Here is a 72089-nt window from a genome sequence, read left to right on the forward strand (position 1 = left end):
ATACCCTTCTCAATAGCCACAAATAAAATATCATGGGGTAACTCAAACCAAGCAAGTGAAAGACCTGTATGACAAGAACTTAAGAAATTGAAAAATAAATTAATATCCAAAATATATTTTTAAATAAAACTCAAGAAATTAGGCACCAACAAACTAAATGACCTAAAAAATGATGTACAGGACTAAAGAGAGAATTTTCAACAGAAGAATCTCAAATGGCTGAGAGCCACTTAAAGAAATGCTCAATACCCTTAGTCATCAGAGAAATGCAAATCAAAATGACTCTGAGAGTCCATTTTATACATATCAAACTGGCTATGATCAAAAACTCAAGCAACAACACATGCTGGTGAAGTTGTGGAGAAAAGAGAACACTCCTTCATTGCTATAGGAGTGCAAACTTATACAACCACTTTGAATTCAGTCTGGGAGTTTCTCAGAAAAGTGGGAAAAACTCTACCTCAAGACCTAGCTATTCCACAACTGAGTATATACCCAAAAGATGTTTCACCATATCACGAGGACACTTACTCAACTTTGTTCATAACAACTTTATTTGTAATATCCAGGAACTAGAAACCACCTCAGCCAAAGAATGGATAAAGAAAATGTGGTACATTTACACAATGGAATACTACTCAGCTATTAAAAACAGGGACATCATGAAATTTGCAGCAAATGGATGGAACTAGAAAAGATCATCCTGAGTGAGGTATCCCAGACCTAGAAAGACACACATGGTATATACTCCCTTATAAGTGGATATTAGCTATAAAGTACAGGATAACCATGCTACAATCTATAGACCCAAAGAAGATAAGTAACAAGAAGGGCCCAAGGGAAGATGCCTGAATCTCATTCAAAAGGGGGAATAAAATAGGCATTGAAGGTGTATATCTAGAGAGAGAACTGGGTAGAGAAGGGATTGGAAGGGGAGCAGGGGTGGGGTTTAGAAGTAGGGAGAGCAGGAGAGAGAGGACTATGGAGAGAGGGCCAAAGACAGAGGGCTGAGAAAGAACAGAAATCAGAGGTGGGGTCATCTGTAGGACGTGCCGGAGACCTGGGATAGGGGAGGCCCCAGGAAGTCTATGGGGGTCACCTTAGCTGAGTCTACTAGCAAGCAGCCTGGGATATGGAGCCTGAAGCGGCCCCCTCCTGTAGCCAGGCAGGACTTCCAGTGGAGGGAGGACAGCAACCCACTCACAAAACCTTTGATACAAAATTTGTCCTGCCTACAAGAAGTGCAGGGACAAAGATGGAGCAAAGACTGAGGTTCTGGCTAACCAATGCCTGGCCCTATTTGAGACCCATCCCATGGGAGAGAACCAGTCCATGACACTATTAATGTTACTCTTCTGTGCTTGTAGATAGGAGCCTAGCATAACTCCTCTGAGAGGCTTCACCCAGCAGCTGATGGAAACAGAGGAAGAGACACACAGCCAAACATTAGTCAGAGCTCATGGAGTCCTATGAAAGAGTTGACGGAATGACTGAGGGTGTCAAAGGGGTGAAGGACTCCAGAAGAAGACCTACAGACTCAACTAACCTGGGCACGGGAGTGGGGGTGTCACAGAGACTGAACCACCAACCAAAGTGCATGCATGGGCTGGTCCTTGGCCCCCTGCACATTTGTAGCAGATGTGCAGCTTGGTCTTCATGTGGGTGCCCCAGCAACTAGAGAAGGACCTTCTCTGATGCCTGTCTTTTGATCCCGTTCTCCTAACTGGGATCCCTTTTGTGGTCTCAGTGGGAAAAGATATGCCTAGTCCCTCAGAGACTTAATGTGCCAGAGTGAGTTGGTACCCATGGGGGACCTGCCCCTTCTCTGAGGAAGAGAAGGGAGAACGAAGAAGAGGAGTGTGTGAGGGGGGAACATGGGGATGGAAGCTGCAATCAAGATACAAAGTTAATAAATTAATTAGTGGAGGAAAAAAATAAGAAGCTGGGCGGTGGTGGTGGGGCACACCTTTAATCCCAGCACTTGGGAGACAGGCAAGTGGATCTCCGTGAGTTTGAAGCCAGCCTGATCTACAGAGTAAGTTCCCAAACAGCCAAGGCTACACAAAGAAACCATGTCTCAATAAATAAATAGATAGATAGATAGAGAGAGAGAGAGAGAGAGAGAGAGAGATAGATAGATAGATAGATAGATAGATAGATAAATAAATAAATAAGAGATGGAATATATTGTAGAAGATATTCAAATATGAAAAGTCATCCCTTTCTCATAGATAGACAGGATTAATATTGTGAAAGTAAACATTCTAGTAGAAGCAATTTACAGACTCAATGTAATCACCATCAAATGTTGAAAAAATTTAAATTTTAAATGTCATTTGAAACACACAAGTGTATGTGCTCAAATAAATACACAGCAGAATAGCAAAAACAATCCCGTATGAAAAAAGAATGGCTAAATGTATGATCACTTCTAATTTAAAGTTACACCAGGCAACTATAGTAATAAAAAATGCATGACACTGACATAAAAACAGACACTTTAACCAATGGAATAGAATTAGGAACCCATATTCCTACAACCATCTCAATTTTTACTAAGAGACCAACAATACACCTGAATAAGGACAGCATCTTCAACAAATGATGCTAATCAAACTAGATAGCTAAATGTAAAAGAATAAAGATTAATCCTTACCTCTCACTTTGTATAAAACTCACTCCAGATAGATCAACTATCTCGATGTAAGCCCTGATATTCTAAATCTGACAGAACACAAACACGTTTGAACTCACTGGCACAGTAAAAGACTTTCTGAGCAGAACCCTGATAGCATAGGCATTAATATCAATAATTGAAAAATGGGACTACATGAGGCTACAGAGCTTCCATATAACAAAGAAAATATTCAAGTAAAAAAGCAGCCTACAGAATGGAAAAAAAAATTTACCAGATATATGTCTGACAGAGGGTTAACATCTGGAATAGACAAAGAACTCAAAAATCCATCACAAAAACATCAAGAAAATAAACAACCCAATTAAAAATGTGTAATATATACATATTGATATCTACATTTTTCATATATACATACATATGTGTGTGTGTTTGTATAGTGTTGCCCTATAATATTAAAACAATGTCCCTACAAGATACCATAGACTAACAAGCCCAATGCCAGGAATGGGTTAATTCTTCTAGAATTATTGAACAGTGAGGTCCTGTAGATCTCACCCCTCCCAAACATTACAGGCTATTGCCAAGCCTCTTGGAAACCCTCTGGAACTTGACAGTTAAGACAATTTTGCTGAAAATGTAACATAATTGAATAGTAGAACATGGAGAAATCAAGCTGGTACCTAAATGGAAACTTCATTCTTCCAGGATAATTTTTAATTTAATTTAATTTATTACAATTTATTCACTTTGTATCCCCTCTGCAGCGCCCATCCCTTGTCTCCTCCCAGTCCCACCCTCCTTCTTCGCTGGGAGGTACTACACATACTATTGGGGGGAGAAGCATTCATTAACCTTACACAACTGTAAACCCTGAAAACTACAATAAGTACTGCCCTGACAAATATGCCCACTGGGGAAACTGTGACACAAGAGTTGTGGGAGTAAGCAACCACTTTCTGATTAGATTTCTGTCCTACTCTACAAGTTGGAACCCAAACCTGTCACGACTATTGAGGCCAGAAACCTATGAATAGATGCATCATTGGCCTACTACTAATAAATCTGATTAGATTTATGCCCTACTCTACAAGTTTGGTTATACAAGTAAGTGTTATCTTCATCATAAGACCTTACTATCAGATCTATATGTAGTAGCTTTAGGAATAACCTATAATATTTAGGAAGGATCCATGGGAACACTTTCGCCAACAACACAAGAAGATATAACCTATTCCTGCACTGTGGGCTTTATTTGGTGCCATAAGATATCTAGTTGGAACACTGTTACATACTTTCTTTTTGAAGTTAGCCTGGTCATGGTGTTTCATGGTGGCAATGGAAAAGTAACTAATATACCCATTGTTCCAGAATTTGAGCCTATAATGGGCTGGCTCCATCACTTGGGCCTGAGGTAAGGCTAAACGTGAAGATGATAAGATCATGTAGAGTGGGACACTGTCCAACTCATGCTCCACAGGGAGCAGGCAAAGAAGAAGAGACCAACCATAGAGTATAAATTTTAAAGCCACACCTCCAGCATCCTCTTTGCTCCAGCCAGACCCTATCTCCTAAAGTTTGTGCTACCAACTGGGGACCAACCATTCAACAGATGAGCCTATGGAGGACATTTCATATTAAAAACAAAGCACAGAGAAATAGTTCCTTAACCAATTGATTGGGACTAAAACTTACTAGCAGCATTTCTCTGCCATTTTGATGCACTAAGAAGAATTCATCATTACTTCCATGCTGTTCTTCCACAACACACATAACCTAAGTCTGATGATATAAATTGAAATTAAAGCATATTTTACACAGTAACTGGTTGTGCACTTCAGTAGGGGGTTCTCCTCCAAGAAGACTAGGGAAGTCCTGTGTTGAGGCAGAAATCCTGTTTTATAACCTAAAGAAAGCCAGTCCAAAGCTGAAAGGTGAAACATAACACGCCTAAGGACGACATAAAGAAAAAGGAGAAATAGCTGTCCCCTTAATGAAATACATGTGTGCCTGTATAATATGAGGCACCCAGTCTGTGGCTGAGCACAGGCTGTCAGTGCAGAGCCTGCCAACTCTGCTACAGCTCAGAAAGCTTCCCCCTTTTTCCATCTCCCTTTTCCTGGACCCTACGGAAATCCCGAGCCTGCTGGCCCCTAAGCCCAGGATACACTGGCCCCACTCTTCCTGAAGCACCCCACCACCACCACCTACACACACAGAAAAATAAAGAGGGGGTGAGAAAGAGAGAGAGAGAGGGAAGCTGCACACACATCTCCTCCAACCCTGTCTCCTCTCTGACTTCTAACTCAGAACATCGCCTTCCTTCTCACTCCACTTTCCATCTCCCTTGACCTAGCAGCTGCAGGCATTCCTAGCTTGCCTGCCCTGTTGTTTTCTCTCCATAACTCCAATAACTCACCCTTGCATTCTCACATATGTTTATAGATCATTCCATCTACAAGACCAAAAAGCTACAAAAATGGACCTTGTGTAGGACAGTGATGGAAGGAAAGTGAGGAGGGAAGATGGCTGGCAGAAAGTAAGGAATTTTTATATGATGTTCTAAATGCAAAATTGACTAAATATGTTGCCATTTACTCCAGGGTTATTTACTCTAAATTTAATGGGGACTCCAAGGTTTTTTGTTTCCTCATGATATCAGCAAATCAATTCTTACTACAAGTTAGTTTTCTCCCAGTCTCTCTCTTAGAACTAAGAGTTAACAACTCTACACAAAGACTAAACTGAAAGATGCCTATCCAGTTATTCTGGATATAAAAACATCCTGGATTTTCCTTTATCTGATATGACTAATGATGTTCAGGGAGAAAACATCCCACAAAGTAAATGTTACTTCAGGATGGAGCTTGGTAAATAGCCTGAGGGCCCACCACCCTCTCACCTTCTGTCAGTTTCAAAGCTTAGAAATGGCAAAACCACACCTCCACAATCTATGGGCTACACTTAGAACTTGATGGCCTTGAATTGTAATCACAGAATGCGACATGAACATCTGAAGGTTATTTATTTAGATTACCTAGGATGTACCTTCCAGCTGCTGTCTCCAAGTTATGAGGGATATGATGAGGTGGAAAGCCATTGTTCATTTAAGTTAATAGCTCAGAATGTAAATGGGGACCACGGTATGCCCTTGGATCTGGCTACTACTTATAGGATTTACATTTTACTTATGCATGAAAAACAAACACAAGAGAAATGACTTTAATTTGCTTCCGCTACATCAAAGAAAGTACATTGTTTTCTAAGCTCTGAAAAAATATCCTATTTCTCTCTCCCTAATCCTTCCTTGGCAGACACCAAAATACAAATGCTAGCAACCTGTGCACATTACCAGTTCAAACCAATCCCTCAGAAGAAGAAAGGGTATCACCCTCTAAGGGTTGATGACAGCCCCTCCACTCTCGGGATAAATCTAGGAGTTGTCCTATCATACTTAAGTGAAAAGAAAGCTGGGTTGATGCACTGAAGGCCTTTCGGGAGTTTATCCACTGATTTAGGCACTTCTTGCTGCCCACTCTCGGGCTCTATGTTGTACTGCAATAAAGAGAAAACAGGTTCTCTGCAACTTGGCAATCTACAACAGTGACTTAGAAAGCTAATAGGGAACAAACTAATAGGAGACAGCTGAGCAAATACTATGGATTGATAAATAATAGCATTAACATTGTGTATAAGCAGAATAAGTACATAACCTCAACTGAGGGTGCTGGCAGGTAACCTTAGGGAGCGTGCACTCAGATATAGGGCCACTGAGAATTCACAGTCTTTTTCCCCTCTCAGCTAAACATCATTCAAGGCCACAGGCTGACCAAACAAACCTGATTTTCCCACAGTCCAGACTTTACTGCGAAAATGTCAAGCTTCCCCAGGAAGTCAAGGTCCTGTTAGTATTTTCAAAACAGGTCAGTTCCTCATTGCTGGCTAATGATAAAAGCTCTACCAAGTATAGATCTTTCCAAATAAAGCAGCTAAAATGAATTTCTACCCCTTACAAACAATGTGCAAGAAACAGTAACATTTGTTAAACGTGCCTCAATGTAGAAAGCACTTTCTCCCTGAATTTGGGAACTGTATGCTAGACAAGAAAAGTACATCTGTCAGTCAACCAATTATCTACTGTTAGTTGATAGTAATGCCAACACAAGGAGTCATACAAATGATGTCTGATCTTAGCAAGTTCAGATCCATGTAAAAGGCCCGATTGAAAACATGTGAGAGATATTTAGAGAAATTAAGAGTTAATGAGGACAGGGCTAGCTGGGAAAGTCTCAGCCAAGAAGAGATGCAATAAAATTGGGATGGATGCCAGGCTTGAGACAAAGAACAAGTAAAGGTCATTGAGAAGAAAATAAAGGAGCCCAAGAAAAACAGAAGATTGTATTACTATAGAAATCTGCAAGGCAGATAAAAAAGAAAGGGAACCCCATCTGAGCAGCATCTAGCCAGGGCTTGAACTGCATGAAGCACTACAGTAAAAACAATAAGTGAAATAAACAAACAAACAAACAAAAAAAGATTGGATCTTCAGTGAGCCCTCCCCAGTCTGAGTCATCAAATAACTACTGTTTCCTGTGTGGAGGGCAGAAGTTTCTTCCCAAAAGGGAACTTTGAGCACAGATTCTTATTTTATAAGTAAAGGAAGTTCTAAATATTTTATTCTATTAAAATAGAGGCTGATGAAAATTTCAAACAGATTTACGAAAGGGGTGTTTAAGGAAACACAGCCACTGTGTGTGACGTAGATTAGAATGAAGGGGGACTGGCATTGGTGAATACAGCCACGAGGATTCAGGTGCATCCAGGGAAGAGAAAGTGAGGGCCAGTAAGGGCGTTTCTAGTGAGAAAGAATAAAAAACAAACAAACAAAAAAACACTAGACTAAAATGAGTAATACAATATTATAAAGCAATATCAAGTAATACAGCACAGTATAAAAATAATTAAGTGCCATAAGCAAACCTGCTGGTTGATAAGTTAATTAAAAATGAAAGTAAATTTTAAAAGTAATCACATGGTTCGAAAGGACTAGACTTGATAATGGGTAGGATAAAAGGTAGGAAAATAAAAACATATTTTATTCTCTGATTTCAAAACAGTAGATGTTAGGATCCCTATTGCTGTCATGAAAACACAATGACCAAAAAAAAAAAAAAGGAAGGAAAGGGTTTATTTGGCTTATACTCCTATATGACTGCTTATCACTGAAGGAAGGGAATCTGGGCAGTAACTCAAACAAGGCAGGAACCTGAAGGCTGGAGCTGATGCTGAGGCCATGGAGGAGAGCTGCTTACTGGTTTGCTCATGGCTCCCTCAGCCTCCTTTCTTATAGAACCCGGCACCACCAGGCCAGAGTGCTACAATGGGCTGGGCTCTCCTCCATCAATCCCTAATTAAGAAAATGCCTTACAGGCTTGACTACAAACTGATCTTAGGGTGACCTTTTTCTTAATTGAGGTTCCCTCCTCTTAAATCACTTTCGCTTGTGTCAAATTGACATACAACTAGTCAGGACAGTGGAAGTCTGAGAAAATATTGTTAATGACAGAAATGAAGGTAAAAGATAAGGAAGCAATAAAAAAAAAAAAAAACAGAACGTGGAGATGAGCATGGCAACCAGTGCCTTTAATCCCAGCATGGCAAGAGGACTGACATAAATTCAAGGCCAGCCTAGGCTGCATAGTGAATACCAGGCCAGCTTAGAGTAGGATATTAATGAAATCCTGCTGCGGGGCAAGTACAAAGTTGGGGAGATGACTCAGACTGTGTCTGAGTTTGCTTTCTATTACTGTGATAAAAAAAATCCATACTCAAAAGCAACTTGGCAGCAGCTCTGGTGGGAGGACGGGGCATCTGAGTTACTGGTTACACTCTATCATGAGAAAAGCCACGGCAGGAATCTGGAGGCAGGAACTGAAGCAGAGACGATGGAGGCGTGCTGCTTACTCTCCAGGGCTTTGTTAGCCTGCTTTCATATACAGCCCAGGCCCACCTGCCCAGCGGTGGCACTGCTCACCATAGCCTGGACCCTCTCACGTCAGTCACTAATCAAGAAAATGTGATCCCAGCACCCTGGGAGGTAGAGGCAGGCGGATCTTTATGAGTTCAGGGCCAGACTGGTTGACAAAGTTAGTCCAGGACAGCCAAGGCTACACTGAGAAACCCTGTCTCAAAAAACAAAAACGAACAAACAAAAATGTCCCCACAGACTTTCTATGGGCCAACCTAACAGGTGTTTTCTCAACTAATAGGCATTTTCTCAATCTAACAGGCATTTCCCTCTTCCCAGATTCTCTTGACAAACACACACACACACACACACACACACACACACACACACACACACACATCTAACCAGGACAGTCAGTAAAGTGCTAGCTGTATAAGCATGAGTGATCATTACTAAAGAAACTGCCGGCATGACTACTCCACAAAAAGATTAAGGGTTTTATTGTAGATATGAGAGGGGAAACAGCCTGAAGCATCTGGAAGAGTCCAGAGCAGAAAGAAAGGAAAGCAAGCTGGACATGGTCAGGACTAGGAAAACAAAAGAGAGAAAGAGAGAATAGTGGAGATACTAGAATAGAAAGAGGAGTGGAGATAGCAAGAGATAGCATAGTGAGAGAATAGTAAGAAGAGAGAGAGAGCAGGAATAGTAGAGAAGAGTGGGCTATAACGATGGTGAGTCTCTGGCTGGGAGGTGAGGGCTAGGAGACTGGCATAGGGGTTCTGAAATGTATAAAAAGTACCTGAGAACAGGGAGCCTGGAGGTTGGCATGGGCTTTGATTTGCATCCACAGAGCCATATCAATGAAGAGCCATATGTTGCTTCTGTCAGAGGTAATAAGAGAAGTGGCTCCTTTGGCAGATGGAAACCAGTTTCACAAGTTCCTGAAGAATGCTGGCTTTTCTCTATCTGCCAGAAGTCCTCCTATAGTCCAGCTTGAGCTCATTTCTGAATATTTGGAAGACCTTAGCTCCACCCTTCAGAACCCAGGTTTTTTAAAAGCAGGCACATCAGCATTAACCTGGAATCCCATTGCTGTGAAAAGGGAGACAGGAGACTCCTTAAGACTTCATAGCCAAAACAATCTAGATGAACCAACAATGTGCATATTGATGCTCTCAATATAAAAGATGTTTATCAGTTAAGAAAGACCCCCTACACCTTTATTGGTGCTCTCTCGACAGAAACAGGCAGAAAGAGGAATTTATAAGATTTCCTGGCCTTAGAACCAACCATATGGCAGTGCTGGAAAATAACTTTTAGCAGAACAACACAACTTGATTAAGAACATTGCTGCCCTGCTACTCAAAAGAATCGTGTCCGCATCGGTAGTTTCTACATAAATATCACCAAGTCTGAAAGGCTGTGGCTCTCACTTCTATCGCCACACAGTCATCTAGTCCCATTTCCGGTCAAGGAAGAAGAGAACGTTGCAATATTTCATTAGAGAATAATGAGGACCAGGAGTTTGAAAGTGTTTTGGAAAGCTGTTGGCACATTTACTGGGTGGCTAATAGATATGGAAGCCTTACCAAAAACGAACACAGGAGCTGAACTAATCTTCACGGGGAGGGGGGATATTTTGTTTTATAAGGGAAATAACTAGCAGCATTTTCTTGTATTGCAGCCTCTGTCAACTACAAGTATTGCTTTACGTACTCTTCTTTTTTAAAGACCTAAGTATTTTTTTAACTAAATCTTAAATATACTTAGATTTTTCATTGCAGCTATTACTTATTTCTCAGTGTTCATGTCATGTCCGATTCACATTCTCAAAATAATTACGAAGAAACGCTTGGCGACCTTTACAAGTTCTTAACCGCATAATATCTTTTCCTTGATGTTTATTCTGGCTCAAAGACAAGAGTTCTGTGAATCCATTCCCTTGAGTATCTACCCAATTCCTCCTTACTTTCTCAGCCACCTGCAGCTTGAGCCCTGGCTTTATGCTGGACTACATCTCCCAAGAGCATTGGCCAATAAATAGCTGATGCCGTGCATTATGGGAGCTGTAGTCCTTGATGAGTTTTCTTTGCCTCACGCGCTGACACAGACGCTACCAATTAGCTGGGGCCATGTCGGTGAGGCCGTGGTCCAACCGGAAAAGCTGGTCTGAGAACCGCACACAATGATTGGCTAACGGATGGCATAGGGGGCGTGGCCTTGGGTGAGGCGGGGCAGGCACGGCCATTGGGCAAGGAGGCCGGAGCGGCGGGTGGGGATTGGCTGCGCTCTGGGCCAGGGAGGCCTGGGAAGGGGAGAAGAAGGAACCTGAGCAGGAAGAGCGGCTGCGAGGCGGCGGCGAGGCAGCAGCGGCTGAGTTGGTCGCGGCGACGGCGACGGCTCTCGACCTTCGAGAGCAGGATGCGGGTCCGCTTCGGGCTGACGTTGCTGCTCTGCGCCGTGCTCCTGGGCTCGGCGGCCGCGTCCTCGGGTCAGTATCCGGCCTCGGGCAGCAGGCCCCGAGCCACCGCCCCCCCCCCCCCCCCCCCCCCGGGGGGGCCCGGGGGGGGGGGCCCCCGGGCCGGGGGCCGCCCCCCCCCCCCCCCCCCCCCCCCCCCCCCCGACCGTGTTGGAGACAGGGCGGTGCGGCTCAGCGGTCTCGGGTCACACCTCGCCCTGACGGTCACTCGCTCTTGCCTCGGGCTTGGGTTAGTCTGGGCCAAAGAGGGTGCTTAGGAAGCTGGCCGGGCGTGAGGAAGAGCTGGTCCCCCTGCCCACACCTCTCCCACGCAGCAAACTTTAGGTGACTTCTGGCGAAAGAGGAATTGACTGGTGGGGAGGGAGACCCGACAGCTGCCTTAGACCCTCCGGGATTCCTCAGCCTTCAGGTAGATGATGTATGCACAGGCTCTGGGACTTGCGGGGGTTTGCAGCTGACACAGCTGGAGCTGTCACTTCTGTGCAGAGCAGGGTTCATTGGTACTAGGATGTTGACAGTGGGGGGATTGCTCAACACCTGATCTGGGTTTTAAAAGAAAGCCTCTCATATAATTATAGGCACTAGCCCCCACCCCCTTTTAAGTAAACCTTCCTGGGAAGATGTGACCTCTGCCACGGTGGTTTTGAGTTTGTAGATAGTGATCTTTGATAGACTTTGTTCATCGAACATGAATAGAAAATAGCGTTGCCTTTTCCTGTAGCTATAAAAATCCGTGTGCTTTTAAATTGATTTTTCAACTAGCTGATATTTACTACCTCTTTGCAAAGGATTTTCCTTTTTCATGTTTTGATCTGACTATATCAGAAAACCTACCATCTTATAAATGTTTATTTTAAACATACTTAGAATGTTTAAGCGTTAACAAACATTGACTACAGTAAGACTTCGAGATTTTAATCAGTTTCAATTAACAAGACAGCTGTTGGGTGGCATTACACTTTTTTTTTTCTGGAAGACTGCAAAATATAAATGTCAACTTTTTCTTTTAACCACAGAAATTTTCGCAGGTGGTTATTTGAACCCCCAAATCCTTTGTCCTATTTGTAGATGAAAATCATAATGTCATCCTACTTCTAAAATAAGAAATTTAGACCAAAATCCTGTCTACAGTGTATTTGGAGACACCATTTCAAAAGTGACAAGCAGATGGTAATCACTTTCCTGCCAGCATCATGCTTGAGGTCCACTCTGCTTCGTTTGAAATGACATTTTGTGTTTATGAACAGATCTTTAAAGACTATACAATATTTGACTCTTGCAGAAATTTTAGCAGTTATTGTTCAAAGGAAGTATGACGTAGAGCTGTCCCAATACCTTGGATAAAGTGCCTGATGAATTCTTGACCTGCAACTGAATTCCTCCTGGGATTTTGTTAAGAATACAGTGTTAGGTCTAGAATACACCTTTCACTTACATGAACAAGCTCTGTGATTCTTGACACCAAAGTTTGAAGAGCCCAGTAATTAAGTAACATAACATATTTCCCTTTGAAATTCCACTGCAGAGACTAAAGAATGTTCAAACAACAGTTTTCCCTGCATCTTTCGTCGTCAACTGTGTTGTGTGTACTTTGAGCTCTGGGCAGTAGAGACGATCACCAGTTGAAAGTTGTTCTAAAATACTTAGTAGTGAAGTATTAAATCATAGGGTTGTGTTGATCTAAGTGGAGTACAGCGTTTAAGAAATGCCTGCTCTGATTGCTGTCACAGTGACAGCAGTGCAAAAGCATTCCTCTGGTACAGGCAAAAGCTTAGCCCAAACTACAGTTATAAAAATGCATGATGCAAAAGAGTGAAGGCCAGTGGACCCTGCTAATCCACAAGTCCCACATCATCAGATTCCCACCCTTGAGTTTTAAATTGTTATGTTCTGCACGTGTGTAGACTTTGTATTCCCATCCTTTTTTCCTGAACAGTGTGATAACTAGTTGTTTGATACTGACTTTGTGAGAAAGGGTGGAGAGGATCTGCAGGTTGTGTTCCACTTTATATAGAGGACTTTGTAATCCTTGAGTGTGGGCGCCCTGAGACCTAGGGTTAGGGCATCCTTTTGTATCCTATTACCAGGCATCTGTGTATATCAAAAGATAGCTCTTCTGTACTCACATAAGTTCAAATATCATATTTGATAGAAAGCTTTATAAATTAAAGGCAAGGATTTCTCAGCTCTCCATGCCATGCATTCAGTTGCTTGTTACATAGGATTTTTGCCTCATTTTTGAAGTTTAGATTTAAAACTTTGCTCTTAATAAAAATCATTTTAATAGTAATTTTGTGCTTAATATTAGGGTTACCCAGGGCAAGTTGAACTTACAGCCATACCACATAGGCTCTGATTAGCCAACAAAGCAGACCTTGATCCCATCACTGTTGATAGGCATTGTCTGATATGTCGGCTTAGAGAAATGTAAAAACGTGGTACTTGTATTAGAAGTATTTTCTTTTTTCTTGTAAATGGATAAATTAAGAGGAGGGTACACACATTTCTTAATTTTCTCAAGATAACAATGAAAAGGTGTTCAATTTTCTCACTTAGCAATTCAGGCCTGTTTGAACTGGGAGTATTACCTTATTGGTGGTGCTTGTTGGGGTGGCTTGGGTTCAATCCAGAGATGGAGTGGGGAGAGACTGAGAGAGGTTAGGAGAAAGAGTGTTACAGTCTGTACATTAGCCACTCTGCCAAGTATCTGAGGTAAGTTGTATTAATACGTAAGTTCAGAGGGCAGCTTCTGGGTTGCTAAGGGTGTTTAATTTCCCCATTTAAGTTGTTGTGTACAACATCATTGTGAATGGACAGACACATGGTTGTTATTCCCTTTTGACAGACTAAGAAAATAGAGGCCACGCAAACTTTTCATACTGAACCATATGTGTCTAAATAAGTATGTGGGAAAGCCAGGTCACAGCTTTCCAAACCTCAGATTTGGGGTAACTTAGGATCAGAAATTTTCTAGGATCTGCACCCATGTCAAGCAAAGCAGAAGGCAGGATGGGCTGTTCTCTTTTTGCTAAACTCACTGGTCTTTATGTTTGGAGGTGGTCTAACCTATTTGCTGTGCATGACACATAGTAAAATGAATTTATAATGATCACCTTTTCTTGACAGGATCCATGGTTGTGTGGAGTTCACTTAAACTAGTATAACAAAAATGAAATGGAGTTTTTTTTTTCAAGGAAAAGTGTGCAAAGTAGTTGGACAGGTAGTTATGATAGTAGATATGATAGTGAAGAGGAATTTTGAACTCTTTATTGAATCTTGTTGAATTTTTTCTTCTTGCCTGACTCAAGCATTACTTTGTGCCTTCTATTTATGTACAATTTCAGTGTCTTTGATTTTACTTGAAAACTGCATTCAGAAGTACTTGGAGTTACTTAGCAGCAGTCTTCTTAACGGTGTCATGTGTGAATGTCAGCTGGAAAAAGAAAATAGTTTCTCCTTAAAGCTGCTGTTTGAAGTAGTTTTTCCACTTTAGTAACTGAAAAAGAATTCTTTTGTTGACCAAGTCATCTTAATATATGCTCCAAGTTTGTGAAAGAAAGAATGATGCAATTCACATGAAACCACCCTGATGTCACAGATCCTTTCTCCTAGAGTTCAGCAACACATTTTGTTCATCCAGTGCCTCACAGATTTGTTTCAGATATGTATCGTTTATATTTACTTATAGGTATCTCTATTATTTTCTTACAGCTGTGTGTGTGACCAACTTAGTGACTTACTTGCATCGAGGCAAAAGGCCCAGGGGCGTATCTCCTATGAATGTGCACAGTTGGTGCCTGTGCACTTTCTAGGTCAAAACCTAGAGAGTGACATTAAAGCTTCATTTTCGTAAACTGAGTGGTTGCTATCTGTGGCTAACAAGCCACATTTGTACATACGTCATTGCTACATAATAGGGGTGGACTTCCTTTCCTTAACAAGAGATTTACTAAGGAGAGTATTTGAACCATTTAGAGCGTCAGAAAGTTAGGAGGAAGGATGGTTGTTAGTTCATGGCCCACTACCAAAATGTCACGGTAACTGTGGGACTGAGGCATACCATACCCCCCACTACCACCTCCAGCCTGCAGAAGCAAAACATTTTGAAGGCCCCCTCAGAAGTGAATCTATACTTTACTGTTTTTATTAATTGGAAGCACACATGTGACGAAACTTCACTGGAAGACTTATTCTCAGATATGCAAACAAACACTTCAAATTAAGCTGTATTAAGTTCAGTCCCTTATGCTAACACCACCTGAAACAAAATTAATGCTACATTTCAAGGTGGTTTTTATAGAATTTCATGGTGAATTTTCATATAGTTTATGGACGAGGGAATATTAATATTCCATCCAGAATGAAATCAGCATTTTAAGAAAAAGAAGAAGGAAGCAGAAGCCCATGTGACTGTTTTTGTTTCTTTACATTGGCAGTGACTACAAAGGTCAGATGCGTTCAGCTGCCGTGAATTGTTGCCTATTTCTTTAGAGAGCAGGAGAAAAGGACAGCAGCCACTAAGACTAGTGGAGACAGCAAAACATGGAAAGGATAATACAAAAACCGTTTTCTCAGACAGCTGAGCTACCTGTGTACGTTCAGAAGCAAGCTGTAAATGATGACTGGAACCAGTGTGGTTTGGTTTGGTTTATTTTGTTTTGGTTTAGTTTTTCGAGACAGGATTTCTCTGTGTAGCCCTGGCTGTCCTTGAAGTCACTCTGTAGACCAGGCTGGCCTCGAACTCAGAGATCCACCTGCCTCTGCCTCCAAGTGCTGGGATTGAAGGCCATGCCACCACTGCCCAGTTGATTTTTTCCCTAAGGTTTATAATTATTTTTGGTGTGTGTTTGTCTTGCATGTATGTGTGCAGCATGTGCGCTCCTGGTGCCCGTGGAGGCTAGAAAGTGTGTCACATCCCCAGGAACTGAAGTCACAGACTGCTGTGAGACACCATGTGGTGCTTGGAACCAAACCTGAGTCCCTTACAAGAGCAGCCAGTGCTCTTAACTACTGAACCATCTCTGTACACACACACACACACACGCACACACACACACACATACAAGAGATGGCTTATCAGCTAACAGTGCTTGCTGTTGTTCAGAGGACCTGAGTTCAGTGCCAAGCACCCTTGTCACACAGCCCATGGCTATCTATAAACCCCAGCCTTCTTCTGGCCATCATGGGCACCAACATGCATATGGCACACACTTACACAAAGAAACTATTGATTTAATAAATAGCTCTCATACTAATAACACAAGATAGTTCAATGCCACATCTGTTCTCTATCTGGTTATCTCCTTAGAAAAATAGACCACAAATCTTAAACGTATTTGTCTGTATTTCTTAACTCTGCTGAACAATAGTAGCAATTATTATTTGTTCCCATTCTTGGTCATACTAGTGAAACAACACCATCCTACATTAAAATAACCTCCGGTAACTCCAAACATCAGCAGAGAAACAGAACCGGTCAAAGCCTAGAAAGTGACATTAAAGCTTCATTTTTGTAAACTGAGATGGAATCTAAAGAAGAGGCTGTTTTAGAGGACTGGGAAAGGAGCCTCCTGGTTTTCCTATGTGGAAAAAGAAGGGGAAAGTTTTTTCCTTAATCTTTTGTGAAATTGTTGAACACCATCAATTTTTCAGTAATTCTAGGTTCATTCATTATCCCATGTCTGGTTATTATCTGTTGTGTATTTGTGCTTCCTTCAAGTTTTTCACATATAATTTCTGAATTACTTGGACTCTTGGGTAGGGATACATGGTGTCTTTAATGTGCTTTCTAACATTTATAGTTCACAACAAAAAAGATAATTTATCTTAAAATTTCTTTGCAGATGATGAAACTAATCAGGATGAATCCTTAGATTCCAAGGTAGGTACTAAGATTTACACTGAACAAGTTAAAAGTAGGATTTATGCACCTTAGAAAGGACATACTAATTTTGAGTAATAGAATTAAATTAAAAGGAAGATAAAAGATGCCAGTATTTTAGCTCTTTTGAAAAAAAAAAAAAACCTATATAAGAGAATAGTAAGCATTTCCCAAAAGAGTGCTGGCTCTTCAGGTCAGTTTCAACTAAATCTGAATGTGTTATGTGGATGGTGGACATTCACACTAAAGAGCTTTAAGACAGCATGTTTAGTGCCTAAAGAAATATAGATTTTCTTCCCTTTTCCCCCCAAAGTCTTATGTGGCTCAGGCAGGCCTCAAACTCACTATGTAGCTAAGAGTGACCTACCAGTGTTCATCCTCCTGTCTCTGCCCTCCCAAGTGCTAGCATTTTAGGTGTGTACCCATCTTGCCCACTTTTTTAATTTTTTTTGTTTGTTTTTAATGAGACAAGGTCACACTATGTATGCTTGGGTGGGCTGGAATTCTGTACATAAACCAGGTTGGCCTTAAATCTATGCCTCTGCCTCCGAAGTGCTGGGATTGAGCACGTCACCATACCCAGTTTTAAAGTTTTTAGTTTGTTTTAATTTTGAAGGCCTAACCTGTGCCATTTTAAATCAAATCAGGAAATGTCCATCTTTGTGGGTTGCATTAGTATAGCTGATTCTCACATATCCAAGGAGGCCTGTTAGTTATGAATACTGATCTCTAGATTAGATGGAGTAGAGATAAAAACAGGAAGTTGTAATACAGACTTTCAGAATTAAGGAAGGCTTATGGGAAGGTGACCTCTGAGTTGAAATGCAAAGCTAGTCAGGTGGCAAAGACCTAACTCTGATGAGCGCACCTCAGCCTACAGGCAGGAGCTGAAAGAGATGCCTGTCAAAGCAGTGGTCAGACTGGATTGGAGGGAGGCTTGGAACAGCTGGGGAGTAACAAATACATCCTTTATTCTCAGAGTTCTTTGCCAGCAGATGAGCCGGTGAAGGACCACGCCACCACAGGCAAAGTGGTTGCTGGCCAGATATTTGTTGATTCTGAGGAATCCGATGTGGAATCCCCTCTCCAGGATGAGGAAGACAGCTCCAAGACCCAGGAGGAAGTCAGTGTCACCGAAGAGATCAGCTTTTTAGGATCTCCGAATCCAAGCAGCAAGAGCTATGAAGAACCAAAGAAAGTGCGGAAGCCAGGTAGCCTTGACGCATTGCTTGATTCCACCAGATACAGGAAAGAGACAATTGAAAATTTAAAACTAGGGAATGTAGGCAAATGCTAACTTAAGCTGGTCTTGCTGGTTATTAAGCACATGGAAAGTGCAGAGTGTAATTTTACAGGATTTTCAAGGATTTAGTCAATCAGTTACTCAGTGTGTAGATTTGATATTACAAAACCTAAATTCATAGATAAAATTGCATATATTTTTTATTAATATCTTGCCTTTTTCCTTTGAGAAAAAATTAATATGTCAAGGTGGGGCAAAAAGAAAGAAACAGAATTCTTGGTGTGGTTGCAGAATTGTGTTAGGATTTTTCCTACCCTTTTCATCATCCTGTAACTTTTCAGTCATCCTAGATAATTCAATTTAGGTCTTAACCTTCTCCCATTGAAACATACCTGAACTTCAATCATCTTTTAACTTGTACCTGCTTCACAGCTTACATTGATAGCTGATCTTTCTTAATACAAAGTGTGTTAAATGTCTGTCCTTTTAAATTTTGGTAACATAACTGTTCTGCCATAGTCTGCCATTTTGCCTTTTTGTTTATTACTTCATGGATGACCTCTGCAGCACTTATTTCATTACCAGCCAGTCAGGGATCAGTCCTAGTTGAAACTCTGCCATACTAATTAATTAAAAAAATTACAAGTGCTTTAATCCATTAACTAAAAGTAATGTTTGCCATATTCTAATAAATATTCTGACAGACTTTTCACCATGTATATCTGTACGGTTTGAAGTTCTTTACTTTGTTTTTAAGCATTGATAAGAATACAGAAAGAAAAAAAAAGACAAATGCAGATAATTTTCTTACACTTACCAGTTGGTCAGTATTTCCCCATGCAGCATGCAAGCAATTCTTAGTGGATTTTACTCTTGATGCTGCCAGTGCCCTCTTATTTACTTTAGTTCCATCACTCTACCTGGATATAGTATCAGATCCCCCAGGTCAAGTGCTCAGTCCCATCGGGCTGCCAGCTGTCCCACTCACATGCCAGTTACAAGTCTCAATTGCCTGTGCGTCTGACAGTCAGTGTAAGCCAGAGTTCCCATGACATCATCCTTGGGTTCAGTTAATTTGTTAGAGCAGCTCAGAAAAGTCAGGAATAGACTTGTGTGTACCCATTTGTTGTAAAGTGTATTACACAAGACAGAGGTGAACAACGAGAGAGGAAATGTGTAGACTGAGGTAGTGGGGAAGCAGAGCTTCCACACCCCTGTGAGTACACCACCCTCTGGGAACCTCCATCTTCTGAGCTGAAACCCTCTTGGAACTCAGTCCTTTGGGGTTTGTATGAAAGCTTCATTAGGTAAGCATCACGAATATGTCACCTGAACCCTCTGCTCCTCTGAGGCTTCAAGCTTCAACTATCTGATTGCACGGTTGGTTCCCTGTTTTGGTAACTTAGAAACCCTGGCTCCTCCTCACATTGGTATATAGAAGATTCTAGGAACTGTAGAACAAATAAGCTTTTCAAAATCCTAGGACCTCATCACAAACCCATGATCTTTATGTATTCCAATTTCACGAATACAGCCATTCTTGTTGCTCCAAGTATTTTATTTTGTCCACTGGGAACACCTTTAGTTTGTGCCTTTGTTCTTGACTGGATTTTAGTCATCTTTCATAACTTTTTTTCAGGCAGAATAATATGTCTCAAAATAATTATACCTCCTAACCTAAGAGTTAACCTCAGCTGCTTCTCCAGAAAATCTGGATTCATTTCCATGAGTTAGAATATGAGCCTTCTCGTAGGCCTTTTCAGTAGATAGGGTTAGGAAATTTAGCATCTCTGCTTAGGCTTCCAGTGCACATCAAGTATTACAGGTAATGTAACAAAAAGAATTTGATTGGCAAATTGAACTTTAAAGAATCAGAGTTGTCAAACATGGTACATATTTTCAAAGAAACAGCTACCACAAGACACAGAAAAAGAATTGAAGTCCATGACCAGCAGGGCTACTTACAGATCCTTTCTTGCCTCTGTCCAGAATGGATTCTAGCCAGGGCATGCTGTTCAAGACCTCTAAAGGACACAATGGAGGATCACTTCCCTAGAAAAGAGCCATGCTGATTGGACATCTTCTGTTCAGTCTCTGATAATCATAAACTTTGAGGTATTCTTTAGGAAGAGGTGTGTGCATACATCTGAGGAGTATGTAAAATGAGCAGTCTAGACAGAGTAGGAACTGTGATATTTTCAGCACTGTTAACATGTTTGATAGCAGGTCTGTTGGTGGCATGATTATAAAGGATCCTTACCAAGTCATCTCTCTTTCTTAGGCCAGTGAAAAGACACAACAGATAGGGATTGCTGATTCTTTTTGTCTCCGGGATATATTTACTGAGGATTTGAAATAGTGCTTTAACTATCTTTTCATATAATTTTCTGAGGGTGCTTATACCAAGAACTTTATAAATATTTACATTCACCTGTTCAACTTATTTTAGTGATTTGGATTGATTTTTAATTTATTCATAGTTTATGAAATAGTGTGCACTTATGCATACTTAATATGTACTGTACAGTGCAGGAGTTTGCATGGTTTATGTGTTTCATTCAGCTACATTAGAATTAGATTCTATGACAGTCCCTTCTAAATTGCTCCTTTTGTCAGCTTCTGGTTCCTGTTGCTCTGTATTAATCTTCCTAACATCAGATTTGACCCTGTTGCTTCCTTACCTAGCTCTCACCTTCCATCTGCCTTCTGCATTGAAGCACACACTTCACGCTGCTTAGCATGATTCACAGACTCTGGAATTCAGAATTCATGAATTCTGTACTCTCGCCTCCTGCAGCCCTCCCTCAAACATCCTTTTCCGGAAAACTCCCCAAGAATGCTGTGCGATTTGTGCTGGGGGCCTTCCCAGAGGTTCCCCACAGCTTCCTGTGCCCTTAACTCGTCAGCAGTAAGATACGGTAACACATATCAAACATTAGAGTCCCATTACCTCGGGCTGGGGCTGACATACTACCTGAAGCTAGGCAAGGTGGCAACTGTGTACCTGGCACATACCAAAATTGCAGATGCTTAGAGGAAATGCGTGTGTTCAGCATGAATCGTGCTGTTTGTATAGTTTGAGGGAGCCACTCTGAAGAAGCAAGCTGGTGGGAGCTCATCAGAAATCAGTAATTTCACACGATAGAATTTAGGCCTGGTGCAGTGATTCTTCTCAGCGTGGTCTCTACCTCTGTGGTCATTGACCAAGGGGTCTATAGAACCAAGATGTTATCAATAAGACCCAGGAATAGTGAGGCCAGTCTGCTGCTCTGCCCTCTAGGCATCCTGTTCGTAGTGAATTACAGTAAATCCTATTAGTTGTAATGGATCTGTTAGAAGGGCAGGCGGCTTCCTCCTTAACTGTCTGTATTAACAATTTTTTGTTTTTAACCTGGCTCAGAGAATCAATTGAGACACAGTGTTACTGTCTTTAGTAGGTTAAAATAAACCTAAGAGCCTTCCAGGGTTAAAGTAGGGTTATCAGAAGTTCCATCCCATATGGTACACGTGATAACCCTAGAAACAGCTGACAGTTGTTGGGACTGTTCAAGAAGGATACATGTTAAGTGGCATCATGTAACCTTCCACCATGGGTGGCTTGTCTTAGTCTTCCTACTCTGGTCCTTGATTTCAGAGGACTTGGTGATAGGTTTCACATGGTTGTGCTGTCCATAACCCAGCCCACCTACCCATGAGTCTGGGAAGGATCTGGAGGGTTTCTGTATAGAAACTGAACACTCAGGTCAGCCATTACCTTCTCATAGCTAGCATGTTGTTAGGACACAGTACAGCTTCTACAAACAGTTTCCAAAGATCATGAATGCCCATTGCCCCTTGCCGCCTCCATGTTTCAGTTTATTTTGCTCAGTTTTTAGAATATCAGTAATTCCATTCAGAAATCATAAGTACCCATTTTTTTCAGCCATTTCCAAGTTTTATCTATATCATTTGTCTAGAGGGGTTGTATGGTAGAGCCACAGAACAGTATCACAGAAAAACATTTTATGTAACTTCATTTGTGTACAGAAACTGAACACAACAAAATCCTGAATTTTGAAATACTTTGAAGGTAAATTCATGAATTCTATTACCCATTCACCCTGATCGTTCTTCACTTATCAGTCAGTTCAGAGGAGAGTTGTAGTTACTCGGATTCCCCTGAGCCATGTGGAACAGGAAGTGGGTGAAGGAAACCAAGTCAGGTCATCAGTCCATTGCTGCACACTGCAGCTGATGAGGAAAGAAGCACAGGCTAGCAGCAATGAGACCTGCTCAGCCAGAATCAGGTCGTCCTGATTAATGGAGCAAAGGATCATGGTCTCAGCATTGTGCCCTTGCCAGACTTGCCAGTGCTGTCTGTATCAGAGCTGGATAGCCAGTCAACATTTGGATTTTAGGGGGTCCCAGCACAAAAGGAGCCATTCCCTGGGGCCATGTGAATGTTGCCATTGAGGCCAGCTAACCCTTAAAATCAGGACTTTTTCACATATTAGGGCCCTTGACCAGTGTCCTAAATGTGGGAGGCTCAATGTTGTTCATTGAGCTCATTCCTGCTTCAAATGGGGCACAGTTCCCACTGGGACTAAAAGCTTATCCTAGGCAGTGTTGGCCGTTGGCTCAGAATCAAGTCCAGGCAGTTAAGGTCTGTAAACTCAAAAAAGGCCAGATGTTAGCAGCAATAGGAAAGAAGGTGCTTCAGGACCAGGGAGTTGAATAAGACAGGCTTTCCTAAGCCCTTTATGTCTAGTCAATCTTTAGTCTTAACTGACTTACTCAAAGTACATTCAAGTTGGAAAACCATCTGCATTTAAGAAATTAGACTTTGGTCAGCTCTGGTAACAAGCTTTTAATCCCAGCACTCTGGAAGCAGAGACAGGCCTGGTCTATATAGTGAGCTCCAGGCCAGCCAGGAGCTATTACCAAAGAAAGAAGGAAGAAAAGAAGGGAAGGAGGGGGAGGGAAGGAAGGAAGGAGTCAGACTTCAGCTTTCACAAGAGTGAATTAGCAAACAAAACTTGTTATTTAAATTCTAAGAGAATATCTTTGTCTGTAGACCACTTCTTTTTATTCTTGTTTCCCCCTTAAATGGACCAAACTTCTATAACAGAAAAATCAGCTACTGAGATTCGTTATGTTTCCAGTACTACATGCTTAAATTCCAGCCCACGCTGCAGGGAAAACCAAGGAAGCTGTGTTTCAGGAACGTATTTTTCCTTCATTTTCCCTTGACCAGGATGCTACCTCTAGTATATAAAGTCATAAGAATTTGGTGTTTTGTATGAATTTTTACCATATATCTAATATATACTAACCACAAAATACAACTCCGCTAAATTCTTTTTTAACTTTTATTCCTCAATGTTTATTCAAACTCCCAGTACAAATTCAGCATTTGCTGTGGCCTCACAGCAGCCAGAGAGAACCCAGCCAGCATGAGTACTAAAGGAAGGCTGCTGCAGCAGTGATAACAGCTAAGCTGAAAATTTTCTTTACCCCTTTTGTCCTCTGGGTTATCTGCCATTTTTCCTCAGCCCTGATTTAATCGTATCCCCCACCCCTGTACACACATGCATACACTCCTTTAGAGGAGAGAGCAATGGGAACTTGAACAGCATAGGTCAGTCCTGCCTGGAGAATTTTAAGGCCCATCAGAGGACACGGATCAAAAATCAAAACCATCCATATCAACTGAGCTACCCATTTTTTTCCATTTTGTAGCCAGTAAGACCAGCTGGGGATCCAGTCTAACTCACCTAGAGTTAAACCCCTGTTTTCAGCTCCTACAGGTCACTTTTCCTCTCATGCACATAGAACCTCAGCTCCTACCCATATGGCTCTGTACACCTGTACACCAGGCTTATCATGCCCTGCTCCTGTGTCTCCTCTTCCCTAGCAGTGCTTTCCAGTGAGTCCTGGTCATTCTAGTAAATCCCACTTGCAAGGTCAAGACATCAAGATACCCAAGACTGTCCCAAGATTTGGTGATTTGCTAGAAGGAACCACAGCACTTGGCCATGACTTATCCAACAGAACGATTCAAAGAAAAAACAATGAAGGGAAAAGGTGTATGTGGCAAAGTAGAGGAAACAAGACATAAGTTTCTAAAATCCTCTCCTAGAAGTGTCAACATAAGCAGAGCCCCAACCTATGCCTAGCTCAGCAGTTAAGAACAGATACTGCCCTTACAGACAACCTGAGTTCAGGTCCCAGCACTTTCATCAAGCAGCTCACAACTGGCTCTAATTCCAGCTCTCTGCACACATGAGTATCTCTCTTTCTCTCTCTCTCTCTCTCTCCCTCTCTCCCTCTCTCCCTTTCTTCCTCTCTCCCTCTCCCTCTCCCTTTTTCTCTCTCCCTCCCTCCCTCTCTCTCTCACACACACAAACACACACACACGAAAATTAGCTGGGAGAGACAGCCAGACAAAATGTATACACACAAAAAAAATTTTTTTTATAGTTTTGGCCAACTGGGAAGAGAGACATTCTCAATCTGTCAACACCTAAACAAAGTTACAAGTTATAGAAATGGTGAAACAAAATGCAGCCAGTGTGTATATGTAGACTTAGCCAATGTGTCTCAGTTATTTGAACTGGAAGATAAATCTTAGCTCCTGGGACCTAAGTCAGGATTCGGGGAAACTAGTCATTTATACTGCATACTAGGTGTTTGGTGTGGGGAGCTGGAGCTGAAAAACACTTTCAGCCTAAATTCTTAGGACCACATTTTTATATAGGATTCCCTTGACACCTCCCAGCTCCCATACACAGAGCACATTGGGATAACCTTTGAGACGCTGCCCACAAGGAAGCTCATAAGAGACCTAGTGGCTGGTGTTTTGACTGGGAATTAGCCATTTATTTACCTTGGCCTAGCATGTACCAAAACTTTAGAATTCCCAAGAAGAAAATAGGTATTGAACATAAACCACATTTATACAAACAAGTGAGTCATGTTTATGTGGGGGGAGCCATTTCTTTTTTATGTTTGTAAATAAAAAGGAAAAGCTCAAAATTTTTACAAAGCCTCATTAACTCTGGAGAAAACAAATTTGAAGTGATAGGAAAAGATGATTATCTTCTTTCCATTTTCATACTGCCCAGTTGTCTTGATTATGTCATATAAAAACACATTTCTCTTATGGTGAAATAAAAAATACAAAGAATAATAATTCAGTAGAATAACAAACACATTCATTTTTCAGCTGACACAAATAGACTCAGAGAAAAGAAGTGTTTCAACTTCTTTGTTGATCTGGGTATGCCAGGGAAGGACCCTTCATTTAGTGGGGGATTAAGAAGTCGTAAGCAGTGGCTTCCAGCAGGCCCTAACTTTGGTGGAAAACTCTTCATTGCTGTTGACACAAAATATTACTCGCCGTCCAAAAGGAGTAAGAAAGTTTGTTCTGAGCCAAATTATGAGTGACCAGGGCCTGGAAGCATTGAGTGTCCCAGTGTAGAAGCGGGCACATGAACTTTTATAGTCGTAGAACAAAAGGAAACTACAAATCAGTCCTTTTGTTTTTGTTTTTAACCAAGTGCATTGATGGGGCTATTAGATTAGAAGAGTTAAAGCACAATGAGGAAATGTGTTACAGGTTCAGATGCTATCTGATGACATTTGTAGCTTTTGAGTTGGTGGAAGCTGATGGTCTGCTAAGTTTATGTATGTCAAAGGTTTTTATCTGCCAGGTGAAAGGATATTATGTCAGACACGACTGATAAAGGGCTATGTAGGGGACTAAACACTGCTCCTAGCTAGTGGAGCAGGGCCTTTCTCTGATATGGACTTTGTTGCCTGCTGTTGGATCACTTTCCCCTGGCTGAGCTGCCTCGTCAGGCCTCAGTAGAAAAGGATCTGCTTAGCCCTGATGTGACTTGATGTGATGGGGTGGGTTGGTGGTGGTGAGGCTCCCCTTTTCTGAGGAGAAGGGAAGGGGGAAAGGAGGAAGAAGGTGGGAGCAGACTGAGAAGAGGAAGGGGGCTTCGATGGGGATGTAAAGTAAATAAATACATAAATTAAAAAAGATAACCTTGACATTGGATCGGAAATGTTCCAGCTGTCAACCATCATAGAATTCCTTTATTTTAGAGTCAAGCTATTGACTTCTATTATTCGTATACTTGGCAGTAAAAGAAATGTGGTAGACAGATTAGAGCAGGGGCCCTTAACCTTCCTAATGCTGCCATCCTTTAATACAGTTCCTCATGTTGTTGTGATCCCACCAATAAAATTATTTTTGTTGCTACTTCTTAACTGTAATTTTACTACCATTATGAATCATAATATAAATATCTGATATGCAGAATATCTGATATGTGACCCTGTGAAAGTGTCATTTTAGCCCCAAAGGGGTTATGACCCATAGGCTGAGAACCACTAGGTTAGAGCCACATGGAAAGCGAATCTAGATAGGTACGTGAAAATTAGACACAGCAGCCGTACTTGTCTGTTCCCCTTTTCTCATACAGCCCTGGGCATACTTGGAGGCACTGACTGGGAGCAAGAACATGAGCTCTTGCAGGAGGTATACTTGCATCCCTTACAACTATAGGATTAGTGGCATCTACCTGATGCAAACACTTGAAACATTTTTCTGTCTCCTAGCTTACTGAAACTACTTTTAAAATTAGTATCTTAAGATGTGTCCTTTAAACTAAAACGAAAAGAGGGATACTTTCTAGCCTTTCAGAGGGAAGGGTGTTAGCATAATAGCAGCTGTCAGTTCTTGAACTTATTATCTGAAGTGACAGGGGCCATGTTAAGTAGTCTAGTAAGAGCCACAGTGTGGAAGAAAAACTAATAATAAAACCCTCATAATAAACTGTAATAAAGTGCTGTGCTTCACAGAGGAATATGTGAATGATTAATTTTGCCTCGGGAAGTGTTATCCCAGTATGACTTTAGATAATTGAAATTGATGTGCTCCATTCAGAAAAAAAGGAATAGAGATGATTCCCTTATATCTGCAGAGTTTGGGGAGCTCTTTGGTTGGGTTTATTGATTTGCTTTGCTGTGCTTTTTGAGACTCCGTAGCCCAGGTAGTCTCAAACTCATGACAGTCTTGAGGCATTTCACAGTAGACTTTGAACACTAAGCTGTTTTATCTTAAGAACTCAAAGTCTAAGCTAGATGCATGTAAGTAGTCATTAAGTAGACTTGACCTCAAGTCAGCTCCGATCAACTCTCTTCTGGCTCCCATTACAGTTGGCATAGTGTATCTCTTTTCATTTAGATTTTGATAGCTGAATTTCAACATTGTTGAATCTATAAATCAGAAAGGTGTTTATATTTAGACTTTTTGTTTCTTTTCTTTCTTTCTTTCTTTTTTTTTTTCCAGTCTTGACTGCCATTGAAGGTACAGCACACGGGGAACCCTGCCACTTCCCTTTCCTTTTTCTGGATAAGGAATATGATGAGTGCACATCAGACGGGAGGGAAGATGGCAGACTGTGGTGTGCCACAACCTATGACTACAAGACAGATGAGAAGTGGGGCTTCTGCGAAAGTGCGTATTGCTCAAGTGGGGCATGCCCTGTGGCTTTAGTCTAGGGCAGCGTTCAGAAGGCATTTTCTAGCTGTCCTATTTCACGTGGGCCCATGTTGGTGACATGGTCACAGCCTTAAAGACTCGCTTAACAGCTGTGAGCATGTGATATGCTTATTTCAGGCTGCCACTCAGCCTTTCACATTTATGTCTCATTGATTCACAGGAAGTTCTATAAGCCCTTGAGGCAGGCTGTTGAATTCATTAATACAAAACATTTTGTCAATACTGGAAGCTGACTGTGATGGCAAAGGTTAATAGTAATTAGAAGAAAACCAAAAACTACCTTCTTTAAACAGAGTGAAATATGCTATATAACATTTGACATACATAGTATATTTAACCACCTTGTGTGTAAATGCTGCCCTCTGCTGGAAAGCTGTGTTTACGGAACATAGCAGTATAATATTTCTATTTTGTGGCTATAGACTCCTGAGCATCCCTCAATAATAGCATTAAGTGTATGATGCAGGCCGGCATGACTAGTTTAATATGTCAAGTTTTTCTTCATTATAAAAAATTAACTTCTACTTATATAAATAGTAGAAGTTATGGATGTCTTAATGATGGGTACTATATTGTTTAAAATGTTGCATTGAAGTAGCGAAGTAGGGGTTTTTTTTTAACCCACAAAAGTTCTACAATTTTTTTTTCAGTGTTACATTAATGAGTATGAAAAAGTAATGCGCTGGACTGGAGATATAGTGCTTGCCTATCATGCACAAAGCCCTGGGGTTGGACCCCACCCAACACAACATACGTTGGGTATGGTGGCACACACCTTAATCCTAGCACTCTGAACAGCAGGAGCAAAAGTTCAAGGGCATCCTTGGTTATGTGGGGAATTTGAAGCCAGCCTGGGCTACTTGAAGCCCTATTTCAAAAGAGAAGAGAGAGAATTAATATACCTGAACTTTGCATACTAACTTAGACCTATGTTTAATAAAAATCAGGTCTTAAGATTTTAATTATATAACTAAGTACATTTGTAAATATGCAACATATCACCTTTGAATATTTTGGTAGTTTTCGGCTTATTCTTCTCTAATAGCTTTTTGTTATTATTTTAGCTGAATGTAGCATTTAATCTGAAGTTTTAATTGAACTGTATTTTAAAAAGTCACCATTACTAACACAAAAATACCCTCAAAAGCAGCCTGATCTTGCTTTCTCTGGAAAAAAAAGTGACTTTGTTGGACTTTGTGTTTTTTAAAAGTCTGTTGTCAGTACAGGGCATACTTGAGTTGTTTTTAGAGTTGAGTTTAGAAGTGGTGAAAGATCATTCTTTCTGTGTGTAACCTTTCTGAAACAATGGATGAGCTTGGTACTAGAGAACAGATATTTGTTTAATACATGTGTCATTTTGTCAGCTGAAGAAGATGCTGCTAAAAGACGACAGATGCAGGAAGCAGAAATGATTTATCAGACTGGAATGAAGATACTAAATGGAAGCAATAGGAAGAGCCAAAAGAGAGAGTAAGTTTCACTGTCCAGCACATTCTCCCCTGAGAGAAGCCCTTGCTGAGGCCAGTCACTGAGCGCTTTCTCTTAAGACCATGCTACCAGAAATATATAAGATGTCTTAAATGCTGTTGCAGGAAACCTGAAGACAGGTTTTTGACAGACTGTAATTCATTACATAAAAAGATTATGCAGATTGACCATAAAGGCTGATAGTGGGGAAAATGGCAACAGTAGTTGTAGTCAGTTTTAAGAACTGAGAATGACTATGCTATCCAGATTCAAAAATAACAAAACAAAAGAAATAGTCACCAAATATGTTGATTTTTGGTTTGGTTTTGAAACTTTCACCTACAATGTAACACTGCAAAAGAATTCTAATATTTTATGTCTGTTTGATATCTGCTTGTTTAGTTCGTCTATGTGTAGGGTTAGAAAATCTTGAGTTATTGGAATATTTTCCTGACATAATTTTCTATTGCAAATCTTATTAACCTGCTCATTGGATTTTTTCATTCATTCTTAGTATAATTAAACCATTTCAAAACATTAGACATAAAGAAAACTAGCCCCTTAGCTAAATCAAACTACCCAGAATATTTTCTACATATATAAATAACATGATAGGAATGTGTGAAAATTTCTTATTATAAAATTAAAAAAAAATGTATGCTACATTTAGTAATGAAAAATTTTTTTTAATGGCTGTTTCAAAAACACTGCTGACTTTCTGTTTGATTGCTTCTGTTTAAAGAGCATATCGGTACCTTCAAAAGGCAGCAGGCATGAATCACACCAAAGCCCTGGAGAGAGTGTCCTATGCTCTTTTGTTTGGTGATTACCTCACACAGAATATCCAGGCAGCTAAAGAGATGTTTGAGAAACTGACTGAGGAAGGTTCTCCCAAAGGACAAACTGTAAGTGCAGTGGAGAGCCGTATACACAGCACTTTCTTGTTGTTGAGTTTTGTTTTGGGGGAAGGTGGGGTTGGATTGTTGTTTATGTGTATGGATCTTTTGCCCGCATGTGTGTCTGCACAGCACTTGTGTGCCCGGTACTCAAGGAGGTCAGGAGAGGATGTCCTGTCCCCTGGAACTGGAGTTACATGTGTGCATATACGCACATACGCACGTATGGCCGTATGGAGGAGTCAAACCCAGGTCTTCTGGGAGAGGAGCCAGTGATCTTAACTACTGAGCCATCTCTCCAGCCCCTGCACCTTTTTAGTGTAACCTGCGTTTTTAATAAAGTGTGACTATGTGTGTGTATGTGAATGTGAGTGCCTGTGTGCACATGAGTGCAGGAGCCAAGCATTATGGATGCTGAGAATTACACTCAGATCCCATGGAATTGTAACATATACTCTTAACTGCTGAGCCATCTCTCCAGTCTCTCTCCAGTACTCAGCACTGTTGATTCTAAGAGCAATTTATTTTCTGAGCCCTGTCTTTTTTCAACAGTTGTAGAAGACTGGCTGACAACATATTGCTAAACATTAATTTTTTTGTACAACCATTTTACTTAATTTCTTGGATAATTATTTTCCCTCATTTAAGATGATTATGGTCAATGAAGATAACTTTATAGCTACATCTTACCACAATTTCTTTTGCAGTTTTTCACTATTAAATCTAGAGAGAGTGAAATATGATGAAAAATTTTATAGAGCAGCAGTTTTGTTTTATCTGAAATTATTCATTATAATATTTTCCCCCAAAGTTAACCTTGATTTGTATGTGTGTCTGCTAGTGTGTGAGTGTGTGTGTGTGTGTGTTATGGGTGCTCCAGGAGGCCAGGAGTCAGTATCAGATGCCTGGGATCTGAAGTTACAGTTGCTTGTGAGCAGCCTGACGTGGGTGTTGGGATCTGAACTCGGGTCCTTGTGATAGAGCAACAAGCACACCTAACCACTGGGCCACCCATCTCTCCAGCCCAATATTGACTTCATAAATAAATAAGTAAATGAATGGATGGATGAAAATAAGTAAAGAGATAAATAAATAAACGAGCTGTTTTAGGCCTGGAGATATAGCCAAGAAAAATAGCATTTGCCTCGCATGTGCCAGGTACTGGGTCTAATCTCCCAACACTACCCTACCCTACCCTATACACACCATCTCTCCAGCCTACATACCCATAATATAGTCTTACATCATTGAGCTTAAATGTTTCTGTGTTAGAAGTAGATGCAGTTTTTCTACAGTTTTGTTGTTGTTGTGTCCTTATCACAGCATCAATTAGTTAATTTTTCTATGACCTAAAAGCCAAATGCCACAGCCAAAGGCTCATAACCTTACGTAACTGTTTTTAACTAGGCTACATTGTAGATGAATGTCAGTACCACATTGCACTATATTGGTAACATGTCTTCATGTTTTATCAGTTAATAATATAAAGAATACAAAGATTGGACCTAGGTTTAACAGGCATCTTAAGAGGGACTGGAGAGATGGCTCAGCTGTTAAGAACACTGGCTGCTTTTCCAGAGGACCATGATTCAATTCCCAGCACACATGGAGTGGCTCACATCTATTACTCCTGTTCAAATGGATCTAACACCTCCTGGCCTGCAAGAGGATTCCACGCACATAGAATACAGACACATATTCAGGCAAAGTACTCATATACATTACGCACATATGTATGTATGTTCATACATACTTACAAACATACAAACTACACGCTATTTAAACTGCTTTTAGTAGTTAATGTTTAATCAAAATATGAGCTATGTTTAAAAATACATTGTTGAAATATATTCATATTTGTGAAAACTATTTTTGTAAGATACATTTTCCTCTATCATTTCTGCAACCTAGAAAGATGCCTGTTTCCTTCTAACTATAACTGAATGAAGGATGTGAGATAGTCCTCTTGAGGCTTCATGGTAACAGGATCATACCCATTGTTTTCTGTAAATATTTAAAGAACCTACTCCTCTTTCTTGGTCTCATTTTTAGCCATAAACAGATGCTGTCTTAACTGTTGTTTTGTTTCTGAAACTTCTTTTAACTTGATTAAACCAGCTTATATTAACCTATATACACACACATTATGTTCAGAGGCATTGATGTCTTTAAGGCAGACATCCGTGTCTCTACTGTTGCTGCATTCATACCCCGCCAACACTCTCTATGTAGAGTTGTGGGTTATAAATGTTTGTTTACTATTGATTTATCTTTTAGTTAATCAGTGGTTATTCCTAATCCAGCTGTATACCCAAGTCAGAGATTAGGATTTATTTAGTTAATCTAGAGCACAATGCTGGGCAATGATTACTCCATCCTAAACCTCCAAGCCCACATAGTTTCCTACCAATCAGATTTCACCCATTATACTGGCTTTTAGTGGTATCTTTGGTCTGGCTCATCTCTCCTTGTGGTTCCAAGTTCTCTCCTGCCAACCTCTGCTCCTCCTCCCTGCTTCCTTCCCTTTCACCTTCCTTCTCCTCCTCTCTGGACCAGGATGCTCCACCATCTTCTCTCCATTGCTCAGCATTGGGGTTGGCTGTTTTATTGACAACACAGAGAACAAATGGTGGCATGTTTACACAAACTTGAGACAGGTGATGCTTGGTAAGGATCACAATGCAATGTCTGGATTGAAACCAGATAGTGGGGTAGAGAAATCAGCATTTGAATGGACAAGGGTACATTCCATAAGAACAGACTAACAGTGTGGTAATTAATTTTAGCTGATGCAACAAGCACAAACTCCAAATCAGTTACTTCTTGCTTGGCCAGATTAGATTGAGCTCCTTTGCCTATATTGCTTTCTTACAAATGGTGACTTCCTGGGAAGCAGTTGACCTCCTTTGCAGCCATCTCTAGGATCGTAATCTGACCTGACTGCAAGGGAGGCTGAAATGTGGATGAGCCTCATAGACTAATGACATTTCCAGTCTCTGCCACTCTTCCCTTATCACTTGCATGTCATCAGGGTGATGCACAGGAGAAAAGGTAGAGCCGTATCAGTACATCTTTTGGCGGTGGCTTTCTTAGGATTTTGTGTTTTGCAAAGTGATCATGTCCCTTGACCACTTGTTGTCTCTTTATTCCTGAGGTTACTTATCTTGGGACACTTCTGACCTTCTCATCCCTCCCTGCAGTGAAAGAAATGTGTTGATATAAGGGCAAAAAAATAGCTTTAAAAAAATGAAGTAAAAACGATGTCTTTAGCTTTGTTTTTCTATTTAATTTTCCATTAACCTTCTAACTAAGCTTGATGACGTGTTTAAGTTGCACTTAGCTTTGTGGTGTATTGCTCCGGCTCTTTAAGTGAACCATCCTACATAGCTGTACTCAAATCTTTTCATAGTTAAAGGTCCTTGACTCTTCGCAGTGTATGAAATTGTATGTGTTTTCACCAAAGTAAGAATATTGACTTTTCCTCATTTTACCCCAGGCTCTTGGCTTTCTCTACGCCTCTGGACTTGGTGTTAATTCAAGTCAGGCAAAGGTAATGTTATTGAAGTCTTCCTGTATATTGAATTTGGGGTTGAATAAGCACTGGCTTGTGTTCATTTATGTATCTTTTTTCACAGGCTCTTGTATATTATACTTTTGGAGCTCTTGGAGGCAATCTGATAGCCCATATGGTTTTGGTAAGTGTGAACTTTAAGACAACTTACATTAAATGGTAAAGTTGTGTTTGCAGTAGCCATAAGTTTCCCAGCCTTGCTGACTGAGATTCACTTAAGATCAAATAGTTTAATGGTTATAATATACTGAATCCACATGTGAGAGAAATTATATAAATTGGAATTGTTTGTTGGAATTATTTTTTGGATTGTGTATTGTCATAACTTTTGCGTCTAAATTGATGACCTACAATACAAAGAACTGTCCTACAAAGGGTACTTGCTGGCTGTGTCTAAACTTACAGCACTGCCACTTACATTGCTTAGCGATGCAGATCTTGCCACCAAATCCCTTTAGGGCCGAGGGGCTTAAGTTTGTTACCCATTCAGTTTGGGATAGGTCACATGATAGAAGGTATGTTTTAAATGAGTATAAGTTCCTTGTTAGAGGAATGTAAAGGCTGGACTGCGTGGACACAAAACAACTGGGAACGCGGGAAAGGCTCTCCAGATTTGGTTACTGACAGGACAGACAAGGATAGTCTAGTTTTCCAGCCAGCTGGGTAAATCATAGATAATTTCAAAAATAATTATTGATTGTCAAGATCAGATTGGGTATGTAGATAGACAGAGACAGCCTAAAGAGTAGAATGCTGGGAGCTGATATGTAGGGCAGATTGGAATGCAGCAAATTATCTGAGTCATGCCCAGGAGCTTGGACTCTGTCCTGTCCTGAGGCTCAGCTGCTGAAGGAACTGAAGGGAATGGAAAGCAAAGATGCTGCTGGACTTTCTAAACACCTCTCTCTCTCTCTGATTTCAATGTTGTTTTTGTTTCATCTCTGGTAACATACTTCAGAAAATAACTGAAAACCTCCTTCTGATAAATTTTTTGGTAGGTTTTTTGTTGTTTTTTGTTGTAGTTTTGAGGCAGGGATCTCACTGTGTAGTCCTAGCTGGCCTGGAACTCTATATATAAAGACTAAGATAGTCATAAACTCACAGAGATCTGCCTGCCTTTGCCACCATACCTGGCTCAGATATATTTTTACAAAATAGGGAACAGTTTTGTGTGGCAAATATATATGAAATAGTTTAAATTATTATTTAAACTTTCTTAAACAGTGACTGTAGAATCAGAACATGTTATATTTGTGGCTCTCTAGTTATGACCCAAAAATTGGGAATGCTTATAAAGATTTGCATCCATGCAGACTGATTCCAGACACCTCCTTCCTGCTTCGTGTTCTTTATAATCAGCAGTCCCCCAACATCATTATTCTATAGTCATTTGTTGCTAGCATAACATATTTGTGCCTGCTTCCAACAAACATTTTCCTTATTTTCTGTTTTTGGTATTGAAGATCACCTCATTCTTGTTAAGATTATGTCTAAAATACGGTTGCCATTGATTCTGAGTACAAAACTGGTGAGGACTATATCCATGCTCCATTCGTAAAGTTCATGGCACTCACTTGATAGCTCTAGTAATGTTCTTTTCTCATGCTTAGCTGTAGACTTCGTGCTGGGGTATGTGGGTCAGAGGATAGCAGGATTCTATCCTGAGTGGTTGGCTTTATTTGTTCCAAGAAGAACGCCACAGAAACCTGTGCTGCTGTTGTCTCACTCCAAGCTGTCTTACAGGGCTACCGCTACTGGGCTGGCATTGGAGTCCTCCAGAGCTGTGAGTCAGCACTGACCCATTATCGTCTTGTTGCTAATCATGGTACCTATTTTATTTTTCTCTTTCACCCTACAGGGGAAAAAAATTGCAATTAATTTTTCAAGTGTATATATTTTGGTTGTAGTAGTTCAAATACTGCAAATGACTCCTTTAAGTGGACTTACCTTTTAACTCCTTTTTTTAATCAAGGAAGACATTCCTTTTACATTTTATTCTTAAACATTTTGTAGTGGAAGTCTCGTTTATTAATGTATTATTATGCTGCCACCTGTAGACCACTACAGAAATAGAACCATTAGCACCGTGTCTAATCTGCTTGCACAGTTGTGGACCTGTCCCTCTGACTTTATCTCACAGTCTTATTTGTTCCTCCCTATCAGTCGCTAGTGATATCTCCCTAACTGGAGGCTCTGTAGTCCAGAGAATACGGCTGCCCGATGAAGTGGAAAACCCAGGGATGAACAGTGGGATGCTGGAAGAAGATTTGATTCAGTATTACCAGTTCCTAGCTGAGAAGGGTGATGTTCAAGCACAGGTGCGTGTCAGCATCAGGGAATTTCTTACATCACTGTCTACTTAATCTGGGAGGGAAGGGCAAGCACCCACATCTGTAAGTAACATTGTCTTTGCTCTGAGTGATTATTAGCTGTGGTTTAGAATCACCAGTGTGTCCTTTAGAAAATGAGTATCCCACACTCGCAACACCTTTTTTCTATTAAAATCACAGCTACTTGGGATATATATAGAAATAAGTAATTGGTACTAACAATAGTTTTAAGGCTCACAGAAGGGAGTCTTAAGTTAAAACTATAATGAATAGTAGATTTGAATGTTATTCATGGAAGTTAGAATACAACTATCTTGTCAGTTGTAAAAGTCATTCTTTCACATTGGGGTATATTTTGGTTTAAATGTTTTCTTTCACTCTGTTTATCTTGCTTTTCTACCTTCCCTTTCCTTTGCTCTCTTAACCTTGTTCTTGGTGCTCACTGTTGTTGCCTCACCTCTCTCCAAACACAAGACAGTGAGGCCTTCTTTGTGTGACCTCACGATTGACACTCAGCTCTGCCTCTTGAGTCTAGTGGATGAGCATGTACTGTTCCCAGACAACATGGAGCCCTTACAATATGCTTAGCTTGGTTTAATTCTACATGGCTTTAAACCTCACAACAGTTTTCTTTTATATAGCACATATTAGTTTAAATTTATTCATAGACTTGTCTTTCCTTTTGTTTTTATTTCTTTCTAAGCTTCCCAGATAATTATCTTTGTTGGTTTAAGAGCATCCTTTAGTTTTTACTTTAGAGCATGTTCGCTGAATTCAGCCTTTCACTGAATTCAGCCTTTTAGGGAGCCAGGGCAACAGCCTGGTAGATAAAAGTATTTGCTGTACAGGTGTAATGACCAGAGTTCATGTGCCTACAACCCACATAAACGCTAAGTGAGTGTGGCTCCTGCCTGCAGGTCTAGCACTCAGAAAGCAGAGACAAGCTTTTCAGAGCAAGCTGTCTGGCTAGGGTGGCCTTACTGGGGATCTGTGGGTTGAGTTGAGAGAGCCTGCCTCAGAATAAGATGGAGAGCAGTGAAGATGAATCATGACATTAACCTCTGGCCTCCATCTCCATGCACTTGCACCTGACACATGAACATACATTCACTCACAAACACTGCATACACACGCAAAAGAATGCTGTTTATTTCAGAAGAATTCTGTTTATTTTAAAGCATGCCTTTTTAGCTCTTGGCAATTTTAAGATAACTAAAGCAGTGTAAATACTCAGGATTAAAGATTAGACTTCTAGTCTTTTGATTAATGAGCAGAGCTTTTTTTACAGCCAACTGTTGGTCTGACTCTTGATTGCATGCCAGATGCTCACGTTCACTTTTGTGTCATTTTTGTTTGTTTGTTTTTGCATTTCAGGTTGGTCTAGGACAGCTGCATCTGCATGGAGGGCGTGGAGTAGAACAAAATCACCAGGTAACCACCCTGTTGTAGGATTTTGCTCACATTGTAGCAAAAACATGTTGCTCTGTGTGTATTCTTAGCTAGTCAAGCTCATTAGACACTGCCACAGGTGAGCTTTTAAGACCTACCTGATGGCTCATAAACACATCAGCAGTCCTCGGAAGGGCCAGAAAGATTTCATTACTTTTAGTGTGTGTGTGTGTGTGTGTGTGTGTGTGTGTGTGTGTGTGTGTGTGTGTGTGTGTGTGTGTGTGTCTATGTATCTATGTATGTCTGTTTCTGAATGCTCTCTCTGTTGAGGTGCCATCGCAGGGGCTGGAAAAGAATATCATATAACTTGGATCTGGAGTTACAGGTTGTTGTGAGCCACCAGGTCTGAGTGCTGAAAACTGTACCCAGGTCCTGTGGAAGACTGCAGCATGTGCTCTTAACTGCTGAACCATCTTTACAGCTCCAGATTTTACTACTCTTAAACTTGGGTCTTATTACTGCCCCAAACACCCATACATATCTTGATTTTGTTGCTGTTGTTGTTAAATATGTAATAGAGCTAGGTCTTGGACACCTTTGGAGTCTGGAGAGATGGTTCAGCGTTTAAGAGGACTTGCTGTTCTTTCAGATAACCTTAGTTCTGTTCTCAGAAACCATGTCCACAGTTTACAACTTCCTATACCTGCAGTTCCAGGGGATCTGGCACTCTTCAGGCCCCTGTAGCTGCCTACACTTAGACATACATACCCACACTCAGGCACATACACACACACACACACACACACACACACTTGATTAAAAATTAATTTTTCAAAAAACAAAAAGGACGCCATATAAAAAGACACCTTCTGAAGAATATAGAGCTGAGGAAACTATTATTTATTAGAAATCAGGAGCATACAACTATTCAAGTCTGACTACAGCTACTCACCAAGTTTTATCTGCTTTCTGTCCTAAATCTGACTCATCTATTTCCTTCTCGCCATTATCAGCACCTGTCACTTGTGTGACTCATCTACCACCTGCAGCTTCTGAGTATCGAGCTGTTTCCAGAAACCCAGCACCCAGTCCTATGGTTCACTTAAAATTTTTCAGTGTTCTGTGGGTTCAGTAGCTTAAAGATTTTCCCTTTAACATGACCTGCAAGGTCTCATAGCAGAGTCTGTACCTCTCCATCCCTTTGCTGTCTCAGTCACGGGCACACAGAATTTTCTAAGGTCTTTGAACCTACTGAGAGTCTCTCTTTCTCATGACTTCAAGTGATCTCAATCCCCGCTTCTGTAGTGACCATCACCCCAGCTGCTTTGCTCATCTTGTAATTCCCACCTCTAGAACTCAACACCCACCTGTAATGTCTCCCTCAAGGCCTGTCCCCAGACCAGAGATTATATATGACAAAGGGTGCCTGAAAATGTGTGTTCTTTCTGATCCTTGTCCGAGGTAGATTAATTTGTTCTATAACTTATTTTCCTGGCTAGAGCCTAGTTAGTCTCAAGAGAGCACAGTCATGTCTTGTTTACTTTATTCCAGCCCTCAGCAGAACCTTGCACATAGTAAGTTCTCAAGAAGTATTTATCAAACTCTAATTTTTCTATCATACTAGTTAACTATACTAAGTAAAGTTATTTCATGTACTGTAGCCTTTCAACTTTAAGATTTAATTGACACTTAGCACTGATGCCAGACTCTTGTGGGTTTTCTTTATTTGGGCAGCTTTTACAGCTGATGTTGTCTCTTGTTCACCAAAATGTATGCTGTACACTGCTACTTAACAAAAATAATGAGAGAGTGGTATTCTGAGAGAGTTTGCCCAGAGCTCTTGCATAGCAAGAACTGGGAATGTCCTTGTGCTGTATGCTGCTAACCTGTAACGTGGCTGCACAATGGAAGGTTATTTCCACCAGCTCCACAAAAAAAAAAAGGAAAAGTTTTCCCAGCACATGATGTCATTAATTCAACAAACACTGCAATTCCTACTATGTGCCAGTCACTGCCAGGTTTTCAAAATACCGCACTGAGAAGAAAGCTTTAGTCATTGTTCTTGCTGGAGTTTCAAGTTCAGTGGAATATTAGGTACCTTTTAAATAACTACATCAACAAATAGCAAGCATTTAAATTTGCAGTTGCGGTTTCAAAGCAGAATTAGTGGGTATAATTAAGTAGGGGAAGGGAGCAACCAATTGACAGGAAAGACTTCTTCTAGGGAAAAAATGGTGATATATGACACTGGAGTAGAGCCATTCCAGGGCGAAAGGAACAGTATGTACATAGGCCGTGGGGCAAAAGGGAGCATGGCTGGCATGCCCATAGTGGTGACATCATGAGACATAATGTAATTCTGAGACTGTTGGCACTTGCTCGTGTCAGCCTAGCCTCTGCATTTCAAGGGACTCTTAGAGCCAGCACGCTCAGATTTGAAAATGTTGACATTTGCCGCCATGTGGAGAATGAATTAGTAGAAACCCAAAATACAATTCAAGTAGTGAAAGAACAGAATATTCCAGAGGCTCATCTGAGCAAAAATGTGTGGACTAGAACTATGGTACAGGCAGTTAGGAGGTATATTCACCATAAACTTTATTTAGTCTGTAATTAGACTAGTTCAGAGCTTGAAAATACAAATATAGAAGTTGCCATCATCTAGATGATATGTGAAGCCGTGGAATTGCTAAGGCTCCCTAGAGAATGTAAAGTGAAAATGGGGTCATCAGTTGAAGAACTTTACTGTAAAGGTGGCTGTAGATGGTGCAGGTACAGACAGGGTTAAGGAAACCGGGAAAGGGTGGCATGTGAGCCAAGCCAAAAGTGTTTCCAAAGGAGTGAGGCCGACTGCATCAGATGCTTCAGAGAGGTGGAGTGGGTGAGAGGCTCTTCCTGATGATGAACAGGTATCGGCAGCTTAAGGAGCTCCCTTTCTGAAGTGGTTGGTGGAAGCCAATCAAGCTTGTAGAATGGAGACTTCTGTAGTGGACTCACTGGGGAAGCTATACTGTGAATGAAGTAGCTAATTGAGATCAGTCCCATTGAAGAGAAGCCGAAACTGAAGAAAAGATGCATTTTTGTATTTCTTGGTATGTTTTTTAATAACAGGAGAATGCACTTGATTGAAAAAGATTAGGAAAAGAAGAGATTAAACCATCAAGAGAGACAAGGAGTACCCAGTGGCATAAGACCTTTTAACACAAGTGAGCTACGGTAGCACTGAGTTGAGAGGGGTGCTAGTGAATGTTGGCCAAAAGCAGTGCTTAGTTATGTGACCTTAAATACAGCCAAGAACTTTTCTCTCACTAATACAAAAGGAGATTGTATTTCAGAATATGCCCCATGCCTTGTGAATGCCCTCTTAGATTTTTTTGTTTGTTTTGTTTTGTTTTGTTTTGTTTTTCTTTCTCAGGGGTGCCAATGGTAAAGTAGACAAGTGAATTTGAGCTGGGTGATGTTTACTTACTTTTCCTGTAAATAAGACATCTTATCTGTAAAGTTTAGGAAATACCAGACTTTTCTTTGTGGTTATAAAACTGCTACATATACACAATTCTGTTTGAAATCCAGATGGATATTCTTGTTTTGGAAGCGACTTTAATATAGCAAAAGAGAAAATTTTTTCTAGTGTTCCTGAAATAAGTGTTTTGGTTGGAACAGACTCTGCTAAAATAATTATTCTTATAAATTCTCTTTCAGAGAGCGTTTGACTACTTCAACTTAGCAGCAAATGCTGGCAATTCGCATGCAATGGCCTTCCTGGGAAAGGTACTGTACACCCCACAGCTGTGTTACACAACAGCAAAATAAAATGTGCAGTGCAAGTGTAGCACGTCCTGTCTTAAGGTGAATGCTGTGAAAAGCAGTTCTCAGACAACTTAGTCATAGTGTAACCTTTCCTCCTAAGTGTATTCATTGTCTGAGCTCCCAGTGTTGTATCTGGTATGTGCAGTGATGAGAGCTGTAATGTGTGGTAAGTGGGGTTCTACTGAGAATGACAGTTGTGTGTTACTTTTCATGCTGGAGTGAGAGCTGTGAGCATTTGTCTGCAGGTATTCTCATTCTTATATGAGAGCTGTGATCACCTCTCGGGGTAGTCTTTGTGTAGAGCAGGAAAGCATTTATATCTAAAAACTAATGAATAGATTCTGTGTGAGGAAAGAATGCCAATTTCATTATTTTTAACATTAATACAGTGTAAACTATATTGTTCATCTATAAGCAAATCATAAAGTAAGGAAGTTCAGATGAATTCCAAGGGTTTTACAGAGAGAAAGGTCTCATCCAGACTTACCACATAATCCCAGCTAGCTAACTGGGAGCTGAAACATGGCTTGCAAGCCTTCCAGCGTCATAGCATGGATTGTGTGGTATTGATGCTGTGGTGGTGAGCATATCAGCTGTCCACACCATGACACAGGAATAATCTTTCTCCTTCGTGTGTTTTTATTAGGATCTTAAAGTCCTTTTGTTCCCAGCATTTTTACTTTTTTCCTAATTACTAATTAATCCTATATCTAAAAGCAACTTTAGATATAGTTGTTTTCTATAGATATAGTTGTTTTAGTTGTTTTCTTAGTATATATTCCCTGAGTATATATGTGGATGAGAAGCAATGCTGGCATTTGATTTTCTTTCTTCTTAGGTTTTACGTGATCCTGTAATTCATTGGTATTTATACCCTGTTTAATAGCTTTAGTTACTTGTTAGTTTTGTGTGTGTACCCACAGGTAATATGTAGGTCTGCGTTCACATGTGTGTGCCTATGTACAGAGACCAGAAAACAGCCTCAAGTATCATCCACCTTATTTTTTGAGATAGGATCTCTCATTGACCTGGAGCTTAACAAGTAGGCCAGGTTAAATCCTCTGGGATCTGCCTTCCTCTGACTCGCAGGCAAGGACTGAAGTGAATGCAATCATACCCAGCTTCTTTGTACTTGAGCTTTGGGATTCTATCTAAGGTCTGCATGCTTGTATCTGGCGTTTTACCAGATGAGCCATCTCCTCAACCCAATTTTTAGTTATCTGTTAACCCCAGGTACACCATTTACCCCATTCAGGGGGCAGCTTGGTAGAAGAAAGGGCAAAGTAGACTTTGTAAGTCGGCAGAAAGCTTGTACTGATAGGTTCACTTATGTGGTCTCAACCTAATTATTAGGCTCCTGACTGTCCTGGGTTCAAGTTTCTTTTCCTGGCCTGGTAAGATGGCTCAGCAGACAAAGACAATACCCAGGACCCAGACTATACATGGAGACTATACATGTTGTCCTCTAACCTCCACACATGCACCATGTTACATGCATGCCCACCCACAAGCACATAGACACAAGCAAATGTAATTTTCAAATGTGTGAAGATTTCCTAAGGCAGCCATTAACCTGCTTTATATATTCAAATCCATGCCTAAATCATATATTTAGTAAGACTACCAAATACTTAAAAATGTGTAAATGTTTACCAATAAAAGTTTGCCTTAAATTCCACACTTCCCTGTGAAGATTTCTAAACTTTATGGGATAATTTCATGAGAACTAATGAAAATGAGATGAAAAAGGAAAAAACGGTATCTGGAAAAAGGGTGCCAACTCCATGAAATTCGGGTCTATTTTCCAGATGTATTCTGAAGGAAGTGATATCGTACCTCAGAGTAACGAGACAGCACTTCACTACTTTAAGAAAGCCGCTGACATGGTAAGACTTCCTGGCTCGGTGTTGACCAACTGTATGCTGTTACTAGTATTTAATGAATGAACCATATTGCAGGATTAATCATAACCAACTCATTCCCTGAGTTATTGAAAGTGTATATACCTGATGAGTTAACCAGGAAAGCTTGTCCACTAAGAGCAGCTTCTGTTTAGGAACTAGGTGGGTGACTGTTAGCGTAAAGTGTTAAGCTTCCATAACCTAGTTCTATTGATAACCATGAAGGTGGGCTTTCTTTGACTCGGCAAGAAAAATGCATACGGGGTACTTAAAGCCCTGTATGGTTCCCATGTGTTCACTGATCTGTTTCCAACTGCTGGATCACAGTCTTACTTGAGTGTTTTCTTGAGGGATACTCTGACACATTTTTTAAGATGTCGTGTATCTTTGTGAGTTGGGTGAATTCTAGAATTTTTTGTTCTGTATCGCAAAATGCTTTGCTCTGTGTCACCGCATTAATCTGAAGTATCATTACCTCCTGGTTGCATTGTTGCTTTTAATACATGACTGTTGACTCTGCCCATAACATTGTCCTTCCTTCTTTCTTCGGGCAGGAAGTTATCAATGCATAAATACGCAGATGCTTTTTAGTTTTGGTGAAATGTTAGTCACATTTGTGTCATAAATTGGTGGTAATGATGGTCATAAGTCAGCTCACAAGACTTGACCTTAAAGGCATTTAATGTTTTAATCTTTGAAAGCAAATTATTGACAGCCTTCTGGTGTCTAAAAGTCAAGTTATATTTAATCTAAATGGAGAGGAAAAGTTTGTCTTTAATTGGAAACTAATTAAAACATACTTCACTATTCTTCATAGTATTTCTTCTGCAGTCATTTACCCTCCCATGTTTTCATGCACTCTCATCACTGTTGTCTGATTCTTTGGTTTACAGGGCAACCCGGTGGGACAGAGCGGACTTGGAATGGCCTACCTCTATGGAAGAGGAGTTCAAGTTGTAAGTGTGCAGTGTGGCATGCTGAGCTTAGGAAATAGTCAGCCATTGCAGACGGGCGGGAGGTATTCCTTGACATTCAGCCTGATGGAGCCATCCCATTGCCACAGCAAGAGCCCTTTTCCTCTATCTCTGAGTTGGCTTGTTCATGCCTCACACATACCTCATCTAACTGTCCCTTTAGGCCAGCTCCATCTCTGGGACCATCTGAGGATAGAGTTGTCTCTCATTGTTCATATCTGCTTTCTACACACCGTACTCTTCCCATTTCTCCAGGACTTTCTTCCTTGCCCGCTTCTTTACTCAAGCCTAAGAAAGCATTCAAGTCTCTTCCATTTAGGAGGGAGAAGCTTTCCCTTCTGCCCTTTGCTCCTTCTAGCTTCTGCCTCTCTTCTCTCCAGTCCTTCGCTGAAAGCCAAGTGCCACCAAAGAATGAACCTTAGTAAGCTACTTTAGTTCTTAGTTGGCAGGTTTCTGTCTTACATCCAGGCCACCAGTAACCTCCTAAATGTCAATCTTGTGTAGTGATATTAGACCAAGCAACATATATTTTTGTGTCTAAAACTAAGAACTGGTTTAAAAATCATAACATAAAAGACAGTGATACTTTTGCCTCTGGTCATTATGATACCAAAATTCAGATAGTGTATTTCAATTTTTTCTATGGTTACATAGACCTTTGGGATCTAAAAACTTAGCATCTTGTAATATGCACAGGAAGGGAACAGATAAGAGAAAATAATATTAGAGTAAAAAGAGGTTTTCTTAATTCCTACTCTACTGTTCTATTTGTGTTTATGCTTTCTAAGAACAAGCATATAAATTATTTCACAAACTCTTATTTGCTTTTCTTCATAATATAAGACCCTAACTCTCCTGTGACCTGAAGCAATAATGTCTATGGGGGTGTTGTTTTGGATTTACTTTTTTTAATCAGAAGATGGTCCCTTTAAAATGGTTTCTTAAGAATATGTATATTTTGTCTATACAGAGAATGACTTTCTGTACTTCCATATGTATCAGTCTTTTGTGCTTTCTTACTGTTTGACATCTTACTCTACAGAATTATGACCTGGCTCTCAAGTACTTCCAGAAAGCTGCTGAACAAGGCTGGGTGGATGGCCAGCTGCAGCTTGGCTCTATGTACTATAGTAGGTATCATCAGAGTTAATGATGGATGTAACAGTCTAAACCGCTTTCCACTAGATGGCACTAGGATAAAGAAATGGAGAGCAGTTTTGGTGATTTAATAGTCTACCAACTCAGTTACTTATGCTTCTTGTTTCTCATTATCATTTATATTAACCTAAATTAATATATTAATCTGCATTGGTGAGATTGACGTTTTACTGAGTAAGAATTCTGCCTTCCACTAGTTTATTCCTCAAATAAAGTTTCTCTGTTCTTAACTAAATCTTAACTGCTCACCCCTCATTGGTTTTTGTTTTGTGTTTCTTTCAGATGGTATTGGAGTCAAGAGAGACTATAAGCAGGCCTTGAAGTATTTTAATTTAGCGTCTCAAGGCGGCCATATTTTGGCTTTCTATAACCTAGCACAGATGCATGCCAGCGGCACAGGTGTGATGCGTTCCTGTCACACTGCAGTAGAGGTGAGGGCTTTTCTGCAGCATGTATGTAGGAAATGGGTTTACCTGCTGGAAAGGCCTTCCCTTTTCATTCTAGTTCCCTTGGCCTGGTGGGAGATGCTGACTCACTTCACTAGGGAAGGAATTGGAGAGCTGTGAATACTGTTGCTTACCTGTTTGTTCCTAAGAAGCAGTGTTGGCACGGGCCATCTACAGCATCTGTATCTCTTCCAGAGTAGATGCATAGTATCAAAATAAAGAGCACATTGAAGGTGGTGTGCAAAGGACAAGGCTAGCATCTCCTAATTGGGACCACTTCTCTTTAGCTTTCATACCTGTCATTGGAGGGACACTGACAAAGGCTTAGCACCATTTGGAAATCTTTCTTTGCTTTCTTTAGTGTCCTCATTTGTTAAATGGGGTTGTTAATAGGACCCACCTCATGAGCAGCTCCTGGGGCAGGAGAATATGCCAGTATCTACAGTACACATACATCACTAGAACAGCCCTGGCCACAGTAAATAGCATGTAGGTTGCTGTTATTTTTGCAGTGTGTTTGCTTCTAAACAGTAAGGACAGCCAGCTGCCAGCAAGTCACAGAACAAACTTAATAATCACTCATAGCCAAGATACAAAGGTTGTTTCCAGCACATACATGTCATTTTTCTCTTTGCACAGTTGTTTAAGAACGTGTGTGAGCGAGGCCGCTGGTCAGAGAGGCTTATGACTGCCTACAATAGCTATAAAGACGGAGACTACAATGCTGCCGTGATCCAGTACCTTCTGCTGGCTGAACAGGGCTATGAAGTGGCACAGAGCAATGCAGCCTTCATCCTCGACCAGAGTAAGGTCCACTTGAGTCCTAGCGAAGCTTATCCTCATTCAGGAATAGATTTTCAAAATGAAATGAATACAGAACTGCCCTTTCTCCACCCCAAGTCCCTAAACCAGTCTCAATATTTGGCTGAGTAAAACCTCCAGGAAGTAGTGTCATCCTGAATCAGTGCTTTCCTTTGAACCCGGTATATTTTTCTAATGTTGATTTACTTTCCATACTAGCTTAATTCAGTATTTACTATGTTCCATTCTAGCTTACAAATTAAAACACTTGACTTCTTGTCTTTCCTGTAGGGGAAGCCACCATTGTAGGTGAGAATGAAACTTACCCCAGAGCTTTGCTGCACTGGAATAGGGCCGCCTCTCAAGGTGAGTGGCTAATTGTCAGGACAAGAGTCTTGCCCAGGATCCTCCCTGTGTTGATTTGTACCTCTCATGAACATCATCAGACACTGTTGCTTATCTTACTTGGAATCAGTCTTCATTCATAGGTCAATAGTTAAATTGCCAGTCCACAATTAAATGCTTTTTATCACTATTAGTTTTTTAGCTTTAGGCCAGTGGATTGTATAAACTGAGAACTGACCAATAGAATGCTAGCTTGAAGAGGAAAAGAACTTTTTTTTTTTTTTAAATCCCGATTGTAGCCCCCTCCCTCAAGTCCTCCTGGTCCCACTTTTCCCTCCTTCTCCTCCCCTGTCTCCTTATTTGTAGTCCACTGAAAGGGGGAGTTCTCCTCCCCTGCCATCTGACTCTAGTATATCAAGACTGCCTGGATCCTCTTCCTCTGTGGCCTGACAAAGCCACATTGCCAGGGGAAAGTGATCAGAGAGCAGGCAACCGAGTTCATGACAGAGGCAGTCCCTGCTCCCCTTACTCAGGAACCCACATGGTGACTGAGCTGCCTATCGGCTGTATCTGAGCAGGGGGTCTAGGCCCTCTCCATGCATGGTTCTTGGTTGGTACACCAGTCTCTGCAGGAGCCCCTGCAGAGCTAAAATCAGAATTTTTTAGCTTTGTTAGTCTTCTTGTGGGGCTCCTGACCCCTCTGCGTTTATAGAGGGTCCTCTGAAAGGCTGACTGCAACAGGGAATCAAAGCAGATGCTGAGACTAACAGCCAATCTTTGGGCAGGGTGCAGGGAGTCTTATGGAAGAAGGGAAAGATAGAAAGACATGAAAAAGAACTCTTAACCTTCCCCATGCTTTTTTCTTTAACATTTTTCTCACATACTCCTCTCCATACTAGCCCTCTCCTTCTCCAGTTCTGCACAGGGCTTGAGCATGTTAGATTAAAATGACATGATAAATGAAGCATGGTCATTGGAAGGGTAGCATTAGTGAAACAGAGCACCACCCTCCTGGCCTGACCTCTGTGACTGTTATGTGCATTCTACAGAAGAAATAATGATTACTCTAAATGCTTGGTGGCTTTAGAACCAATGAAATTTTTTCTACTACAAATGAAAATTCAGTTTTATAAGAGCACATTTTAAAAATAAGTTTTATTTTTTTTTAAGCACACTTCATTTATTGGCAGTTCTGCATTTAATTTTTGTTTCAGGTTATACTGTGGCTAGAATTAAACTTGGAGACTACCATTTCTATGGATTTGGCACTGATGTAGATTACGAGACTGCATTTATTCATTACCGCCTGGCTTCTGAGCAACAACACAGCGCCCAAGCCATGTTTAACCTGGGGTACATGCATGAGAAGGGCCTTGGCATTAAACAGGTGAGCGTGACGTCAAAGCTCGCACTTGAGTAGCATTACTAAGACAAGGGGAGAGTGCCTTCACTAGAATGAAAACAGTGCTGTTGGGATTCTGTCTGACTTTGGGCCACAGAATAAGAACTGGGTCTCTGGTATGTCAGAGGACTGTACATGCATCTCATTTTGAGCACACTCGTGAATATGAGCACTGCTGTATTTCGGGTAGCGCTGCCCTGTGGAAAACCTCCTGTTTCAGGAGCTGTATCCACGTTCAGTCAGTGCCATTGCTTTTGAATCACTTTGAAATGGATTAAATTCTTTCCTACTGATGAATTTTTTTCTGGTACCTTTACCTTCCTAATGAAATCTAATTTTCTTTGGAATGGTTTTAGGTTTTTGCCTATCTACCACAAAAGAATTCTGAGAAAGTATTACTACTTGTACACTTTGAAATAAACACTTTGATAAAAGAGTATTCCAGTAAGGTACTGGGGTTCAGCTTTTGAGAATAAGTAGCTGGATACAAAACTCACAGTAATTCCCACAGCTTGGCATGACTTTAAAAGGCATCATAGTCACCTTTTCTGTTTTTTCCTACTTCGTAAATGAAGTAAACACTACTACTACAAGCTGATCGGTGCAGCTGGGCACTGACTGCCCACTATACGGGCGTCTACTGTAATCCAACAAAAGTAGAGGCAGGAGGATCAGGTCATGGTTTTTCCCAACTACCCAGCTAATTCAAGGCCTGTCTGGGCTAAATGAGGCCCTGTCTCAAAACAACAGCAACAACAGAACTCAGCCCAACACCAAGTAAATTGCTACCAAAATATGAAGATTGATGATGATTGGAAAATATAAGTCAGGATGTGGTTTGATGTTGCTTAATACCCTGTTAAATCATACACATCACAAAGTCTCTGGTAGGATATCAAGTTGGATTCAAGGACTTGAAAGATTCAGTTATAAAAAAATGTTTAGATTATATATTTTTAATTAGATACTAACCATACTCTTACTGTTAATTAAAAGTGCTTTTCTTTTTAACAAATGACATATTTGAGGGCTGAGAATAAGGACTAACTGAAAATAATTCCTTCTATTTAAATCTGTGTATGGAGGTGGTAATATTTGGTGTTCCACCTTCTTTTCCTGTGTGTCATTCTTTCTTAAAAGTTTGGTATTCCTTCAGAACATCCATCATCCTGGCCTGCCATTCTGAATTCTGAGCCCTCTCTCCTGAGACAGAATTGGTTATGACTGGGGGCATCCATTTCAGAAACAGGTATATTAGTACTGTGGTAGTTTGTGATAGTCAGCACAGGAGTCTCCTCTGAAAACAGCATAACAAGACACTGGGATCTCTGAGGCTGTCCCACCCCAGAAAATAAACTGAGAAAGGACTAGGTCTGTCAGGCTGGAGCCCTCCATTGCAGAGACAAGTTACCATGCACACAGGCTTGCCCCAGCCACTTCTGTCTTAGTAAAACACATAGTACAAGTTGAGAAATCCCGAAATGCTCCTCTAGGACAGAACCAGCTTCAGATTCTTGAATGTCCTACCCCAGTATGAACTAAACCAGAGCTGCTTACACTGTCTTTAAGTAAAAGATTGGCTTCATACTTAGAGGCTTTCCCTTGTAATCTCCAGGTCAATAATATTATGTGTTAAATGTTTAGCTGAACCTAGTATGTCTGCACATAAAATCTGATGTTACACTGGAGGAAATAAGTTACATTTTCCAACTCCTGATTTTACATTTATTTTAATTATTTAACTAGGTAATTAAAGAAATTTTACCCAGATAAAGTTTGGGGTTTTCTTTAAGTAATGGACATTAATTTTAAGTAGAATCTTGAAAGGTAAGACAAATTTTTCTGAAACACAAAATAAATAGTTTTCATAGATTTTGACAAGAATGAGTTTTGTTTTCTGCACTCTAGGATATTCACCTTGCCAAGCGCTTTTATGACATGGCAGCCGAAGCTAGCCCAGATGCACAAGTACCTGTGTTCCTTGCACTCTGCAAATTAGGTGTCGTCTATTTCTTACAGTACATACGGGAAGCAAATGTAAGTGAGCTGTGTGTCTTGGTCAAAAACTACAAATTATATCATCTTCTCAGGCTTAGAGGGTAAAAGCTGGGAGCACAGGCTCTCTCTTTCCTCATAGTGAAGTGTAAATGAATTCATCAAGCGGGGTAAGCTGTGCGCTAGGCAGTCAACCCAATTTTCAAGTGGCATTTCTCAGTGTTCTTTGCACAAAAGCACTTGTCATTGATGCAGGTAATTTTGGGTTCAGGCAAAACAGAGACTTAGCTGGTGACACTTTAAAACAGTAATAAACGTTAAGTCAGACGAGTACCTGGCAGCAACTCAAACCAATGCCCTAAGAAGAAAAAGCTGGAGGGCAAGCCTGAGAGATGAGTTACTGTGCTTCTGATTGTTCCAATAGTGCAACAGATGTTAACCATGCCCACAGAGCTTCTTGTCTGATGTAGCCTGGACTGCTTAGATGGCCTATCTAAAAATGAATGATTAGAAAGTCAGACAGATGAAAAAGACACAAAATCCTCCAGGAAACATTGTCATTTCCTGTAATTTTTTTTTCTTGAAAATCTAACTGCTGTGCCTACAAATATGTATTACAGGAGCTTTTGGGACATAATTTTGCAAAATCTCATAGACTAAGAATCTAACTTGCAAGTTCAAACTTACAGGTTATAAGAAATAATGTACATTTTACTTAAAATATAACCAAAAAGAGGTGTTTGTTCAGAGAATGGATACCTGGTCCTGTTGTCTTTAGTTACATGGGAGAAGCAGAGCTGTTCAGCTGGCCTGCTGTCACTGTGGACAACTTAGAGTTATGCCAGGATTTAGATGGTTTTGGAGGTTCTTTTATTGTTGCAGGGATCCTTTCAAAAATCTACTATGAGAAATAGCTGGAAATTGCTGCATTAGATTTCTGACGAAAAAAAAAAGTGGTTAGACATCTGATGTGGTCAGCTGTTAGGAAACAGTAGCTAAGTTCTTGAGACACACCATTCTGGGCTTCAGTTAAAGAAGGGTCTAAGTGTCCTAAATGTTCTTAAGGTCCCATGCTTATCTCTAATAACTACTTTCAGAGTTCTTTCACTGACATTGAAGTGATAATGCTTTTTATGTTCTCATTAAGATTCGAGATCTCTTCGCACAACTGGATATGGACCAGCTTTTGGGACCTGAGTGGGACCTTTACCTCATGACCATCATTGCACTGCTTTTGGGTACAGTCATAGCTTACAGGCAGAGACAGCACCAGGACATGCCAGTACCCAGGCCTCCAGGGCCACGGCCAGCCCCTCCCCAGCAGGAAGGACCACCAGAGCAGCAACCACCACAGTAGCAGCCACACACCCACTGGGTCCCTGACCACTAGGGAGCTGCTTGCTGAACACTTGCATTTGATGTAGGGCTCTGGACGGTGGCCGCCGTCTGGAAGAGGCATGAGGAAATGTTGAATCCCAGAAGCTGCTTAGAACCTGCTGCCTTCCTTTTCAGGGATGAATAGCTCTCACCGGAGCTACGGTGAATGTTTGTTTCAGTGCCATATGGAATGACAACTCTCAGTGGCTTTCCTCTTTTTCCTCTTTTTCTCTTTCTTCTGGAAACATATACAAGATACTCAAGTCATGTCTACTGTACCCATCTGTTTTCCTGAGAGAGTCCTTTTGTCATCCTGTCAATGTGTGTGAGTTCTTGCATCAGTGTCTTTTAAGGTCCTAAGCATTGACAACCTGGGAAAACCCAGTTAGTTGCAAGTTTAACCGCAAAAAACATGCTTACGTCTGAGACTAGAACTTGCCTTTAAGTCAGAAACAAAACAAGCCAAGCAGGACGTCTTCAGGGTGTTTGGGAAGTGCAGTGACTGGTAAAGTTTGCCAGTCTACATACGAGTACATATATTTGGCACTTTGTATTTTGAAAGGGATTATTGAGAGATTTCCTGTACTGGCGACTGTGACACTTCATAGCAAACTTCTCTTCCTCAAAGACTGAAAGGCTTTGCTAAAGAATTTTTTGTGCACTTCATTTCCTTGGAATAGAAGTAAAATTCAGTGAACTGACTCCTTGCACTCACATATGAATTTGCCCCAACTACTCAGTATGATTTGCTTGTTTGTTTGAGTATACAGAGTAGTCCAGAAGCCAGAGGATGGACTAAGTGGAGAAATCAGAAAACAGTCTTACCCGACTTGAGGTGAGATCTGAGACGCACCTACAGGTTGATGCATTGGTTCCCAGGATTCGTTTTACTTTGCATTTCTTACTGCACAGAGAACAGATAACCCCCCAAAGTCTTCAACTATAAAGTTCTGTTGCCAAGATACGGCACGCAGAAATACTAACACTCATATAATTGAGGATGGGTTCGACCCAGTGCATGGCAGAAACCAAGGCCTGGGTGTACTGTTCTGTAGGCTGTGATAGCCTTCTATTACAATAGTTTTTTGTGCCTGAAGAAAGTCAGACACTTGCTTAGCTGTCAGACACCACCCTTCTGCTGTAAGCTCTAGGAAATTACAGCTGTTACACTTCAGCATCACTTGCTTAAATAAGATAACAATAAACAACAGAAATTTCGAGCTTCATGTAAGCAGCCATACGAAAGAATAAAGGCCAGAACTGAACATGTAGTTTCTTTAGTCATCAGATGGTAGTATTCAGCAGCCAGCACCCAATAGGCGAGCTCACACCAGCCTGTTCATATTCACCTTTACACTGTGTTCCATCATCCCTGTCTGCAATGAAACTTGAGTTTATCACTTGTGGAGTTTGTAAAGCCTTGGGTTTGAATGTTGGGATTGTAATCAGAACTCAATTTTGTTCATCTGTAATGAACATGAAGACTTTAAATGTGAAGTGGTGTACCTTTGTGTGTGCTTACAGTATTACGGAAAACCTGATAAGCAAACTTTTCTCCCAGATATTTGCTTCCAAATTTGAAGAGATGGCCACATAAAAAGCTGATCTTTGAGAGGCAGCAAGTGTTCCTCTCAAAAATGTAATGTTGCTTTGGGCAGCACCTGTAAATAGTAAGGCTTATTCTGTGTTTTGTGCTTGAAGATTAGATTGTGAGTGGTACAGTAAATAGGGGCCTTCATTGCTGCCTCTTCTCCCAGTCCAACTCTCAGCCCATTAAGTATCATCCACCGCTGTAGAATGCCGTGGATTCTTCTTCATGTAGAAGGCACTGTTTTCAATTATTTAGAGGAAGTGGACACGGTGGTATATACCTTAGCCCCAGACCATTGGGGGACAGAGGGAGGAGGATCACTGTAGACCAGGATTTTAAGACCAGTTTACGCAGCAAAACAAGACCTAGTCTAAAAATAAATGAAAATTTGGGAAACTCTAAGATGCCTATGGCTTCTATGGTTTTCCTGTACCATCCACCTAACATCTCCTTGGACAGCAGCATTTTTGTGTCCATCTTTCCTTCCCACAGAGAGTACTCGGAGAAAGTATTTCTTAAATTAGCATACACTACCTACAGTTGTATGGGACAATATGTTCTCCATGTAGCAGACTCAACCCTTGCAGTCTTTTTTACTGCCACTACTGCAGATGCCCTTCCCTTGGCTTGTTAGCATCTGCTCTTCCCAGCATCTGCTCTTTCCAGCCTGGGTTGTTGGCTCCCAGGAATCTGGATAGCATGTTTAAAATAATTCAGTTCTTAACGGCTTCTTTCAAAGGTCAAAATGCTTTGCTCCTGTTCTCTACTGTTCATGGGACATGGTACCAAAGCAAATAGGAATTGGGTTTGGTGTTTCTCTTAAAAATAATGCACATACTTACTAATGGCATCCATTTGAATAAAGTGGCAATAAAGCTAGTTAATGTCAATGACATTAAGCCAACTCCGGGATTCAGGAGTTTTAGCATTAGGATTTAGATTTACCAGATAGAGTGTGGCTTCCTTGCTCCCTGTAGGCCATCCCTACTGCTGCCTTTGGTGGTCTGTCTTGCAGCCTACAAAAGGCTCTCTGTTCGCCTCTGTCCTCCTGTGCTTCTACCCCTTTGGGTAGCCAACTATTTCAGAGTCTCAAGACCACGAGTTTTACTTCTGTGGTGTTTTACAAAGGTGGAGTTTTTGTTTTTGAAGTTTTTGTTACTGATTTGTGGGTTTTCTTGGTTACAAGCTAATAGCATAGAAAAAAAAAGTCAATCAAAGGCTATTTTTTTTTTCAAAATTCATTAACACCTAAACCAGGTTAATGTAAAAGTGTAAGTCCTAAATCTTGATATTCCTGAAGGTTTGTTATTCTTCTGTAGGTAAGTTCTGAACATTTTACTACTTGCCTGTCATGTCTCTACATGGAGAAGCACTAGAGGCCTCCAGAGATCTGGTGACAAGCCCATGGCAGTGTGTCCTATACACAAAATTTGTTTGTGTATAGGAAACAAATTTGTTTGACTGGTTGCTTGGGTTTTCTCTCCCTTATCTGCTATTCATGTTTGCTCTGTAGTGCTTAGGAGCATGAGGGCTCCAAATGCAGACCTCAACTCCTCGTGTGTGACATTTGCACCAGTGTCTAATTACATCTGAGAAAGTTTCCTTTCCAGGGGTTTGGAATAACACCTCACATGTGCATTTCAAAACAAGATGCTTCCCATGACCCGCCTTCCCTGCCAGGAAAAGCAGGCTAGTAGTTACTTTAGCAACTGGTATTTGAAAGTGATTCTAAAGTGTATTATGCAATATTATGACCTAGAGATATGCAAGAAATAACCAGAGCAAAAGAAAACTATTTTGTGCAAGAAAGTTTTCATCAGTTATTGCTCAGATATGAGAGAAAATATTCCTGGGTGCTGTAATGTCTGGTTTTTAAATAGGTAATGTTGTTTGAAAAAGAAGCTAAGTAAGTGTCTCCACCCACTAGGGATTTCAAGAAAATTTGAAATAACCCCATATACCAATGATTTGTATCTTAAAGAGACTGTTTACACATTTAAAAAAAAATATTGTGTGCATAAGAAGGGTCCTTTGGTTATGTGCAGGGAGCCATTCAGATGCTCTGTCTTTACTATTTATTGATGAACAATCTGACACTATTCCTTCTTTATTTAAATAACAATATTGATATGATCAAAGTATGACCACTATAAATATTGAGGGAAGTTTTTAGAGCATAAGCTGGCATTGTAGAGGAACACCATACTAGACGTTTTGTAAATTTATTTTGTATTTAATGGAATGCAGTATAAAGGCTGGTGAAGTGTATTATAATTGTGTAAACAAATCCTGTTAATAGAGAGATGTACAGATTCGTTTTGTACTGTATCTTGAAACTTGTGAAATAAAGATCCCACCTCTGGTTATCTCTTTGTGTGCCATGCCCAAAGGCCTTTCCATTCACTTTTAACCTGGAAGGGTCAAGTCAACACTTTAGTGAACCTTTTTTGAAATTCAGAAACAAAATTCTAGAATGCATTCATCTGCGGAAATTGGAATCTGCCTTTCAGATTCCATGAATTAATTGAACATTGTCCTGGGGAGGATATGAATTTTCCAGGAAGTGATAACTATTTGTGGACTCTGTGGCGCTTAACCTCAATCTGCCAGAGATGTCTGGAGTAAGCACACCTCTGTTTAGACCGATTACACTATAACTTACCAATGTGTGTGTGCACGTTCATCCCTGGGTTTAAGAGGGCTTGCAGAGACACAGATACAGCACAAGAAAGCCTGTTTAAAATACGGTCTAAAAGGGGAGGGACAAAAACATTAGCCGAGAGAGTATGCTTTACACAGAGTCCTAGCCAGTGTCTAAGGGTGTGTCAGTGGGAGAGTGCTTAACCATCCTCAGGAAAAAAAGCAAGCAAGCTTGTAGAGAGCTGTAGGTTTGTCCCTCAGCACCCTAGCAGCAACTCAGAGGAAATGAAAGCAAAACGGTCCAGCTTAGCACATCAGATCCTTGGGTAAGAAGTCTGGATAATACAGGCTGCCACATGTTAATAAACGGATCTCAACTGTTACTCCAAAGAACACAGCTACCCGAGATGGCTAGAAAAGTGATGCTAGCGACATCAAGCAGTCTGCCAGCTCAGCCGGGAAATAAGTACTGAGGCTGTCACAGCTCCTCCCCTAAGTTACATTGAATATACCACCTTGGACGTTGGCTGATGCTAAGCTGTCCCAGACTTGCCATAGCCTTGTCCACTGTATCCTCTTCTGAGCAGTGCATGAACTACATTCAATTTTAAAAATAGAAACCATTTCCGTAGTAGAAACTGAAAAAAAAAAAAAAAAGCAGAAGGAAACATTGTTATTTTTGATTTTTCATGAATATAAGAAGTAAAAGAAAAATTCTTCAGAACCCAGGAGTCCAAGAGGACATGTTCCTGGACTAACTACAACTTAAAAAGTTGGCAGATTAAATATAAGTGGATCCTGAAAATGCTACCAAACTGGTAATACTTTGTTAATGTTTCATTTTGGACAAACCTGACCTTCCTAAGGCCAAGTTGTGGTTCTCTGGATTAATTTTATTGAAATATAACAATATTAAAAGACTAAGTGTGGTAATGCACACCTTAAATCACTGCCCTCAGAGACAGATCTGAGTTCAAGGCTAGCCTGGTCTACACAGCAAGTTTTAGGACAGCCAGGGATACAAAGAGAGACTCTGTCTCAAAAAATAAATGAAAGAATGAAGAAAAACATATATAACATACATATAAAACATATATGACATGGTGTTGATGCCGAAGTCTATACTAAGCTTTATTTTTTTTTAATGCAGGCTTTCTCATGTGAATTAAGTAGCATGTGGTCAGTTAGTTACCTCAGCTTTGAATATCCATGCTGCTCACGGCTCAACCCTGTCTCTTTTTTTTTTTTTCCTTCGTTCTGCCTCCCAATAGAACCAGCCTCTCATTAAGAAGGATTTTTCCTAAGTCTTATAAGTACTGGGAGAGCCACAAAGCCCAAGACTCTGAACGTGGAAAATGAAGGTGTCACTGTTTTACATGATTCAATATTTCAGTGCGAATAGAAACCATTCTTGGAAGCCAATCTATTTTGAGCTGTGCAAATGCAGCTGTGAGTTTCAGAATTTACCCATCTGGGTTTCCCACTTCCCAGCACACATATCACCACCCCAGCCCCCGCCCCATGGCCTTGTCCATTCTGTACTTTTCCTAACAAAATTGGATGCATTGGGTGCTTTGTTGTAATGTATACACACTAATATATACAGCCTTCTAGCTGGCCTTGTCGTTTTTCAACTCGGAGAACAGTTGTTCTGGCATTCTGCACACATGCTATTTATTTTCTTTCGCTTGCTATTTAAACAGTGTTGTTTGGTAACATCTTACACAGTACATGCAAATTTCCGTCTTACAGAAACGATTGAAAATAGCACACTATTTCCCTATAACCCCATTTTGGCACAAACTAAACTAAATGGAACTCTCCAGGGTGGAGCTACAAACAGCTGCTTCTGTTCATTTGAAGAGGTCCACGCTTTGATTAGTTAGTATCTATTTCATCACCCACTTGAGACTTAAAAGTAATTAAACCATCATAACGGGACTGACATTTTGTATACTTGGGTTGGCCAAACCAAGGAAGAATCTTGTAGGTGTCACCAGATATGACATGGTAAGTTATGGTCAGGAGGTGTTTGCCTTAGAATACAGAGACAGAGGAAATGCCACAAGCAGGAAGAAGACGCCAGCATTGACTGCAGAACAGCTGGTTGCTACCTTCGGCCCGTTAGCTTCATTAAGCAGTTTTTTCACTGTCACCGTTCTGAACCACTGAGAGATCTGTGAGGGAGGGATGAGACACAACCCCCATGGCCTCCAATTGCATTCCCATCTACTCCTCCCACCCGTACCAAGTGGCTTCATGCAGTGATTCTCAAGCTGGTGGTAGAGCAGCCCTTTCTGGGGGTTGCCTAAGGTGTCAGAAAACACAGGTATTTACATTATGATTAATAACAGTAGTAAAATTACAATTAGGAAGGAACAACAAAACTTGGGGTCACCACAACGTGAGGAACTGTATTAAAGAATCGCAGCATTAGGAAGGTTGAGAACCAGCGGCTTAATGGAAAAGGTTAGTAGTCACTAACTGAATGACCCTCAAGTGTACAGAAAGGGAAGGAAGCCATGGTAAGGAGGAAGAGTTTGGGGGCAAATGCCTAGATGGCCTTGGGCAAGCCACTCCACATGGATCCCACAGGCATCATGTGACTGGTGAGTTGGTGGGAGGATGCTATTAAGAGACCTAAAATGCCAGAAGTGACTTTATGGCAGACACTAAAAGGGTTAACCCCCAATAATAAACAAAGTTTCCCCTTGCGCTAAAAAGGTCAGTCTTAAGTTTTCAGTTTTGTCCTTCATTCAGCAAGGCACTGAAATAAATTTGAAGAAGGGTCTGTATGAAAGAATAAATTGAAAATGGCTCTTGCCCTCCAAGAGACATCTTCGCCACTGACTGAACACAAAGAAGCAGTGCTTCGCAGGCCTTACTGAATTGTAAATACTCCATGATGCCAGTCTCATTGGCATCATTCTAACAGATGAAGAAGCAATCGTCTAAAAGGCTGAGCAACTTGGGATTACTCACCTGCTGCTATTCATAACACTCAAATGCAAACGAAAGACATTCCTGGCTCTAAAACCTGAGTTCTTACACTATTGTGCTATGCCATGCCCTTAATGCACTGTGGTAAGATCTGTAATGGTGATGTGGACAAGCCCTATGGGGAACAGGAAAGAGTAATGGCGAAAAGTGCAGCATCTGTCCCCTTCTGTGTCAACCTGTCCATACTGCATGCTCTTCTGTTTTTACCATGTGCTGTTGAAATAGTGTATCTGGTGTCATGCTGTGACTACAAGCATGACAGGCATCTGGGGTTTTGTGAAGGTCACACATTTCTGCTCCACCATGTCTACGGCTGGGTAAAATCACTTAAATGGCTAAAGGAGCCTTGTGATCAGGACCTACACCTCTTCCCCTATCACTGACCCCTATGACTGAGACCAGAATAAACAAGGTACCTCGTACACTTACATGCTTGGAATCCTGGGCTAGCCTGACCAAAACATCTGGGGCCTGGCCAGTATCTCTATCTAGAGAGAAAGAATAGTCTCGAAGCAAACATCCCAAGAGCTCAAGTGGAGAGAGCTGCAAACCATTTTGGAATGCTGCAGCAGCAGCCATATACTCACACTTGATAAGTTATCATGCCTATAAGCAATGTTTGACTTCTGGATAGCTTCTCTATAAGTAACTTGTGCTCTTCAAGGTGGGAATGCAAGGAGAAGACCATGAATCAAACAGCAGCCCCTTCCTTAGGACTTCAACAGTGGCCTTCAGCAACTTCTCACGCCCAACCTGATCCCCTGGTACCAACTTCCAGGGGATTCTGATGGAACTGTCACCTGTCCAGTTTTTCTATAGATTTGGATCACCGGATCCATTATTAAAAATCTGAGCTACTAAAAAGGATTAATGGAACCAAAGAATGTGGAGGTGTGGGGGAAGGGATGTGTGTGTGTGTGTGTGTGTGTGTGTGTGTGTGTGTGTGTGTGTGTACTCAGTGCCTGATGTGGCTGCTTCAGTTCTTCTGGCCTTTCTTTAAAGGCTTCATGAGGGCTCTCTGCCCTTGGCTACTCTCCTCCTCCTGTATCTGCTTAGACTCCACTGGGTCCACATGAATTCAGGCTCATCTGTTATGCAGCCCTGTGTGTTACTTTGATAGCCCTTCTTATCATTGATTACAGTATTTGCCTGTCTTACTCTCTCAGCTTGTGTATCCCATGACAGGCACCAGTCTGTCTTATTCACCAGCATGGGTCCAGAGCTTGGCACAATGCCCAACATGCAAATCAATTTGTTTCATGAGTGGATTAGCAGATGGATGTTCCAGTAAAAAGAACACAGAGAAGGCTGGTCGCATTCCAGAGTCTGCTCTTGGGAGAAAGTGAGGACATGCCAATGGACTTTTAACAGTTTGTATGAGACTTCCCTGAACTCTTTTCCAAGAAGGATGGAGCTATCCCTCCTGAGAAACCAGCTTAGAAAGGGGGCAAGTAGTCCTCATCACTTGGAGGGAGGGCATGCAAAGAATCACACATACACACACACACACACACACACACACACATACACACCACACGGGCTGTGTTCTAGAAATAGAAATAGAAGGCTTTACATTCAATTTGGCCCAGTGAAGTGAGAAAGCCCTTCCCAAATTAGAAAGGGGAAGCTCAGAATACTTAGAACATCACTGAAAAAAAAATAAAATAAAATAAAATAAAATAAAATAAAATAAAATAAACACCCTGCCCTCTTTAGCTCTGCTGTGCCAATCCCATTCAATGTTACCTGAGTGCTCATTACCTCCAAGCCTGTGCCAAAAAGGCAACGTAACCAGGGCTGACAGGGGTGTGAATGCTACCAGGAGATGCTGCCTTCACACAGATATATGCTAACTCACACAGAACAAGGCCCTTCCACACATATCTTTCTTTACTCAGGAAGTCTGGGTATCATAAAGATGAAAAACTTGCCTGGAATATAGGTAGGCCCTTTATTTTCTCAAAAGCGCTATCAAGTAGGTAAAATGCCATTAAAAACTAGCAAGTATTCAGTAACTACTGATCGCTAAAAATTGTCTGGTTGGTTGGTTGGTTGGTTGGTTGGTTGGTTGGTTGGTTGGTTGGTTGGTTGGTTGGTTTTGAAGGATTCTGTGGCTACAGCAGTTACACAGCCGTCTTCATTCTGGGGGACGTGGTTATGTAGAAAGAACAGCGATGGAGAGGACAGAGTCCGCAGTGCAAACAGCCTCCTTTTACCCACCGGCAACATTGCTTCTCTCTAAGCTAAACAGTAAGCTGTGCTCAGCTACCATGTACGTGTCTGCCAGGCACGTCCAAACTACGCCCCATTGATTGCCACGTGCACCAAAGACGGCAATGGATGCAACCTGACGGAAAATCGTAAATTCACTTACAGCACTGAGATTGTTTATGTAGCTACTCAGTTGTGCAGTCCTCCAATGTGAACTTTGCAGGTGATAACGCCACGCTGCTGCCTACGTCAAAAGACTGAATGTGCCCGTTACGGGTGTGAGCTCTTGTGTGTTCGTGTTGTCGACCACGTATCTGACATTGTTTTAAATCTGGACCTATCAGTTCCTCTCCAGGTAAAGAAAACAAAACCAACCACGGGGCTATCTGGGCAGAAGAATGGAACTACTCAGGGTGGGGATGGGGTCAAGGGGCATGGGGGACAATGGAGAAGTGGATGAATGAGAACAAAATAGAAAGAGGCGTGTATATGAAAGTATCACAACGAAACCAATTACTTTGCAAGCCATTGTAATCCTCTGGAAAACATGGGTGTAGTTTCCGACATCTCCGCTAGAGGGCACCAAAGTGCCACACCTGAAAAAAGTTGCGTTATTAAAAAAAAAAAAGTTTTCCATTATTTTTTTCAGAATACTTTTCTGAGAAAAGATGAAGCCTGAGGTCGGGTGCTCCTCGCAAGACTATAACTACAGCTTCTAAAAGCATCAGCAGGGCCTCTGCCTGGCATCATCAGCGCGGCCCCATTACATGTACCCTCTCTATCGCCTTTGTTTTGTGCATAATACTAAAGTTGCCAAGAACAGGTGTCACCTGACATCAACCAAGGAGCCATCTGGTCTACCCAGCTCCTGGGCGCAACAATGACCTCAAGGGCTTTGCATTCTTTCCCATGGGTCTCCGCCAGCAGCTTCCACCGAGACCCTCCTTCGGCATCTACCAAGCTGTTCCTTCCACAACCTTGTGAAGCCGGAAGAGTAGAGAGGATCAAGCATTTGGTGTGGAAAACCGTGACTCCAGCTGTAGATAATTTAGAGATGGGCTCAGGGAGGGGAGGGGTGTCTGTTAGAGACTGTTTCCCTAGTGAGGCTCTCCAAAGGGCTCTGGCTCCGTTTCTGCGTCCTCTGAGGTGAGGCTGCTCACACACTGGCAGCCCCGCCCTTCCCTCTGCTGGCTTTATCACACCTGCTCCCCTTTCCTCTTAGGTCACTGAGCCTCGCTGGCTTCTATGAGCTTCTGGACTGTTGTCGGGAAGACGGCCTCTTGCTGACGAAGGGACTGCACCACTTCATTACGCCGTGTGTGCTTTGTCTCCTCGGTCCTGGTGAGTTGTGTCATCCTTCTTTGTTCTTTTTGTCTGTCTGTCTGTCTGTTTTCGAGACAGGCTTTCTCTGTGTAGCCTTGGCTATCCTGGAACACACTATGTAGACCAGGCTGGCCTTGAACTCACAGAGATCTACCTGCCTCTGCCTCCCCCGCGCTGGGATTAAAGGCCATGCTGCTGCCGCCGCCACCACCACCACCACCACCACCACCACCACCATCACCCAGCACTTCTTTGTTCTATCATCAAATGTCTCGATGTTTTGCTTTATAGTTTCCGAGGACTTCTGACTTTTTTAAATGCGTGTTTCTAAAAAAGAAAGGTGCCCTAAATACGCTTATAAGAATCATTCCAAACTGATATTCTTTGAACAAATCTAGCAATCGGGAAAGAGGAGGGATTAGGGAGATGGTTCCTTGAGTGAAATGTTCACTACGCAAGCGCAAAAAGCTGAGTTTAGATGCTCAGAAGTCACGAAAAGTTCGTGGTGGCATAATGGTGACATAACCTCAACCCTGTAGAGGCGGAGACCGGGGGGAGCCCTGGTTAGTCAGATGACCTTGTGGAATCAGGGAACTCCGGGTTCAAGGAGAGACCCCATTTCAAAAAGTAAGGTGAGGAGGAACAACAGAGGTCGGGTGATATAGACTTATGGTTTCCACACTTTGCACACACCTACATACACCCTACACACACACACACACACACACACACACACACACACACACACTTAGAACATAATCAGAAAATATGTAGGAGGATTCTGGGAGCACTCAGACTCAGCTTCCTTAAAGTCAGCTGGCAGCCAGCCAGAACTCCTGAAGCAGACAGGCCCGTTGGATGTGAAGAGACCATTTCCCACCCCACCTCCCACAAACACACCTTCCAGAGCTGTGTCAGAATTTTCCCGAGAAGAATTCACATCAATGTGCTTCCCCCGTTATATTGACATGCCGCTGAGTTTTTTTATTTGCATTTGTGTCTGCGCATTGTTGCCAATCAAACTCAGGTCTTCGGCATTGTAGAGCTAAGCTCCTGAGTAGCCCTTCGCAGACATCCTCCTGCCTCTCCTTACCCAAGTCTGTGTTCTCACCAGACCAACTCCCCTCTTGATGAATGGCATGAATGTCCTCTCCTGCCAGGGGCAGGAAGCTGGTTCGGCTCCCGGAAGCCTGGGCAAGGGCTGGCAAAGGCTTGGGAGGAAGAAAACAAGCTTGATGGACTGCAAAGGGAAGCAGTGGGTGTGGTGAGAAAAGATTTCCCTCTTTCCGTGTGGGAGCTCAAGGTTTCGCCTGGAGACACAGAGCCATGCTTTGTGACCTCCACATCTATTGAGTAGATAAAATGCTCCATGCTTGCTTGTCTGCCCTAGAGCAGAACCTGCTAACATTTTGTTACCTTTTTTTTTTTGTCTTTTTCCATGTTTTAATAATTAATTCAATTTGCATCTCAGTCATAGGCCTCTCCCTCCTTTCCTCCCAGTCCTACCCTCCCTCCTATTGCTCAGAACAGCAGAGACACCCCCCCCCCATCCACACTCCCCAGCTCATCTACCCACATGAGGACTAAGTTCATCTTCCTCCCCTGTGGCCTTGTAGGGAAGTCCCATCAGGGGCAAGTGATCAAAAAACAGGCAACATAGTCTATGTCAGAGATATCCCCTGCTCCTCTAACTAGTGAGCCCACATGAAGCCCATCAGCTACTTATATTTACAGGACCTAAGTCCAGACCATGCATTGTTTTTGGTTGGTGCTTCAGACTCCATGGGCCCCTGCGGGCCCTGGGTGATGGGCTCTATTGGTCTTCTTGTGGAGATTTTGTCACCTCTGGGTCCATTTATCCTTCCCCCCTCTTTTCCAGTAGGCTCCCTATGCTTTGACCAATGTGTGGCTGTGAGTCCCAGGATCTGTTTTGAGCTGTTACTGAGTGGAGCCTCTAAGAGGACAACTCCAATAGGCTCCTGTCTTCAAGCATATCAGGGTATCCTTAATAGTGAGAGGAGTTGGATTTCTTCAATAGGATAGGTCTTAGGGTTGGGCACAACATTGGTTAGACATTCCCCCAATCTCTGCTCTATCTGTTCTCTTTGTCCCTGCAGCTCTTATAGGAAGGGTAAGTTTTGGACTGAGGTTTTTGTGGGTGGGTTGGTGACCTCCTTTGTCTTGTGTCCTCCTAAGCGTGTCCTCTTCAGTCTCCATGGCCCCTGCTAGTAGGAGTCTTGCTAGAGTCCCCCTCTTTTCCTCCCAGAGGCCTATTTTGATTTAGGTCTGCAGCTTGTCACAGAGGTGCCCGCTGTTTTATTGTGGGTTTGTTTGTTTGTTTGTTTGTTTTGTTCTCTCTACAGGCCTTCTGCCCTCCCGCCCCTACTCTCCCCAGGTCTGACCTCCACCTTTATTGCTCTCATTCTCTCTCTCTTCTACCTTGTTCCCACTCTTCAACTACTTGTTACCTTTTTTTAAAAATTTATGCTGGGAGGGATGAAGTTATGTGGGTACTCACACGTGGGGTCGGAGGACAACTGGCAGGAGTTCGTACTCTCCTCTCACTGTGTAAGTTGTCATGTCATCAAGTTTTGCAGCCAGTAAAACTTTCCTGGTTAAGTTCGCTCTACCCTTGAGATAATATGTAGCAAATAGACATTCATGGGTGGAAATCTAGATGGATAAGCTTGCAAATAAGTGGGAATGGACTCCTGGAAGGAGCTTTCATATCACACAGGCTCATTCATCCCTTAAGGAATCTGTTTTCATGCTTGGACCTGTGGTTCAAATTTGCTCAGTTTTAAGAGGCTCAAAGTCAGAGGCTGGAGGTGAAGAGAAGATAAGCCAACCAATGGGTCTTTCTGTATGATTGTTCTTGTCCTGGCACTGTGGAAGCTGGTGCCCAATTACTGACTGAGCAATCCACCAGCCCAGTGACCCTATCTTGCCTGTATGCATGTTTGTGTGCCATTTGCATACCTGGTCCTGGAGCCCTCAGTGGCCAAAGGAGGTCATCAGAGCCCCTGAAACTGGAATTATATAAAGTTGTTAGACACTATGTTCGTGCTGGAAATAGAACCTGGTTCCTCCGGATGAGTGTCCAATGCTCTTATGCCCCGAGCCATCTCTCCAGTCCCACCTACAATAATTTTTAAGGAGCATGACTTCATCATTCATTGTCCCTTCTTCTCTTTTTCAAATGGCACTGAATGCAGTTCTATAAAAGGAGTTATTCTAAAATATTGTTGATGCTACTCGAGTCTATACAAATGGTGAGGAAGGCATAGACTTTTGTAGAATGGCATGGTTTGTGAGGATATTTTTTAAAGCCAGGAAGTTCAAAAAAAAAGAAGGAGGAGAAAGAGAAAGAAATAACGATGACTGAGTTGTTTCTGAGTGAGCCAAGAGGAAAAGCATGGCTACCTATCCATGCAGACCGTGTCTCCCCACTCATTCCATGCCCTGCTCTATACGTCTGTGGCAGAGTCCCAGGGCAGCCTTTGGGGTCTCCAGACTTCTTGGAAGGTGGCCCTCCCTAGCATGGACAGACAGCAACCTCAAAACCTGAAAATCCCTGGAAGATCTCCAGGGGTCAGACCAGTGTCTGTTTATCATCAGCCCCCCGCCCCCCCCCCCGATTTGTTCCCATTCCCTTGTGCACACTTCTGAAGACTGCCTCACCTGGCTCTAAGCTGGAGGGAGCCTGCAACCCTCTACTACTTTTGATGTGGAAAACAGGGCTAAGGAAATATTTCCCGTTTCTTCTTTGGTAGAATCTGAGGAAATAGTTTAGATATTTTGCAAAAATTATCTTCCCTGGAAATTTTTTTAAAAGATTTATTTTTTTTTTATAGTGTGTGTGTGAGAGAGTGTGTATGAGGCCTTGGAGACAGAAGAGGGTGTCAGATCCCAGGGAGCTATAATTACAGGCTTTTGTCAGCTGCCATGGGGTACTGAGAACCAAACCGAAGTGCCCTGTAAGTATACCAATCGATCTTCTCATCGCTCTGGATCCCATCCCTGGAAATGTTAAAGGTATGCTCTGCCTTTCTGTTTCTTACTGTGGGCATATCTGTACATTATATCGAATGGAAAGATGATTTCTTTCCCCACATACCTATTTTTACCTGTTTTGCCACTATGACCCTGTCTTAGTGAGGGTTTCTGTTGAGGAGATTAAAAACCACGACCAGGAACAACTTGGGGAGAAAAGGGTTTATTTCAGCTGACAGTTCCTCATCAGAGACCATCATCCAAGTACATCAGGGCAGGAACTCACCAGGCCAGGAACCGGGATGCAGGGACTGAAACAGAAGCCAGGGAAGAACCCTCCTTCCTGGCTTGCTCACTCACTGCTCGCTCAGCCTGCTTTGTCATGCTAGGATCGCCTGCCCAGTGGTGGCACCACCCACACTGAACTGGGCCCTCCCACAGCAATCATCAGTCAAGACGATGCCCCACAGAGGAGTATACAGGTCAATCCTTTGGGGGCATTTTCTCAGGTAAGATTTCTTCTTCCCAGCTGGGATACAGAGTTAATAAAATGTAACTAATAACAACAAAAATAAATAAATAAAAAGATTTCTTCTTCCCTTATGGCCTTAGCTTGTGTAGAGTTGAAATAAAAACTAGCAAGCACAGGCCCCTGTTGTGCTAGGTGTAAAGAATATTACAGAACTAATAGACAAATCGACAGAAGAAATAAGTGTCCATCAAAAGAACTGGAGACTTAGAAGATACTACATTCAAGAAATAAAATACTATATGAACACAGGAAAACAATGAGGCTTTTCCTATGTGGTGATGGTGCTTAATAAAATGGCGTCCTTTTGAAAAATGAAGAGGGGATACTGCATGTATTTTTGCAAATGTCTAAATCATGATAGAAAATATGCACTTGGAACAAATGGAACAGGAAAGGAATGGGAGATAAATTTGTCACCGTGCACCTGATTCCTTGGGATTGTGTTTAAAAGGTCAGACTCTGGATTTAAAGGTAGTATTGATGCCACATGGTTCATTAGCATAACAACATTTGTACAGTCTCCCCTTGGACACTCTCTGAAAGATTCGGATGTGCTGAGTGTGTTGAACCTCAGGACCTGCCAGCAAAGGTTTACTTGCCTCCATTGTCATTTCTGTGATTTTGGGGTAAATTTTATCACCTTAGGGTTTCCCGAAACATCTCCATAGCCAAAAGAAAGTACTCTGCTGAGCCTGAGAATAGAATTTCCCTGGTTCTCCATTTCTCATCTCTGTGATAACACACATAGTTAATTCCCACATCGCTACCTGGCTATCTGCACTGAGGTTTATGCCGTGGCTTTTCACGTGTGTCACAGTAATTTTAGCCTTGGGTATCCATTGCCTGATTCTCCCCAAATATTCCAGCCTTTGATGGCTCATGTTCTTGCTCTGCAGAATCACAGCCACTGAGGCACCTTTTAAACACTCAGTTTGCTGGGCCCTTTTTCCCATTTCCATCGTTAAGACTGTTAGTCCGTTAGATGGTGCATTATATCACTATCTCCCAAAGCCTCGGTTTGGCTTTAGTTAGTCACCAGGCTACCATCTCTATTCTGGAAGTGATGATGGCGACTTGAGGCTTAGTCTAAAAGCTTTTGTTACAGCCTTTCTTTGGTTATGAGGAATGGGCCTGAGCTTCCTGATAGGATGCAGGATCAAGTCCAGAAGAGAAACACACCATAGTTTCCGTGGGTCAAGAAGTGGATGTGGCCTCTCCTGGTAGGTGTCAAGATTTGTGAGGCCTTGGGATAGAATAGGGACATGGTGCTGGTAAGGACAGAAGGTCACAAGAGACTGAGTGGGACAGGAAATAAATGCACAGCTGGCTCTCTAAGCGGATGTCCTGGGTGGGACTCCCAGGCCCTTAAAGTGAGCTTGCTGCAGATGCTGTCAGTGGCTGAGGAGCTGCATTGCAGGATACAGTACAAAAAGTCCCAGTGTTCTCATTTCAACAAGCGTGAGTTTAAAGCTGTCTCACCCTCGTCTTTTCTCATGCTGGTGCCCAGAGGTGTTGAAATTGTGGTTTAAGGTTCTTATTTCCTGTCGGCTCTGGGGAGCCCACCTGGAGCCTTGTGTTTGTGAGCAATACCCTGGGCTATGACGTCACAGCAACAGCCTCACTAGATGATGGGAATTATTTGCTTCTAGAATAATCTTTTTTTTAAATGTTTGTTTACTCTTACTGTATGTTTGTGTGCCTGCTTCTCTGTGTTGGCCCCATGCTCCTGCAGATGCTGGTGGAGGCCAGGAGAGGGCAGCAGATCACTTGGAGCTAGAGGTACAGACAGTTGTGATCCAGCCAATGTAGGTAGGTACTGGGAACCAAACCTGGGTCCTATTCAAAAGCACTAAGTGTTCTTAACTGCTGAGCACCTCTGTCCCCAAACTCTGTTATAGTCTTATGGAACCACCACCATATAGAGCACTTCCTGTTGACTGAGAAACGTCATGGAACGCATGATGGTAGTTGAGGGTCGGACTTCAGAGCACATAGTATATATGTGTATAATACATTCCCTCTGGGGAAAGCGTAATTGTAGACTTACCACTCAGAATTCCCCCCACTCCTCTGAGGCTAATGAAAATGTGCTCATATCTCCAAACAGAAGCTGAATTAAGTGAAGTAGAAGCTTTCATTCTGGATATAATGAAAATAGGATTTATCACTAGAGAAGGCAGTGAATGAGAAGGCAGGGAGATTTTTAGTATGCTGATGGTGCCAGCAATCTAGCTAGCTACCTGACTCCGTGAACGACATAGACAGGGAGCAATACTTTACACGGCTGTTTGGAATTCAATTCTAGGCCCGCCCACTTACCACGCGCGTACCAGAGGAGAACAGGGCACCTGATTGACAGTGTCAGGAAAACTGTGTGGGTTGAGGGAGGAAAAAAGAATTGCTGGCTACATGCCCCTCAAACACAAAGGGATTCTGGGTAGCGGCTTTCCACATGCTGAGGAGACTGGGCACTCAGAAGCTGTTCAGTCCATGAGGTCAGACGCCTCGGCAGGCCCGCTCTGGCACTGCAGGAGAGCCACTGGCCTTCAGTACACATTGGAAGGCAGAGCAGGCCCGGTTCTAACGTCAGTGAAGGGTGGTGGAGATGCCAGCAGCGGGGTAGGTACATTCATGACCGAAGCAAAGAGCAGCAGCTTTCTTTACACTTCCTTATACCCAGCCCACAGTGCTTTGAGCACGGAGGGAAGGTTTTCCTCCTTCCTCCTTCCAGGAAATAGCCTTAACCTGCCTAGAGGTATGTCTCTTAGCTGATTCCAGAGCCAACTGAACTGACAACCAAGACAACCAATCGCATGCTTTTAGAGAAATTTATGCAGTGAATACCTAGCCCAAGCCCTAGCCCTAGCCCTAACCTAGCCCTAGCCCTGGAAGCATCATGTGGGGATTTGACTCTTTCTCTTGAGAACCTGACAGCCAAGATGAAATCCAGAGGCACTAACAAACCCACAGAAACAAACTAACTTGGCAATAGCCAAGTACAATGGAACACACCGGTTAGAAAAATGTGATGTATCAACAAATCAACCTGCAATACTGATCTCATCACGATTGTCTGGACCATGCAAAATGGATGGGCCTGTTTTATTGAGTCGAAACATTCCAGTGGGCGGATACTTTGTAATTTTGAAGACCTTCCTAGATACTTATCATAATTTTATATTTTCAGTTGTGTTAGTTTAAGGCCTAGACTCTAGACAGAGCCACAAATCCATTTAACATCCCTTGCAATAACACTGACTTACACTAGAGGGCATCAGTGCACACGTTTTTAACCAATACCCCACTACTCTCGAATATTTTTTACATAGGCATGCATGTATGTATGTGTGCTGTATGTGTGTACATATGCATGTGTTATATATATATTTTACACATATATACATATTGGGTCAGGGGTGTGTCACAGCTTGAGCATGGAAGCCTGAGAAGAGTTTTTAAAAGTGAGTTCCCTCTTTCCTTAACCTGGGACCAGAGGATTTGAACTCCTATCATCAAGTACCTCTCTACCTGCTAAGTCGCCTCAAAAGCCCTGAAAACAGACTTGTTACAATTGACTTAACTGGATGGCAGCTTTCTTCACGTCAGCTTTCTTCACGTCAGACCTGTGAGCCTATGAATAACCATCTTGAAGACAGCGGGGCCCAAGGAAGAAGCGGAGGCTCTGGAACTTGAAGATCAGACTCCAGTTTTGCTTCTGGGACTCTTGGTTGATGAGTGGGACAACTGTGAACCTCATATTGCTACAATGGGCATACAAATAGCCCATCCCACGCTTCTAAGCAACTTCAACTTCCCTGAGTTGCTGCCCCCTAACTCTGTCCAGAATCTTCAGCAAAGGGTGGGGACTTGTGGATGATAAAGGGGCTTCCTCGTGGTGGGTGTATAATGAATATTAAGTGCTTGTTCAATTTGTGATCAACTAGGAGATTGTAGGCTCCTTGTCAACACAATCAAGGTGGAACTGAGGACCTCTTGGCCACATGCTGGTGTGAGGGGTGGATGCTCTAAGTGTGAAACCACACCCATTCTCAAAGACAGAGGTGGAATGTTAGTTTAGTGCATCCTGGTTGCTGTAACAAAGTACCTCAAACCTGGAACCCCGTAAACAATAGAAACTCGTTTCTGACACACAGTTTTGGAGACCAGGAAGTTCAAGACAGAGGGAGCCCCTGGCAGAATTTCTCTTCAGTGAGAACCTGCTTTCTGGTTTATAGATGTTGCATGCTCAAGTGATTAAGGAACAAGCCAACCACTCTTTGGCTTCTTTAAATAAGTGTTAATCCTGCCCATCCACAGGCATTCTGCCTTCCCAGAGCTCACCCTCTAATACCAGCCACTGCCTAATTGGTGGTGAGGTGTGATGATTGATCTTGATCATCAACTTGACTGGATCAGCAATGAACTAAAACTCACAACACTGGGCACTCCAGGGATGGGCTTTCTTGATCAGGTTTATCTGAAGCAGGGAAACCCATGCTAAATGTTCCATACCCTTCTGCTGGCAGCCCAGGCAGAAGGACAGAGAAGAAGGAAGCACCTGCTTTTTTGCCCGCTCACCATGCCCTTGCTGGCTAGCAAGTCCTTCCTTCCTGTGGAGGCTGTGGTCCTTTGCTGGTCTTAGAACCAGCTTCTCTTGGCTCTAATGTAGACCGAGGACCAGCAGCTCTCCAGGAATCCCTGGCCCTCGGATGAGACATCCAGCCCCGTGGACCAAATATCTCCCAGATTCTCAGCTTCTCCAGTGTGAGCCAGCTGCTGTTGGACTAACTACCCAGACCATGTGCTGTAAGTCAATCTAGTACTTCCTCTTTTAATGCATATATTCAGTTTATCGGTTCTTTTCCTTTAGAGAACCATAATGCATCAGTTCTCGTCACAGGAATGAGAACATGAGTAAATATTCATCCCATAGCAAGAATTTTAATAATTGTATTTGAACATACACTGAGATGTTTTATATAAGATTGAATGAATACGAGATTAAGTAAATATACTAAAACGGCTCATGAAGAGTTCAAATGATTTATGTGACTCACATTCTGTTTCTAAAAGATAAACTAGTTTCTTATTGTTTTGTTTTTTTTTTTTTTCAAGACAGAGTTTCTCTGTGTAACAGTCCTGTCTTGGACTCTCTTTGTAGACCAGGCTGGTCTAGAA

General features: G+C 41.7%; 1 protein-coding gene across 3 annotated transcripts; it reads left to right on the top strand.

The window, feature by feature from the left end:
• The first annotated feature begins 10899 nt into the window (after nucleotides 1-10899).
• On the top strand, nucleotides 10900-55578 carry Sel1l (SEL1L adaptor subunit of ERAD E3 ubiquitin ligase). Of its 3 annotated transcripts, none has more exons than XM_055592843.1 (21): nucleotides 10900-11094; nucleotides 16926-16963; nucleotides 17943-18174; nucleotides 27547-27714; nucleotides 29124-29229; nucleotides 29969-30131; nucleotides 33619-33672; nucleotides 33758-33817; nucleotides 35437-35518; nucleotides 35857-36011; nucleotides 37398-37454; nucleotides 41115-41183; nucleotides 43031-43108; nucleotides 44017-44079; nucleotides 45140-45227; nucleotides 45538-45686; nucleotides 46341-46506; nucleotides 46794-46868; nucleotides 48062-48234; nucleotides 50158-50286; nucleotides 51392-55578. In XM_055592843.1, the coding sequence occupies exons 1-21, from the start codon at nucleotides 11025-11027 to the stop codon at nucleotides 51599-51601; spliced, it is 2385 nt and encodes a 794-aa protein (XP_055448818.1). In that variant the 5' UTR covers nucleotides 10900-11024; the 3' UTR covers nucleotides 51602-55578. The 3 variants fall into 3 exon arrangements, with proteins under 3 accessions (XP_055448818.1, XP_055448816.1, XP_055448817.1); XM_055592841.1 differs by having other exon boundaries at nucleotides 10950-11094; nucleotides 27547-27564; XM_055592842.1 differs by lacking the exon at nucleotides 27547-27714 and having other exon boundaries at nucleotides 10950-11094.
• Nucleotides 55579-72089: the final 16511 nt, after the last annotated feature.

Source organism: Psammomys obesus, unplaced genomic scaffold (genome assembly GCF_907164565.1).
Source record: "Psammomys obesus unplaced genomic scaffold, mPsaObe1.curated_primary_1811, whole genome shotgun sequence".
NCBI lineage: Eukaryota > Metazoa > Chordata > Mammalia > Rodentia > Muridae > Psammomys > Psammomys obesus.

Coding starts and splice junctions, on each gene's coding strand:
- Sel1l (XM_055592843.1), top strand. CDS start 11,025: ATGCGGGTCCGCTTCGGGCTGACGTTGCTGCTCTGCGCCGTGCTCCTG. Junction 33,673..33,757: donor TTAATTCAAGTCAGGCAAAG/GTAATGTTATTG, acceptor CTTTTTTCACAG/GCTCTTGTATATTATACTTT. Junction 44,080..45,139: donor ATGGAAGAGGAGTTCAAGTT/GTAAGTGTGCAG, acceptor CTTACTCTACAG/AATTATGACCTGGCTCTCAA.